The sequence below is a fragment of the Pseudorca crassidens genome, chromosome 9, assembly GCF_039906515.1.
Source record: "Pseudorca crassidens isolate mPseCra1 chromosome 9, mPseCra1.hap1, whole genome shotgun sequence".
Lineage (NCBI taxonomy): Eukaryota > Metazoa > Chordata > Mammalia > Artiodactyla > Delphinidae > Pseudorca > Pseudorca crassidens.
In genome coordinates this window covers 19,724,228-19,796,316 of record NC_090304.1, presented here as the reverse complement: position 1 = coordinate 19,796,316, position 72,089 = coordinate 19,724,228, and the positions used below count along the sequence as shown (strand labels likewise).

Below are 72,089 nucleotides of genomic sequence, written 5' to 3'. Positions count from 1 at the left end.
TGGAAAAACTCTTTAGTTGTTATATTTTTATATCTACATGTCCCTGCTTTATAAATAGATTAGAAAAATCATTTAATTTTATTTAAAATTAATTTCAATAGTCTTTATGAATATTTAGCTATTGTGGTATGATAGAGTTATGTGTAAAAACAGACATGACACAGAGGAGTAAAGAGCCTCATCAAAGCTTTTTCCATTGAAAAGATCATAGAAAACGTGTTGTTTTGCTTATTTGGTTAATTTGGGATGAATTTAATTGCTTAACTTCCATGGAATTCTGCAATTCAGTAAATAGAAGAACACATATATTTTTTGCTGGATTATGTTCACTCTTTTATTGACATAAGTGATAGATTATAAAGGAGAAATAATTCTCAATGTTTTGAGAATATATCTTGGACCAATATGTGGGAGATATATCAAAAGTCTTCTTTTGTTATTAAATATTCATGTATGTTTCATTTATCCATTTTGCACCTGTTTATTGGACAAATATGTACACGTGGGAGTGGGTTATAACTTTCTCTAAGACCCTTCTTAATATTTGTCTTAGAATCAAATGTCAGGTGTGATAGACATGAAAAATAATTATAAATATGAGAATTTTTACTTGATAATTTAAATTTATTGCATGTGTATCATATACAATTTAGAAAAGACAGGAATATATATTCTACATTTGTCTCTCTGCTATAGTTTCACACACATGAAATTCCTATTTTTATAACTTTGAAATCATAACTATTATTATATAAGATATATTCCAAATATTTGCCATGTAATTAAGCATTATCAAAGAATAGGTTTCATGAAGATGGAGTAAACTTTCATTCGTTGTATACAACTGACAAATATTGTCAGAAAGGCAGCATTCAGGGGAGACCTTCAAGACGGCAGAGGAGTAAGACATGGAGATCACTTTCCCCCCACAAATATATCAGAAATACATCTACATGTGGAAAAACTCCTACAGAACACCTACTGAACATTGACAGAAGACCTCAGACTTCCCAAAAAGGGAACAGACGCCCGAAGGCGACCTACATGCAGAGACAGGGCCAATCCAAAGCTGAACCCCAGGAGCTGTGTGAAGAAAGAAGAGAAAGGGAAATTTCTCTCAGCAGCCTCAGGAGCAGCAGATTAAATCTCCAAAATCAACTTGATGTACCCTGCATCTGTGGCAAGCCTGAAAAGATGACGAATCATCCCAAAATTGAGGCAGTGGACTTTGGGAGCAACTGTAGACTTAGGGTTTTCTGTATGCAACTGACTGGTTTTGGTTTTATTTTTATCTTAGTTTAATTTTTAGTATTATCATTGGTAGATTTGTTTATTGATTCGTTTGCTCTCTTCCTTTTTTTAAATATATAGATATATATACTTTATTCTTTTTCTCTTTTTGTGAGTATGTGTATGCTTCTTTGTGTGATTTTGTCAGTATAGCTTTGCTTTTACCATTTGTACTGGGGTTCTATCTGCCCTTTTTTTTTTTTTGTATAGTTTTTAGAGCTTGTTATCATTGGTGGGTTTGTTTTCTGGATTGGCTTCTCTCTTATATCTTTCTTTCTTTTTTTAAAATTAATTTGCAATTTTTTATTCTTAATAATATTTTTAATTTTAATAATATTATTTCTTTTTATTTTCTTTCTTTCTTTCTTTCTTTCTTTCTTTCTTTCTTTCTTTCTTTCTTTCTTTCTTTCTTCCTTTCTTTCTTTCTTTCTTTCTTTCTTTCTCCCTTTTCTTCTGAGCCATGTGACTCACAGGGTCATGGTGCTCCGGCCGGGTGTCAGACCTGTGCCTCTGAGGTGGGAGAGCCAAGTTCAGGACATTGGTCCACCAGAGACCTCCTAGCTCCACTCAACAACCAGCAAGATAGAGTGTTGGACACGCTATGCCAAAAAACTAGAAAAACAGGAACACAACCCCACCCATTAGCAGAGAGGCTGCTTAAAATCATAATAAGTTCACAGACACCCCAAAACACACCATCAGACACGGACCTGCCCACCAGAAAGACAAGATCCAGGCTCATTAACCAGGACACAGGCACTGTCCCCTCCACTAGGAAGCCTACAGAACCCACTGAACCAACCTTAGCCACTGGAGGCAGACACAAAAAACAATGGGAACTACAAACCTGCAGCCTGTGAAAAGGAGACCCCAAACAGAGTAAGTTAAGCAAAATGATAAGACACAGAAACACACAGTAGATGAAGGAGCAAGGTAAAAACGCACCACACCAAACAAATGAAGAGGAAATAGGGAGTCTACCCGAAAAAGAATTCAGAGTAAAGATACTAAAGTTGATCCAAAATATTGGAAATAGAATGGAGAACATACAATAAACCTTTAACAAGGACCTAGAAGAACTACAGAACAAACAAACAATGTTGAACAACACAATAAATGAAATTAAAAATTCTCTAGAAGTAATCAATAGCAGAATTAATGGAGGCAGAAAAATGGATAAGTGACCTGAAACATAAAATAGTGGAAATAACTACTTCAGAGCAGAATAAAGAGAAAAGAATGAAAAGAATTGAGGACCCTCTTACAGACCTCTGGGAAAACATTAAGGGCACCAACATTCAAATTATAGGGGTCCCAAAGAAGAAGAAAAAAAGAAAGTGACTGAGAAAATATATGAAGAGATTATAGTTGAAAACTTCCCTAATATGAGAAAGGAAATAGTCAATCAAGTCCAGGAAGCGCAGAGTCCCATACAGCATAAATCCAAGGAGAAACATGCAAAGAAACATATTAATCAAACCACCAAAATTGAATACAAAGAAAAAATATTAAACGCTGCAAGGGAAAATCAAAAACTAATATACAAGGGAATCCCCATAAGGTTAAGAGCTGATCTTTCAGCAGAAACTCTGCAAGCCAGAAGGGAGTGGCAGGACATATTTAAAGTGATGAAAGGGAAAAACCTACAACCAAGATTACTCTACCCAACAAGGATCTCATTCAGATTCGATGAAGAGATTGAAAACTTCAAAGACAAGCGAAAGCTAAGAGAATTCATCACCACCAAACCAGCTTTACAACAAATGCTATAGGAAATTCTCTAGGCAGGAAGCACCATAGAAGGAAAAGACCTACAATCACAAACCCAAAACAATGAAGAAAATGGTAATAGGAACATACATATAGATAACAACCTTAAATGTAAATGGATTAAATGCTCCAACCAAAAGATATAGACTGGCTGAATGCATACAAAAACAAGACCCATATTTATGCTGTCTACAAGAGGACCACTGCAGACCTAGGGACACATACAGACTGAAAGAGAGGGGATGGAAAAAGATATTCCATGCAAATGGAAATCAAAAGAAAGCTGGAGTAGCAATTCTCATATCAGACAAAATAGACTTTAAAATAATGACTATTACAAGCAACAAAGAAGAACACTACATAATGATCAAGGGATCAATCAAAGAAAAAGATACAACAATTGTAAGTATTTATGCACCCAACATAGGAGCACCTCAGTACATAAGGCAAATGCTAAGAGCCATAAAAGAGGAAATCAACAGTAACACAATCATAGTAGGGGACTTTAACACCCCACTTTCACCATCACCAATGGACAGATCATCAAAAGAGAAAAGAAATAAGGAAACACAAGCATTAAATGATACATTAAACAAGATGCCCTTAATTTATATTTATAGGACATTCCATCCAAAAACAACAGAATACACTTCCTTCTCAAGTGCTCATGGAACATTCTCCAGGATCATACCTTGGGTCACAAATCAAGCCTTGGTAAATTTAAGAAAATTGAAATTGTATCAAGTGTCTTTTCTGACCATAATACTATGAGACTAGATATCAATAACAGGAAAAAATCTCTAAAAATACAAACACATGAAGACTAAACAATACACTACTTAATAACCAAGAGATCACTGAAGAAATCAAAGAGGGAATCATAAAATACCTAGAAACAAATGACAATGAAAATACGACAACCCAAAACCTATGGGATGCGTCAAAAGAAGTTCTAAGATGGAAGGTTATAGCAATACAATCCTACCTCAAGAAACAAGAAACATCTCAAATAAACAACCTAACCTTATACCTAAAGCAATTAGAGAAAGAAGAACAAAAAAATCCCAAAGTTAGCAGAAGGAAAGAAATCATAAGGATCATATCAGAAATAAATGAAAAGAAAGGAAGGAAACAATAGTAAAGATCAATAGAACCTAAAGCTGGTTCTTTGAGAAGATAAACAAAATTGATAAATCATTAGCCAGACTCATCAAAAGAAAAAGAGAGAATATGCAAATCAATAGAATTAGAAATGAAAAAGGGGAAGGAACAACTGACACTGCAGAAATACAAAAGATCATGAGACATTACTACAAGCAACTATATACCAATAAAATGGACAACCTGGAAGAAATGGACAAATTCTTAGAAAAGCACAATGTTCCAAGACTGAACCAGGAAAAATACAAAATATAAACAGACAAACCACCAGTACTGAAATTGAGACTGCGATTAAAACTCTTCCAACAAACAACAGTCCAGGACCAGATGGCTTCACAGGTGAATTCTATCAAACACTTAGAGAAGAGCTAACACCTTTTCTTCTTAAACTCTTCCAAAATATAGCAGAGGGAGGAAAACTCCCAAACTCATTCTATGAGGTCACCATCACCCTGATTTTAAAACCAAACAAAGATGTCACAAAGAAAGAAAACTACAGGCCAATATCACTGATGAACATAGATGCAAAAATCCTCAACAAAATACTAGCAAACAGAATCCAACAGCACATTAAGAGTATCATACACATAATCAAGTGGGGCTTATCCCTAGGATGCAAGGAGTCTTCAATATACACAAATCAATCCATGTGATAAACCATATTAACAAATTTAAGGAGAAAAACCATATGACCATCTCAATAGATGCAGAAAAAGCTTTTGACAAAATTCAACACCCATTTATGATAAAAACCCTCCAGAAAGTAAGCAGAGAGGAAATTTACCTCAACATAATAAAGGCCATATATGACAAAACACTCAGCCAACTTTGCTCTCAATGTTGAAAGACTGAAACTATTTCCTCTAAGGTCAGGAACAAGACAAGGTTGCCCACCCTCACCAGTATTATTCAACATACTTTTGACAGTTTTAGCCATAGCAATCATAGAAGAAAAGGAAATGAAATGAATCCAAATCAGAAAAGAAGAAGTAAAGCTGTCGCTCTTTGCAGATGACATGATACTATACATACAGAATCCTAACGATACCACCAAAAAACTACTAGAGCTAATCAATGAATTTGGTCAAGTTGCAGATACAAAATTAATGCACAGAAATCTCTTGTATTCCTATACACTAATGATGAAAAATCTCAAACAGAAATTAAGGAAACAATCTCATTTACCATTGCAACTAAAAGAATAAAATACCTAGGAATAAACCTACCTAGGGAAGTAAAAGATTTGTATGCAGAAAACTGTAAGACACTGATGAAAGAAATTAAAAATGATACAAACAGATGGAGAAATAGACCATGTTCTTGGATTGGAAGAATCAACATTCTGAAAATGACTATTCTGCCCAAAGCAATCTACAGATTCAGTGCAATCCCTATCAAGCTTCCAATGGCGTTTTCTACAGAACTAGAACAAAAAATTTCACCATTTGTATGGAAACACAAAAGACCCTGAATAGCCAAAGCGACCTTGAGAAATAAAAATGGAGCTGGAAGAATTAGGCTCCCAGACTTCAAACTATACTACAAAGCTACAGTATTCATGAGAGTATGGTACTGGCACAAAAACAGAAATATAGATCGATGGAACAGGATAGAAAGACCAGAGATAAACCCATGCACATATGGTCACCTTATTTTTGATAAAGGAGGCAAGAATATACAATGGAGAAAAGATAGCCTCTTCAATTAGTGGTACTGGGAAAACTGGACAGCTGCATGTAAAAGAATGAAATGAGAACACTCCCTAACACCATACACAAAAATAAACTCAAAATGGATTAAAGACCTAAATGTAAGGCCAGGCACTATAAAACTCTTAGAGGAAAACAGAGGCAGAACACTCCATTACATAAATCACAGCAAGCTCCTATTTTACCCACCTCCTAGAGAAATGGAGATAAAAATAAAAATAAACAAATGGGACCTAATGAAATTTAAAAGCTTTTGCACAGCAAAGGAAACCATAAACAAGACAAAAAGATAACATTCAGAATGGGAGAAAATATTTTCAAATGAACCTACTGACAAAAGATTAATCTCAAAAATTTACAAGCAGCTTATGCAGCTCAATATCAAAAAAACAAACAACCCAGTCCAAAAATGGGCAGAAGACCTAAATAGACATTTCTCCAAAGAAGATATACAGATTACCAACAAACACATGAAAGAATGCTCTACATCACTAATCATTAGAGAAATGCAAATCAAAACTACAAGGAGGTATCACCTCACACCTATCAGAATGGCCATCTTTAAAAAAATCTATAAGCAAGAAATGCTGTAGAGGGTGTGGAGAAAAGGGAACCCTCTTGCAGTGTTGGTGGGAATGTAAATTGATACAGCCACTATGGAGAACTCTATGCAGGCTCCTTAAAAATCTAAAAATAGAACTACCATATGACTCAGCAATCCCACTACTGGGCATATACCCTGAGAAAACCATAATTCAAAAAGAGTCATGTACCACAATGTTCATTGCAGCTCTATTTACAATAGCCAAGACATGGAACCAACCTAAGTGTCCACTGACGGATGAATGGGGAAAGTAGACGTGTCAGATATATACAATGGAATATTACTCAGCCATAAAAGGAAACGAAACTGAGTTATTTGTAGTGAGGTGGATGGACCTAGAATCTGTCAAACAGTGAAGTAGGTCAGAAAGAGAAAAATTAATACTGTATGATAACACATATATATGGAATCTAAAAAAAAAAAATGGTTCTAAAGAACCTAGGTGTAGGACAGGAATAAAGATGCAGACTTAGTGAATGGACCTGAGGACACGGTGAGGGGGAAGGGTAAGCTGGGATGAAGTGAGAGAGTGGCATGTACTTACATATACTAGCCAATGTAAAATAGATAGCTAGTGGGAAGCAGCTGCATAGCACAGGGAGATCAGCTCAGTGCTCTGTGACCACCTAGAGGGGTGGGATAGGGAGGGTGGGAGGGAGACGCAAGAGGGAGGAGATATGGGGATATATGTATTTGTATAGCTGATTCACTTTGTTATACAGCGGAAACTAACACCCAATTGTAAAGCAATTATACTCCAATAAAGGTGTTTAAAAAAAAAAAAGAAAGGTAGAATTCAGATTCGTCTATTATATTTAAATGTCTTTATCTTAAGATTGATTCCTAGAAACACTGTCTAATCAGAGGCACCGGGAATTTAAAATTTTATAGATTTTGACAAATTGACCAATGAAATTTTGGTAAAGGCTCTAACTCAGATATCAGCAACATAACATACTGAGCATTTACTAAGCATATTCATCTCACAGTATTATTCTTCTATAGCAATATTTTTGAGTATAATACATGTATAATAGTATTGGAAAATAAAGACTCAGTATTAAAAATATAAAGATGATCAGATTCACAGTAAAACAAATATTGAATAAACATAGCCTAAATTATTTGCAGTAAATTGTGTCAAAGAGATGATGGCAAAACTCTCAATTCAGAGTTATTAATGGTATAATGAGTTGTAGGGGTCCCTGGAGTCAATGTTAGAATGATGACTTGGAAAATTGCACTGGAAATAAATGAAACTGTATCCTGCTTGACTTCAATACTAGATAAAAGAGATCTTTATCTCCTATAATAGAAAGAGAGACAGGGCAGTGGCCCCAGCATAACCCCATCGGATTGTTGTAATTCCATATCCAGAAGACAAATAATGGACACATCCTACCTGTCTTGACCCTCCATCTATATCAAAAAGCCATGTTCAAGTTATCAGTACCTATGACAAAAGACAGGTGTGCATGGATATTAAATTTCAGTGATTAGCAGACAACCAAGAATCATCAAAACTTTGAAGAAAGTCTAACAATTTTAAAGAGAAGCATCAAATTAACAAAAGAAATAACATAGGGAGGGGCAAGTTTAATAGAAAAAAAGTGCATAGAACTGAATTAATAATGTAAAAGTTCAAGGCCAGTGTTATGCTAGAATGCCAAATGCAGTTTACACTAGAATGTATGCACCTCACCAGAATGCAAGTTCTGTAAAAGCAATTAATTTTCCTGTTTTTCTCATTGATATATTCCCAGTTGACACTCAGTAAATTCTCAATAAATACTTATTGAAGTAGTACAAATCAAAGAGATGGAATGGAGAAAGATAAATTTTTTTTGAATTTTATTTAATTTATTTTTTTATACAGCAGGTTCTTATTAGTTATGAGAATGTTTCTTTTAAAGACAAAAATTTCCAACATCTTTCTCCATATATTACAGGAAGGAAAAATATCTTCATGAGTCACAGAAAGAGATTCTCAGGGCCAAAACATCAAATCTTCTGAGGAATATTAATAAATTTAATGAATACAAGACTTTTGAATATTCCAATGAACAAGGACTATTAGGTATATATTTGTACCCCCAAAATACATTTTTTCAACTACTCGTGGCTCATTCTCACTCTTTCACTGTTTAGTAAAACCAGCAAATGTCACAACATGAGTCACACATTACATATTTTTTGACTAAAATGCAGTTGATTTAGAAATTAACAATGAAAAGAGAGCTCAACAAATCCACCCACTTAGAAATTTAAATGTCAACAAACATTACTACCTTTATTAAAGGGGAAAGCAAAACAGTGACTGGCGACTACGTAAAATAAAGTAAAAACAGTGCGTATCAACACCTGTGTAATGTGTCTAAATCAGAACACCTAGAAAAATATGACTTCAATGTGTGTGTTAGAATATAGATTTAAAATAAATTATGTAAATAACCAAGAATCTAGAATAAGAGCTAGAAGATATGGAGGAGCTATGTTAAATGGGATATTCATTCATCCAGTCATTGACGTATAATATATGCCAGCCACTAAAAAATAGTGGCTAAAAAAATGCAATGGCTACCAAAAACAGATACTCTTTCTGACTTCATTCAGCTTAGATTCTATTAAAGAAGACAAACACCGAAGAAGCAGACAATAATTATATAAACAAAAGCGTAGATAGGTGTCACAAAGAAGAATATTTGATGGGAGAGTTTTACTTTGTTGAGGAATTCGGAGAACATTTTCCTTAGGAAGTTTGGACCAGTCTGAGATCTGAAGGATGAGTAGGTGTTAACTAGGCGAAGTTGATGGGGTAGGCGTGCTGAAAGACAGGAGCCAGTCCAAAGGCACTGCAGTCCAAAGGGACATGGCACAATGCAGGAACTAAAGGAAGACCTGTGTGTCTAGAAAACAGCATGACATAAGGAGAAGCTTTAAGAAAGTTAGTGACAAGTTCATATAAGGTCTTTAGTCCATGTTTGTGACATTGTTCTTCATGTTAAAAGCAATGTGAAACCGTAGAAATGGTTTAAGCTGAGGAAGAGATGTGCTGTGGTCAGACTGCATTTTGAAAAAAGCCTTCTTGCTACACGTGGTAAATTGATTGAAGGATGGTGTTAGTCAGAGTGAACACAGAGACACGAGTTAAGAAACTGCAGTAATCCATGTGAGAAAACATAGGCAATTTTCTAGAATGACAATGAGGGAGGTAAAGCAATGTAGCCAACACTGAGGAATATTTGAGTGTTAAGATCAATGAAAGCACAAAGCAATAAAATAAAAATCAATGCAACCAACAGATTTGATCAAACACTCAAAATAATTAGAAATCAGAGATATGCACATTGAAATAATGAGAAACCACTTTTCACATATAAGATTCGCAGAAATTAAATGTTTAATGATATCAACTATTGGCAAGTGTGTGACACTCTGAGAATACAAATCAATACAGCTACTCTTCAAGAGTGATTTGACAGAGTCAGTTAAAATTTAAAATCTTTATATTCTTATACTCAGCAATTCTACACCATAGTCTACCTGAGGTATATGATTGTGCATATGTCAGGGAGTCATGTATAGTATGTACATTGAAGTATTATTTGATGATAGCAAAAAATTGAAAATAGTTTAAAGATCCATTAAAAGGAGATTGGCTGAAAAAGAGATGATAGACACACATAAATGTGATTAAGATCGAGAAATATTTTTACCAGATAAAGACCAAGTTGGGAACTATAAAACGAGTCACAAGATACACTGGGTGTTGTAGAATAAGCATAGGACTGAGAGTAACCATGCTGGGTTCTAATCCATTCTCTCTCTCTCTCTCTCTTTCTCTCTCTCTCTCTTTTTAACTCAATATTCTTTACGTCTCCTTAGCTGTAATTTCTAATTAATTCTCAATATTTTTCTTATTAGATTTTAACCTCCAAATGCCAAAGAGTCTGTGTCTTTATCACAGCTGCATCTTCAACATCTACACCTGTACCAGGCATATTATATATGGTCAATACATGTTCATTATTAAATATATATGAATATTTACATAAATAAATGAACAAATCTATGAATGAATAATGTCACTTTTGCTGCTAACTCAGGCATACAAATACTCTCATTTCTCCTAAGATCCCATGTATAATATTAAATACTCTCATCTCTCCTAAGATCCCATGTATAATATTAAATACTAAGATTTCTTAGTGCTTTTTCTACTTTAAAATTTTATGATTCCAAGATGTTGCATAAGTTGTCTCAAAATCTTTCATCAGTTCTTTATATCATAACATGTTTTAATTCTTTTATATTTCTACACACCACAAACTCTTAATAGAGTTTGCTATATTTAAATTATGTGTACTAATCTCATATATGCTTAAACAATAAAAACTCAGATGTTTCTATATCACCTCCTTGGGATAATATTAGAACACTCTCTAACACCATATAAACTAAAAATAAACACCTAAATGTAAAACCAGATACTATAAAACTCCTAGAGGAAAACAAATATAGGTAGTACGCTATTTGACATAAATCACAGCAATATTTTTTGGATCCATCTCCTAAAGTAAAAGAAATAAAAGCAAAAATAAACAAATGGGACCTAATCAACTTAAAAGATTTTGCACAACAAAGGAAACCATCAGCAAAATGAAAAGACAACCTGCTGAATGGGACAATATATTTGCAAAAGATATGAGCAATAAGGCATTAATAACCAACATATAAAAACAGCTCATACAACTCAATGTCAAAAAAACAAACAACCTGATTTAAAAAAATAGGCAGAAGAACTGAATAGTAATTTTTCCAAAGAGGAAATAGAGGTGGCCAACAGGAACATGAAAAGATGCTCAACATCACTAATCATCAGGGAAATGCAAATCAAAACCAAAATGAGTTATAACCTCACACCTGTCAGAATGACCATCATCAAGAAGAACACAAATAACAAATGTTGTTGAGGGTGTGGAGAAAAGGGAACCTTGGGGCACTGTGGCGGGAATGTAAACTAGTGCAGCCACTGTGGAAAACAGTATGGTGGTTTCTCAAAAAACTAAAAATAAAACTACCATATGACCCAGCAATTCCACTCCTGGGTATATATTTGAAAGAAACAAAAACACTAATTTGAAAGTTACATGCAACTCAATGTTTAAAGCAGCACTGTTCACAATTGCCAAGGCATGAAAGCAACCTAAGTGTCCATCAACAGATGATTGGATAAAGAAGATGTGGTGTGTATTATGTATATATGTATATAAATACACACACTATATATAGTGGAATACTACTCAGCCATAAAAAAGAATGAAATTTTGCCATTTGCAACAACGTGGATGGACTTGGACAGTATTATGCTAAGTGAAATAAGTCAGACAGAGAAAGACAAATATTGTATGATATCACTTGTGTGTGGAATCTAAAAACAATCAAGAAATCAGTGAATATAACAAAAAAGAAGCAGACTCATAGATAGAACAAATGAGTGGTTACCAGTGGGGGGGGGAGGGGCAATATAGGGGTGGAGGAGTGGGAGATACAAACTATTGGGTATAAGATAGGCTCAAGGATGTATTGTACAACATGGGGAATATAGTCAATATTTTGTAATAACTGTAAATGGAAAGTAGCCTTTAAAAATTTTATGAAAAATTTTTAAGTGTTTTAAATAAAAATACATTGTCTCATACAGTCACAGGCAAAAAAAACTCATAAGATTTTTAATAAAAATGGGCAGTGGAACATATTGTAGTGCAACTCAGAAAGATCTGAGAGGATCTGAGTCAGGATACTTTATAAAATCGACAACTGTGGTAAATGTGAATTGAGTAGATGTTTAGGTACTTTAGTTTCTCTGTTCCTTTGGGCTAATAGTACCATAAAATAAAATTGGCGAGATTTTCCCCCAAATCTATTTTATATCATAGGAATGGCAAAACTCATGTTTTCTTGTCCTAGATTGCAGTCCTATAACCCTGTAACCCTATGACATCACCACAGCCCTTCATACATGATGTGGCTGAGTAGAAGCACAACAAACCAATTAGGTAGTATTTTTCAGCTACATGGCTTATTGGCACAGTCAATCTCATTTTGCACTTCATTACACAGAGACAGACTGGAGCCGGAGGGGAACACTAATTAATGTAAACTTGTTATCTGAGTCACAAACTCTGAAAACCTATTGGTTTATCCCTTTCTCTACATAATCAGCAAATAATCATTCTGAAAATATAGTTTTCCTATCACATTACACTATCATGACATTTCAAATCTCTCCAACCTTTTCTTTGAAATATTTAAATGTTTACTCCCTGATATACTTGCTCATGACACATACATATACACTCAAACAATTACGTGTAGCACGTAATAAAAGTGCACAATCACTGGAAATGGAAATTAAGTAAATGAAAATCTTTAACGTCTGACAAATGTTTGTGATAAGTTATAATATTTAAAATATATTCACTTTATCTCTTTATGATATCTCTCCACCCCCATATCAGAAGGATTTTTACATCCCTACCCCATTTTACTTCCAGATTGGTGATATGACTTACTTTGTTTAATGGAATGTGAATGGATGTGAAATATTCAATTTTCAAATAGAATACTTAATAGCTACTTAGTAGTGTACCTCCTTCCCTTTTCCCTCTATCGTTTCTCCATCTTCAAACCTAGAGAGGAAAAGAAGTAAAGCAGAGCCTGCAACCAAAATGTACAGTGGGCAAGAAACAAAATCAAAAAGTTGCAGTTATAAAATACTGAAATTTTGGTGGGTTTTGTTATACGGCTTTGCATCACAGCAGCTAACTAATACAGTGTTTAAATGTGACACACTATAATTCCCATTAGGAAATCAGTAAATATTTTAATGAAAATAAAGCATAATTAAAGAAAATTAAACATAATTTGTTTAAAATCTAAGCATGTATTAATTTCTAGTAGAACTAGGGAAAGAATCCTCTAACATTGATTTAATGGGGTTTTTTTTCTGTAATGTTGAGGAAGGCTAGTATTAGGTTTTCAATCAAAATATTAGTTATATTTGCCAAATAATTACTGATTATTTACCATTTTTTTCCATAAATGATCTCCTACATTGGAGATAATTTTTTTTCTATGGATAGGTTACAATTTGGTTATTTTTTTCTTTAAATGAGCAATTCCACCTCTGCAAGGGATTGGCCATGAGTTTTCTGAGATCTTAAAAATATATTTAGTTTAAGCCTAATTTAAGGAAAAAATATAAAGTTTGATTTTTGAACTGCAATATTTAGAAAGTTTGAAATTCAATTTAGAATGTAAAAATATGAATTTTTTTAAAACATCAATTAGTGTTAAAGTAAGAATAATGACATATATCATGATTTCACTAGAAGCAAGGCCCAACATTTAAAATATTCTTTTCCAAATTTCATCAGCTTCACATTATTTTTGCCAGTGTTTTGAGAATCTCATCAATTCTATGAGATCTTTAAGGTACATTTAAGAGTAAGATAAGAAATGTTATAGCTGTCAAATTAATCCCATGTCTTCCTGAAGAACCTATTCATATGTAAGTAAATTTCTCCTAAGCCTAATACCCTATCACTAATTCTAGGATATAAAAACATCTGATGTTTTACCTGTGAGCCAGTTTTCAAAACCACAAGGTTCTCTTTTCAACTTTCTTTTTCTCTTCATATTAGTGAATTTTTAGGTAAATCATTAAAGATCTATCCTTATTGTTAGATTAGATATGAATAGAATTAGAATAAATATATGGCTACTCAAAATTTCTACTCCTATGAATGAATAAGTACATAAATTCTATCTGACACTTACTGAACATCTACTAAATGTAAAGTGTTTTGCTCCAGATTGTATAAGTTTTTCTAGTTTTTAGTTTACCAAACATCCAACACAGAAGAAATTATTATCCCTTTCTTGAAGATGAAGAACCAGTTTTATAAATGTCATGGTATTTCCCAAGACTGAACACCTGGTAGAGAACAATAGCAACACAAGAAACTAGGTTTATGTGATTCTAAATGCTTTGATTTTTCCCTAATATTTTTTATTGTGAGGGTTGTAGATTATATTATTTGTTTATAATTATTTGTTCTCTCCATACCTTTGCCATTTTTACTTGCCCTATTAATTTTGAGCTTTATCATGTGACATTTTTGCTTCTAGGATCTGTCATATGTAAGTAAAAATATATGATTGGATGGTTTATCTGGAAACTCTTTTCCTCCAGACCTTTCTTATGAGAAGAGTAGCCTATAACAGAAGATATCCAATTAGCCTATGTTCCAGAATGAGAAGACCTGTGGAGTTATAAGAGCCCACATGAGCTCATCAGAGCCCTGCAGACCCCAGCTGAGCCAGGAGAACCATGGCTGACCCACAACTCTCATGTAACGCAAATTAGAAATAAATATGTTTTTGTAACCAGTTGAGATTTTAAGCTGGGTTATTATACAAATAACCTAGCAGAATTTAACTAATACATTAATTGGAATCTAAAAGTAGAGGCTAACATAAAATAAAAAGTATATAGTGTTGGCTTTAAGGCTGGGTGGCAGGTTACAAGTAAACCATTATAGGAGGATGAAAAATATTACCCCAAACTTGCAGTGATGAAATATTTGATACAGCTGTCATTATTGATAAACTGGTAGGAAGATAAAATGTATCTAAAGAAACTGTGGCTGTAGATCATGAATTGTGGGTCATTAGGTACGTTCGGTTACATGAAATGTTTAGAAAATAATTGGTCTTTTCGTAATTAGAGATGAAAGAGAAAAGAAAGGAACCAGAAATTCCATGGGTTTCAGTGTTGAAAGAGTCAATTTTTCTTATCCTCATTTTGTAAAAGATTCTCAGATTAAGACCCAGATGCTGGGCAAAGACCAGATTAAGGTCTGTTTGCGTGAAGTTGGCCCCCAATAAATCCTGTCAGACAAAATGACTTGGAAAAAGAGATCAAGTGTATGATTGTGTGGAAGTCTGGTAAGCTCAAAGTACCCTTTATTAATTCTAGCAAGAAAAGAATTGTTGATGTTGCTTTTGGTATGCAAAAATGACTGGAATAAAGTAGTTCTTTTTTTTTTTTTTTTTTTTTTTTGCGGTTCGCGGGCCTCTCACTGTTGTGGCTTCTCCCGTTGCGGAGCACAGGCTCCGGACGCGCAGGCTCAGCGGCCATGGCTCACGGGCCCAGCCGCTCCGCGGCACGTGGGATCCTCCCGGACCTGGACACGAATCCGCGTCCCCTCCATTGGCAGGCAGACTCTCAACCACTGCGCCACCAGGGAAGCCCCTAGTTCATTTTTTTTAAGGAAGCTCTATAATATTTGGGGGAAGGAAAGTCCCTTGTTACAGGAGTAAAGAGACATTACAACATTTGCCTGAATTGCTTCAAAAGTGATTAGAACCAGTGACTATTCCACCCTCCCCTTCCTTCCCTTTTCTGAATGGAGGGGTTCACAGGGAGTGTCACTCCTTTTTCACTCCATGTTTTGGTATATTCGGTATTTTTAGCTCATGTATCTCTGGATGACTTGTAGTTTTCGTATGGAGATTCCATGATCAAAAGGAACTCAAAACTCACTTTAGGTAGATCATGAGATCTTGTAATTTGAGTCAGATATGTCGCTGAACTTCCTGGGTGGCTTGGGGAAGATATTGAGTGTATTCCGCTCATAGGAGGGAAGCAAATATTTGTAATAAAAAAGAAGGCAGTAGTAGTAGATTATGTCATTTGTTAACAATGATCTATTTGTTCTTCCCCCTTCCCATGCTGTCTGGTAAGTGCAGTGTATTTCCCCACCATGAGAACAGAGTGGCTGGGGACCAAAATGGGAAGCCATGTAGAGCCAAGCTAACCCCAGACTGATTCCAGACGAGCCCATGAGAAGTGACAGGAACGCAGTAAGTTTACAGCAACCATGTAGCACTCATATTACACGGTAAGAAGTAAACAGATGTTCTTGTAAGAGATTGAAATTTGGACGTTGTTTTGGCCATAAGGTAAGTCTTATTCACAAATTCTCTCTCAAGCCCCTACCCATTTCACTAGACTCTGGCATTTTTTCTCTTTCTTTTTCAGACCCTGTAAATTTGTTTTTCCCCTTACTTGAATACACTGCCCATATCCTTTCCTCACAGGCACTTGTGTAAAGAGTCTTCACCTCCCAGTTTTCTTAGGAATGTTCTTCCCAATCTTTCAAATTAGACATCACCTGTTATATGCCATCATAGCACTTTACTTTTTCTTGAAACTAAAGACATTTTTATCTGTATATTTTTGGTTATATATCTATTTGAAAAATATTGATCTCTCCAACTAGACTGCAAGTTCCATGAGGGCAGGAACGGTGTCAATTTCTTTCTCTGCTACATAACCAGAATCTGAAACAGTGCTTGACACCTAGAACAAGTTCAACAAATATGTGTTGTCTAAATTAGCATACCAAATAGCGATACTAATGAATTTAAGCCAGAAAATCTGTATAACTACCTATGCCTGCATATTTTTCTTGAGGATTTTACTAATTTGTGCCCGTTCATTGTGTGAGCTTGAAATTAGAAAAGTGGTGTATTGATAATTTCCCTCAAATTCTTCTCCCACTCAGTGTTGTGTATCTCTTTGCTATGAAACATGATTTTGTCTTTATATACACACAATCTCTTGGTTCCTGATGCTTAAATTACTCTGCATAAAGCCTTTGGGACACTACAATGAGCAGTGAGATGTGATATAAATAAATCTTCTTGTGGAATTCTGTTCTGTGAGAAATATTATTAGGAGGTTTGCAGGAGAAGATTTAAATTAAATTTTACTCTCAAATGATTATTTCCTTTTTAAAATCAGACTTTTCTATTAAAAGCACACTTGAAATGTTCATTTTAGTTTATTTTGTGGTAAAGTAATGGCCCAGGGCATTTTCTAAATAAAAGTAAAATGTCTACCATGATTTTTATTCTGAAGAACATACTCCAGATATTCACAAAATGTTCTCTCCTCCTCTTTTACTGTGACACACCACAACTAAATTGTTTATCCATTATGAGCTTCAATTTTCTCCTTGGCAAAATGGTGTTGAGAGGTTTAAACACAAGCTTAGATATCAGACAGCCATAAGTTTATTTACTGATTTCATTGCAGGTCATCTTTCTTTAGTTATTTTATCTTAAGAAAATATAATAAAAAATTTCATGCATTGTTTTTAATATTAAAATTTTACCAATATACAGAGAATGCAATCTTTGCTAATACATGGTTTACTTTTTTTTTTTTTTTTTTTGCGGCACGCAGGCCTCTCACCACCGTGGCCCCTCCTGCTGCGGAGCACAGGCTCCGGACGAGCAGGCCCAGCGGCCATGGCCCATGGGCCCAGCCGCTCTGCGGCATGTGGGATCTTCCCGGACCGGGGCACGAACCCTTGTCCTCTGCATCGGCAGGCAGACCCTCAACCACTGCGCCACTAGGAAAGCCCCTATACATGGTTTACTTTAAGTCAGTAGTTTTCCTCTATCATTTTCTAGGATCATTAGAATAACTAGGTAAGACCATTTAAATTGTGTCTAGAATCAGTACTCAATACACATTTTTCCCTCTCTTTTTCTACCAATCCAGGGTTATTTTACATAAAGGAAATTTACCATAAATACGTTTTATCTTTCAATTCCTTTTTTTCTTTAATAGCTATTTCATTGCTTATTTTTGAAGGTCTTATAAAACATGATTTGGAACATTCTGTTTGTCACACAGGTTCAATTTAGGTACCTGATCTCTAGCTTCTCTGGAGCACTAAGATCAATCCCATACATCAATCCTCCCCTGCTTGCACACTGAAACATAAATTCCACAGAAGATCAAAGTATCACACATTTATCTTTGCAGACAATCAACATATCGATATGCCTAGAAGCAAAAGATAAATTTCCCCTGTGTTTGATCAATAGACTAATAACTACAAGAGCTAAGAATGAAGGTAAAGCTTTCTCTTCTACTTTCATATCCAGCCACATTATTTGACTTGATTTCACCTGAGTCAGAGAATTCTCTCGCCTGACTATACACAACGCAAAGAACGTATTTCCTTTCATTGATTCTCGATTTCCCCATCATTAATTTCACTGACTGGGTTGCAGGCTTTCAAATTAAAGAAAAGTAAAGCTCAAACAGTGAAGTTCTGTCTGTTTAGTATTACTGAATTTCTTTATTCCTTTTTTTGGGAGGGTCGGGAAAGTGGGCAGAGCTCTTACTGTTCAAGCATTTTTTCATGATACCCAAGAGAAGAGAAGGTAAAGGTAAAAACATGCATAATAGTGAAATCCTAGTGCCTAAAACAGTGCTTGAGGATTACAGAGTGAACAATAAATGTTGATGGATTACATAAACCATGATTCATGAACAAAATAATCAATACGCAAATGCTATGTATTCACCAGTCAGTAGAGAAACATTTACTGGTGGTCTACTTATATCAAGACTGTGAAATATGCTGCAGAGAACTGAATGAAAAGTCATGGTTCTGTCCTCAAAAACCTTATAACCAGCTGGAGACCTCATGTTAATTATTATAGTGTAGATACATTAGTGCAATAGAAAAAGAGAGAATAGAGCATCTTTTACCACCTGGAGCAGTTAGGGAGCTTCTCATTTATTTATTCTCATACCCTTCATTCTCTTTCATTCTTTTATCATCTTCCCATTCATTATCATATCATACACATGGATGATACTAAAGCTAATTATCTTATTGGAGAGAGGAATTAAAACTTTTTAACGACTCTCACCTTCGATACAGATTTATAGAACTTGAACACATTTCTTATATTTATTGTAACTTAGTCCAGTCCTGATATGACTAAATAATTAAATTCTACTTGATTTTTACAGCTTGTGTGTTTATTGAGACATGTTTTTGGCATTTTAATACTATGCTCCTCATGCTTAGAATAATGTTTAGGTTTAATAAAAATGTATAAAAACTCAGTGTCTGTATGTACCTTATATTCCAGCGGAAGGGTATTAAAAAAAACACATAAATTTCAAAATACAGTAATAAGTTTTATGAAAGGTATAAAACAAGGTGATGCCATACAGAGGACTAGGTGGCTAATTTAAGTAGAGTCGACAAGGAAGGTCCTCAGGAAGTGACAATTGATAAGAGATGTTTTTGTTTTTTGCGGCACGCGGGCCTCTCACTGTTGTGGCCTCTCCCATTGCGGAGCACAGGCTCCGGATGCGCAGGCTCAACGGCCATGGCTCACGGGTCCAGCCGCTCCGCGGCATGTGGGATCTTCCTGGACCTGGGCACGAACCCCTGTTCCCTGCATCGGCAGGCGGACTCTCAGCCACTGCGCCACCAGGGAAGCCCGATAAGAGATGTGAAAGAGCTACTTACTTGAAGATCTTGAGATCGAGTAGTCCAAATTGAGAGAACAATTTATTTAATGGCTTTTAAAAATTAATAGACAGAAAATTCAATTAAATAGTGTCAGGAGACTAGTATGGAGAGCTCTCATGACCTGTGACCATAGCAGAGCCCAACAGGAAGATGAAAGACTCCTCTTCTTTCTGTGCAAGCACTCAGCCAGTGAGAAGCCATGGACTCTTCCCTTATGATAGCCCTCCCAACTTCCTTTTCCCCTTTACAAAAGTGTTCTTCTTCTCCTGCCATTGGGGATGGGGCCTTGCATGTGGCCTGTGCAAATATGAGCAGATCAGTTTGGGATTTTGTAGGCTAGGATAATGAGTGTGAAATTTATTTTGAATTGTGTACAGTCTTTGGCACAATGATTCTCAACAAGGTGACAGTTTTGCTCCTTAGGGGACACTTGGCAATGTGAACACATTTTTGGTTGTCACAGATGGGGGGGGGTGCGTGGAGATGTTACTGGCATTTAGTGAGTTGAAGGATGATGCTAAACATTGTACAATACACAGGACAGTTTCTCACTGCAAAGAACTACCCTGCCTAAAATGTTATAGTGTCCAGGTTAAAAAAAACTGTTTTAGGAGATTGGAAATAGTTAAGTATAAAGCAATATAATCTAACTTACATTTTAATTACTCTGGATGCTTTTTGGAAATTAAGTTATAGAGCAGAGAGTGTGGATCCCAAAAGACAACAGTAGACCTTTGTTGTAGTCATAAGACACAATACACATTTGTATTGATCATATATCTTCTCTATGTAGTTTTATTTCCAAAAACATGATTTCCTTGGTGTCATACATAAACTCATATAGCAAGTCATACTTCTAACTATGTTCTGGTGCGTTTGTAGTCTCTTCATCTCTTGCCTCAAAGCCTTTCAGCTTTAACAACTTTGACAATAGAGAAGACAAGGGGTGAATCTATCATAAACAGAATATTTAACATTTCAGTGAAATCTCATATCAATCTTACCCCCAGCCCCACATCCTATTTTTTATTTATTTTGATCTCTTCAGGGTCCTAACAAATAAAACATGGCATTTCTTCCTGTGATGATTTTTATCACTAGAAGGAAGGTGAAATGTGAAAGCTGAACAATCTCTGTTAACTATTATTTATATATTATTCCTACTTAAATATTATTCACAGAAGATCAATATATAATAGTGAGATTTTTTTCTTCTTCAGTTCTAGACAATTTGATTAAGTTGCTACACATTCATACATCTTTCAGGGAAAAACAATATTTGAATTACAGCAAAAAAGAAGGGAAATAATTTTGATACTTCAGAAAACAATTCAGGCATCTAGGAATTGGGAATTTTGAACAATTTTCAAATCTGTCATGTGCTTTGGATCTAAAGCTAATGAAAACAATAGGGATCATTCCATTAGACGACCTGTGGTCACCGTTGACCACTCATATTTTAAATATAGACTTTGTAGACAGCTGTTTATTCAAATTTTACCTCTGCCACTTATAATATTTGGGCAAAATACAGTCAAAACTCTCTGAGCCAGATATATTTTTATATCAATTGGGGACGATATCAGATCTTAAAAAACAAAACAATACATAAGACATATGGTTTATGCTGTTAATATAAAACCAATGAATTAGAAGGAATTCTGTTGTTCAGATTTCCATCTAAATTTTGTGGTCATTGTTGGATTTTCATATTTTAGTGAGGCAGGCCCATTCTATTTGGCTAACTCTTCATCGATACTAGAGACAAGAATTAATTTGAATGCTGCCTGTCTCCTTCTCCTTTTTTTTTTTTTTTTTTTTTTTTTGCGGTACATGGGCCTCTCACTGTTGTGGCCTCTCCCGTTGCGGAGCACAGGCTTCGGACGCACAGGCTCAGCGGCCATGGCTCACAGGCCCAGCCGCTCCGCAGCATGTGGGATCCTCCCGGACCAGGGCACAAACCCGCGTCCCCTGCATTGGCAGGCGGACTGTCAACCACTGTGCCACCAGGGAAGCCCTAGTACTTTAATTATAAAAGCCAGTCTGAGCTTCTTACAGTAACACAGTATTGATTCAGAGTTTGGAGGGTAGGCAACAGTCATTCCTAAGCAAAGTTTGCAATTAAGGAAACAGAAAAGAAGAAACAGAGTGATGAGTGACAAACTGTGACCCCAATACATGAATCTAACTGCAGCTAGGGTTACATATACCAACTTAGGAGATCCATAGGTCTATACCACCATTCCTCTCTAGCCAAAAAACAGCCATCTAAATACTTCTCATTTTTGGTTCCACAAGTAAGGAATCTTGAAGTCACCACACTGTCCTAACAACAAGTAAAATGGTGAACAGAGTTAAAAATCAGTAAAGAGTTCACTTCCAAGAGCATAACCAGTTTATCAAGGTGAATAATGAAGAATAATCCTCTCATGCTTCTAGCAGGGGGAGAGAAAAAGAAACCATTTTAAATACACCAGAGCATTCTATTCTTTTTTTTAAAAAAAAAATTATTTATTTATTTATTTGGCTGCGTTGGGTCTTCGTTTCTGTGCGAGGGCTTTCTCTGGTTGCGGCGAGCAGGGGCCACTCCTCATCGCGGTGCACGGGCCTCTCACTGTCGCGGCCTCTCCTGTTGCGGAGCACAGGCTCCAGATGCGCAGGCTCAGTAGTTGTGGCTCATGGGCCCAGTTGCTCCACGGCATGTGGGATCTTCCCAGACCAGGGCTCGAACCCGTGTCCCCTGCATTGGCAGGCAGATTCTCAGCCACTGCGCCACCCGGGAAGCCTGAGCATTCTATTCTTAATGAGGCCTGCTTTTAGAGGAAACTAATTAAATAGAGCCTAACCTGCTGTGGTATTATCAGAGCCTATCTGACCTGGGAGAAGAGAAATACCCCACTCTAGCCCACTCCAGCCATCCTGTCCCACCAAATGGGGAGAAAAAGACTGAGAAGCTCTTATGAAATTTATAATCCAGACAAATAAGTTCACTAAAAGACTGAGACCTACTGATATGACTATAGAATGCTACCTGTTTCCCCATATCTCACTGAAGGCCTAGTTAGAGCAGTTCCTTTTACTCTGTACACTTTGTCCACTTATCAAGGAAAAATTATAAGGCCAACTAAAAGGCAAAATACACAATTTAACAAGAGAGAGCATGCATCAGATCAGACAAAGCAGGGATGTTGGAATTATCAAACCAGGAGTTTAAAACAACCATGATTTTTAGGCTAAGTGCTCTACGGGATAAACTAGACAACATGCAAAGCCTGATGAACAATGTAAGCAGAGTGGTGGAAATCCTAAGAACCCAAAAAAAGAAATGTTAGAGATAAAAAACAATGTAACAATGTAACAAAAATGAAGAATGCTTTTGATACTTTGTAGCCCGGACACAGCTGAGGAAAGAATGTCTGAGCTAGAGAATCCTTGGACACCAAAAGGCAAGGAGCACAAAAGCCTGAAAAAACAGAACAGAATATCCAAGCACTGTAGGACAACTACAAAAGATAGCTGTAGTCACATAATTGGGAATAACAGAAGGAGAAAAGAGACAGAGAAGAGAAGAAATATTTGAAAAAATAATGACTAAGAATTTCCTCCAAATTAATGGCAGATATTAAAGCACAGATCCTGGAAACTCAGAGAACAAGCAGGATAAATGCCAACAGAACAAAAACAGCAAAAACAAAAAGACTACTCTTGGGTATATAATTTTCAAACTATAGAAGGTGAAATATAATGAAAAAAAATCAGAAAGAAACCAGAGGAGGAAAACAACTTTCACATAGAGGAACAAAGATAGGAATTATATCTGACTTTTTTCTCAGTAGCCATGCAAGGAAGGAAAATGTCAGTTAAACACGTAAAGTGTTAAAAGAAAAAAAAAAACACTACCAAGAATTCTGTACTTTATGAAATTATCCTTCAGAAGTAAAGAAGAAATAAAGACTTTCTCAGACAAACAGATGGAGAGAGGGGAGGAAATGAATGCGAAAAGCAAAAGGTATAAAGGTATAAAAGCAGGGAACATGAAAGAACATACATAGTAAGGGGATTCATTCAGAATGAAGTGGTGGGTTGCAAGTAAAATGAGAAGATGAGGACTAACCCTTGCAAACTCTGGATTTCTTTATGTACAATAAGTAATTGTTTCATATGAAATGTAAAGTGAATGCTAACAACGCACTAACATTATTTTTAAAATCTTAATATTGCAGACATCTCAAAGCAACTAAAATGCAAGAGAGGTTGTTTCAAGACATTCATTTTTTTATCAAACACATCTTTCATACTTGGATTGCAAATTTCCCAGAGTCTAAATCAGAATAAATATAAAACATTGAACACTAGAAAATTTTAACTATCTCATTTAACAATGTAAACACAATACTTACAGAGCTTTGTGAAAGAAGGCAGTGTTCTCTTTTTAAATCTGCAACCAGATGTTAGATTACTGGTCTTTGTTTCAACCACAATGACACTGGAGAGGAAGAAATTAATTGCAATTTTGATGAATGGAAAGCCTGACAAAATAATAGTTTTTAGCAGATCATTGTTTTCACTCTTTAATTTCTATCCAGCAAAGTTTTATTTCAATGGTACATCATCATAATTGCCATTTTTATAAACATCAAACTGTGCAGGTGCATTTGCAAACTCGCCCTCTGTGGCAAATAAAATGTACTCAGAAAATGTAGAATAGATTATGAAATTGCAGAATTTCTTTGAGCATATGGTGATGTGCAGAATGTCTGTATTAAAGAAAACAGAAAAATAACTGGCCCTTCCAACTGGGTAGCTAGCCATAAGCAAAGAAACTCCTAGGGTTCAATATTTGAGTTAATAATTCACTTCCACTGCATTTCACAGATTTTGGCTCTTTCTGCCATATGTGCTATGCTTTAACATTAGGTTTAGTGTGTTTATATCCTTCGAATCAACACGCAATTAGATATCAGCACTGAATTTGTCATTAGTGAACAAATAAAATATGGGTTAAAGACATGTTGGTTCACAAATGAAACATTTTGAGGGTACCTTGGGATGCCATGGCAACACTGGTATAATTAGTGGGACATGTTATTTCCCAAAACCCATTACTTAAAATTTGAGATTAAACATAAAATTAAGTTTCTTATTCTTCAAGCATATGCATTAGTTTATTTACTTCAGGTACTACTCAAGTACCTGTAGAAATGTATATTTCTATCATTAAGACTCAGTTTTTAGCTCTTTTTCATTAATTCATATATAAATTCCAAACCCCCATCTAAAGTCTAACATGCTTATAGTTGGTGTGATTTTCTATCTAGGAAAAAAAAAACTAACAATAGATGCAAATAGCTTCAATTTTTAATAGATGTATCAGATTAGTGCATGATTCACACAAATTGGTATCATCTAGAACAATAGCTGAGAAAAAACTACAAATATAGTATTATTTTCTGGTGATCAGAAATATTTACTACCCAAAATACATCCTCATTTAGCTGTTTAATTGCTAAAATGTTACCATTATGAATTCATTCATCAATTAGTTCTTTCTTCAGAAAAGAACAGCTATGTCAACATTTACCCTTAAAGTTCTTTTTCATGGCTTTATACAATCTTAACTTTGGAAATATACTTACTAGAATTTATTTAGTCAAACCAATTTTATTCATGAACCTCCTCTCCAACCTGTTCATCAGACTGAGATTCATTTTCTCTTTAAAAATACTCTATGGCTAAGAAGACACTTCCATTGTCAGACAGCTTTTTTTATTCTTCTAGCTAAAAAAGAAAAGATTAGAAAAACAGTTTCTAATTTTGGAAAAAAATTAGCTGAATTTTGCTGTCCTGATTGGCCTCCAGAGTTACATAACATAAATCTAATTTTTTACATGGTTACTTCTGAAATATTTGAAGACATATATCATATTTCTATATAACCTTCCCTGTTCCAAACTAAATATTCTTACTTCTTCAATGATTCTTTGTATGACATAGCTTCTTGATGATCTAGTTAATGAACTCAATAGATAATGGTAACAAGTAAAACGTGAATATGTGGCATGTACTCTTACAGGAGCTGGCTGTATGGTGATGACTAAACATAGATCCTGCATTCATGGCTTTTATAACTGAGTGAGGAGAGAGAAAAAAACAAGCAGTAACCAGATGAAGAAGTTTGACTGTTGATAAAATGCAATGAGGGAAACTCTGAGAGTGCTGTGAACAGAGAATTACAAGAACTTAACTAGCTTAAAATTAGCCAGGCATATGGAAATGGAGTGTAGTGAATGACAGATGCATGTTCCAGTGAGAGGGAACACAGACAAATGACAAATTGGAAGGATATATTGGTAACTTATATCACAGAAAAAGAAGCCAATCTCCTTAAGATATAAATACTTTTCAAACTCAAAGAGGTCTATATAGGATCCTAGCACAGAAGAAAGACATTAGTGGAAAAACTGATAGAATTTGAATATGGTGTGTAGTTGAGTAAAGTGTTAATTTGCTAGTTTCATTAGGTGTACTATGGTTATGTGTGAAATTCACATTCGGGGAAATAGAGTGAAGACCACATTGGGATATTACTCTGCATTTTTTTTGCAACTTTCCTGTGATACCAAATTGGTTCAAAATAAAAAGGTAAAAATTTTTAAAGGAAACAATTACCAAAATATTTCTCAAGGAAAGTACTTTGCAAATAAATGTAAACCAAAGGCCCTTCAACATGTGAAAAGATAATCCAAATTACTCGTAGTAGAAGAAATAGAAAATAAAACTTCAGTAAGATATTTTTCACCATGACAACAGCTTGACAAAAATTTTTAAATTATAACAGCAAATTCTTAGGTCAATCTCTGAAAAAGCAGTCACTATCTGACTTTGCTTGTTAAAGAGCAAAGTGGAATAGCTTCAATATGGCAGGAGGAGTGAGACGCAGAGATCACCTTCCTCCCCACAAATACATCAGAAATACATCTACATGTGGAACAGCTCCTACAGAACATCTACTGAACGCTGGCAGAAGACCTCAGACCTCCCAAAAAGCAAGAAAGTCCCCACGTACCTGGGTAGGGCAAAAGAAAAAAGAATAAACAGAGACAAAAGGATAAGGACGGGACTTGCACCAGTGGGAGGGAGCCGTGAAGGAGGAAAGGTTTCCACACACTAGAAGCCCCTTCACGGGCGAACACTGAGGGTGGCAGAGGGGGGAAGCTTCAGAGCCACAGAGGAGAGTGCAGCAACAGGGGTGTGCAGGGCAAAGCGGAGAGATTCCCACACAGAGGATCAGGGCCGACCGGCACTCACCAGCTCGAGAGGCTTGTCGGCTCACCCGCCGGGGTGCGCGGGGGCTGGGAGCTGAGGCTCGGGGTTCAGAGCTTAGATCCCAGGAAGAGGACTGCGGTTGGCTGCGTGAGCACAGCCTGAAGGAGTTATTGCGCCACGACTAGCCGGAAGGGAGTCCGTGAAAGTCTGGAGCTGCCGAAGAGACAAGAGATGTTTTCACTATCCACACCTCCCCTGCTGGGAGCCTGTGCAGCCCGCCACTGCCAGGTTCCCGGGATCCGGGGACAACTTCCCCAGGAGAACGCACGGCGCGCCTCAGGCTGGTTGCAACGTCACGCCGGGCTCTGCCGCCGCAGGCTCGCCCCACATCCGTACCCCTCCCTCCCCTAGGCCTGAGTGAGCCAGAGCCCCCGAATCGGCTGCTCCTTTAACCCCCTCCTGTCTAAGCAAAGAACAGATGCCCTCAGGCGAGGGCATCTACACGCAAAGGCGGGGCAAAATCCAAAGCTGAAGCCCAGGAGCTGTGAGAATAGAGAAGAGAAAGGGAAATCTCTCCCAGCAGCCTCAGGAGCAGCGGATTAAATCTCCATAATCAACTTGATGTACCTGCATCTGTAGAACACCTGAATAGACAACGAACCATCCCAAATTGAGGAGATGGACTTTGGAAGCAATGATATATATATATATTTTTTTCCCCTTTTCTCTTTTTGTGAGTGTGTATGTGTATGCTTCTGGGTGAGATTTTGTCTGTATAGCTTTGCTTTTGCCATTTCTCCTAGGGTTCTGTTTGTCGTTTTTTTCTTTTTTTCTTAATATAATTATTTTTTATTTTAATAACTTTATTTTATTTCTTCTTATTTCTTTCTCTCTTTCATTCTTTGTCTTTCTTTCTTTCTTTCTTTCTTTCTTTCTTTCTTTCTTTCTTTCTTCTTTCTTTCTTTCTTTCTTTCTTTCTTTCTTTCTTTCTTTCTTTTTCTCCCTTTTATTCTGAGCCATGTAGATGACAGGCTCTTGGTGCTCCAGCCAGGTGTCAGGGCTGTGCCTCTGAGGTGGGAGAGCCAAGTTCAGGACACTGGTCCACAAGAGACCTCCCAGTGCCAAATAATATCAAACAGCGAAAATCTCCCAGAGATCTCCATCTCAACAGCAAGACCCAGCTCCACTCAACAACCAGCAAGCTCCAGTGCTGGACACCCTATGCCAAACAACTAACAAGAAGGAACACAACCTAATCCATTAGCAGAGAGGCTGCCTAAAATCATAATAAGGCCACAGACACCCCCAAAGCACACCACCAGACACGGCCCTGTCCTCTAGACAGCCAAAATCCAGCCTCATCCACCAGAACACAGGCACTAGTCCCCTCCACCAGGAAACCTACACAACCCACTGAACAAACCTTAGCCACTAGGGACAGACACCAACAACAACGGGAACTACAAACCTGCAGCCTGCGAAAAGGAGACCCCAAACACAGTAAGTTAGGCAACATGAGAAGACAGAGAAACACACAGAACATGAAGGAGCAAGGCAAAAACTCATCAGGGATAACAAATGAAGAGGAAATAGGCAGTCTCCCTGAAAAAGAATTCAGGATAATGATAGTAAAGATGATCCAAAATCTTGGAAATAGATTGGAGAAAATACAAGAAATGTTTAACAAGGACCTAGAAGAACTAAAGAGCAAACAAACAGTGATGAAGAGCACAGTAAATGGAATTAAATATTCCTTAGAAGGGATCAATAGCAGAATAACTGAGGCAGAAGAATGGATAAGTGACCTGGAAGATAAAATAGTGGAAATAACTACTGCAGAGCAGAATAAAGAAAAAGAAGGAAAAAAATTGAGGACAGTCTCAGAGACCTCTGGGACAACATTAAACGCACCAATATTCGAATTATAGGGGTCCTAGAAGAAGAAGAGACAAAGAAAGGGACTGAGAAAATATTTGAAGAGATTAGAGTTGAAAACTTCCCTAATATGGGAAAGGAAATAGATAATCAAGTCCAGGAAGAACAGAGAGTCCCATACAGGATAAATCCAAGGAGAAACATGCCAAGACACATATTAATCAAACTATCAAAAATTAAATACAAAGAAAAAATAGTAAAAGCAGCAAGGGAAAAACAACAAATAACACACAAGGGAATCCTCATAAGGTTAACAGCTGATCTTTCAGCAGACACTCTGCAAGCCAGAAGGGAGTGGCAGGACATATTTAAAGTGATGAAGGAGAAAAACCTACAACCAAGATTACACAGCAAGGATCCCATTCAGATTTGACATAGAAATTAAAACCTTTAAAGACAGGCAAAAGCTAAGAGAATTCAGCAACACGGAACCAGCTTTACAACAAATGCTAAAGGAACTTCTCTAGGTAGGAAACACAAGAGAAGGAAAAGACCTATATTAACAAACCCAAAACAAATAAGAAAATGGTAATAGGAACATACATATCGATAATTACCTTAAATGTAAATGAATTAAATGCTCCAACCAAAACACATAGATTGGCTGTATGGATACTAAAACAAGACCCATATATATGCTTTCTAAAAGAGACCCACTTCAGACCTAGGGATACATACAGACTGAGAGTGAGGGGATAGTAAAAGATACTCCATGCAAATGGAAATTAAAAAAAAGCTGGAGTAGCAATTCTCATATCAGACAAAATAGACTTTAAAATAAAGACTATTACAAGAGGCAAAGAAGGACACTACATAATGATCAAGGGATCAATCCAAGAAGAAGATAAACAATTGTAAATATTTATGCACCCAACATAGGAGCACCTCAATATATAAGGCAAATACTAACAGACATAAAACGGGAAATCGACAGTAACACAATCATAGTAAGGGACTTTAACACTCCACTTTCACCAATGGACAGACAATCCAAAGTGAAAATAAATAAGGAAACACAAGTTTTAAATGATACGTTAAAGAAGATGGATTTAATTTATATTTATAGGACATTCCATCCGAAAACAACAGAATACACATTCTTCTCAAATGCTCATGGAACATTCTCCAGGATACATCATATCTTGGGTCACAAATCAAGCTTTGGTAAATTTAAGAAAATTGAAATCATATCAAGTATCTTTTCTGACCACAATACTATGAGACTAGATATTAATTACAGGAAAAAAATCTGTAAAAAATACAAACACATGGAGGCTAAACAATACACTACTTAATAACCAAGAGATCACTGAAGAAATCAAAGAGGAATCAAAAAATACCTAGAAACAAATGACAGTGAAAATACGACGACCCAAATCCTATGGGATGCGGCAAAAGCACTTGTAAGAGAGAAGTTTATAGCAATACAATCCTACCTCAGGAATCAAGAAATATCTCAAATCATCAACCTAACCTTACACCTAAAGCAATTAGAGAAAGAAGGACAAAAAAGCCCCCAAAGTTAGCAGAAGGGAAGAAATCATAAAGATCAGATCAGAAATAAATGAAAAAGAAATGAAGCAAATGATATCAAAGATCAATAAAACTAAAGCTGGTTCTTTGAGAAGATAAACAAAATTGATAAACCTTTTGCCAGATTGATCAAGAAAAAAAGGGAGAAGACTCAAATCAATAGAATTATAAATGAAAAAGGAGAAGTAACAACTGACACTGCAGAAATACAAAGGATCGTAAGAGATTACTACAAGCAACTCTTTGCCAATAAAATGGACAACCTGGAAGAAATGGACAAATTCTTAGAAATGCACAACCTTCTGAGACTAAACCAGGAAGAAATAGAAAATATGAACAGACCAATCACAAGCACAGCAATTGAAACTGTGATTAAAACTCTTCCAACAAAAAAAAGCCCAGGACCAGATGGCTTCACAAGCGAATTCTATCAAACATTTAGAGAAGAGTTAACACCTATCCTTCTCAAACTCTTACAAAACATAGCAGAGGGAGGAACACTCCCAAACTCATTTTACAAGGCCACAATCACCCTGACACCAAAACCAGACAAAGATGTCACAAAGAAAGAAAACTACAGGCCAATATCGCTGATGAACATAGATTCAAAACTCCTTAACAAAACACTAGCAAACAGAATCCAGCAGCACATTAAAAGGATCATACACCATGATCAAGTGTGGTTTATCCCAGGAATGCAAGGATTCTTCAATATACGCAAATCAACGTGGCACACCATATTAACCAATTGAAGGAGAAAAACCATAAGATCATCTCAATCGAGGCAGAGAAAGCTTTCAACAAATTTCAACACCCATTTATGATAAAAACCCTCCAGAAAGTAGGCATAGAGGGAACTTTCCTCAACATAATAAAGGCCATATATGACAAACCCACAGCCAACACTGTCCTCAATGGTGAAAAACTGAAACCATTTCCACAAATATCAGGAAGAAGACAAGGTTACTCAGTCTCACCACTATTATTCAACACAATTTTCGAAGTTTTAGCCACAGCAATCAGAGAAGAAAAAGAAATAAAATGAATCCAAATCGGAAAAGAAGAAGTAAAGCTGTCACTGTTTGCAGATGACATGATACTATACATAGAGAACCCTAAAGATGCTACCAGAAAACTACTAGAGCCAATGAATTAATTTGGTAAAGTAGCAGCATACAAAATTTATGCACACAAGTCTCTTGCATTCGTATACAATAATGATGAAAAATCTGAAATTGAAATTAAGAAAACACGCCCATTTACCATTGTAACAAAAAGAATAAAATATCTAGGAATAAACCTAAGGAGAAAAAAGACCTGTATGCAGAAAATTATAAGACACTGATGAAAGAAATTAAAGATGATACAAATAGATGGAGAGATATACCATGTTCTTGGATTGGTAGGATCAACATTGTGAAAATGACTCAACTACCCAAAGCAATCTACAGATTCAGTGCAATCCCTATCAAACTACCACTGGCATTTTCCACAGAACTAGAACAAAAAATTTCACAATTTGTATGGAAACACAAAAGACCCCTAATAGCTAAAGCAATCTTGAGAAAGAAAAATGGAGCTGGAGGAATCAGGCTCCGTGACTTCAGACTATACTACAAAGCTACAGTAATCAAGAGAGCATGGTACTGGCACAAAAAGAGAACTATAGATCAATGGAACAGGATAGAAAGCCCAGAGATAAACCCACACACATATGGTCACCTTATCTTTGATAAAGGAGGCAAGAATATACAGTGGAAAAAACACAACCTGTTCAATAAGTGGTGCTAGGAAAACAGGACAGCTACATGTAAAAGAATGAAATTAGAACACTCCCTAGCACCATACACAAAAATAAGCTCAAAATGGGTCAAAGACCTAAATGTAAGGCCAGACACTGTAAAACTCTTAAAGGAAAACATAGGCAGAACACTCTATGACATAAATCACAGCAAGATCCTTTTTGACCCACCTCCTAGAGAAATGGAAATAAAAACAAAAATAAACAAATGGACCTAATGAAACTTAAAACCTTTTGCACATAAAAGGAAAGCATAAACAAGACCAAAAGACAGCCCTCAGAATGGGAGAAAATATTTGCAAACGAAGCAACTGACAAAGGATTAATCTCTGAAGTTTACAAGCAGCTCATGCAGCTCAGTATCAAAAAAACAAAAACCCCAATCCAAAAAGGGCAGAAGACCTAAATAGACATTTCTCCAAAGAAGATATGCAGATTGCCAACAAACACATGAAAGAATGATCAACATCACTAATCATTAGAGAAATGCAAATCATAACTACAAGGAGGTATCAACTCACACCAGTCAGAATGGCCATCATCAAAAACTCTACACACAATAAATGCTGGAGAGGGTGTGGAGAAAAGGGAACCCTCTTGCACTGTTGGTGGAATGTAAACTGATAGAGCCACTTTGTAAAACAATATGGAGTTTCCTTAAAAAACTGAAAATAGAACTACCGTACAACCCAGCAATCCCAGTACTGGGCATATACACTGAGAAAACCACAATTCAAAAGGAGTCATGTACCAAAGTGTTCATTGCAGCTCTATTTACAATAGCCAGAACATGGAAGCAATCTAAGTGTCCATCAGCAGATGAATGGATAAAGAAGATATGGCACATATATACAATTGAATATTACTTAGCCATAAAAAGAAATGAAATTGAGTTGTTTGTAGTGAGGTGGATGGACCTAGAGTCTGTCATACAGAGAGAAGTAAGTCAGAAGGAGAAAAACAAATACCTTATGCTAACTCATATATATGGAATCTAAAAAAAAAAAAAAAAAAAAAAAATTGTCCTGAAGAACATAAGGGCAAGATGGGAATAAAGACGCAGACCTACTAGAGAATGGACTTGTGGATACAGGGAGGGGGAAGGGTAAGCTGGGACAATGTGAGAGAGTGGCATGGACATATTTACACTACCAAACGTAAAATAGATTGCTAGTGGAAGCAGCCGCATAGCACAGGGAGATCAGCTCGGTGCTTTGTGACCACCTAGAGGGGTGGGATAGGGAGGGTGGGAGGGAGGGAGATGCAAGAGGGAAGAGATATGGGGACATATGTATAACTGATTCACTTTGTTAGAAAGCAGAAACCAACACACCATTGTAAGGCAATTATACTCCAATAAAGATGTTAAAAAATTTTTTAAATAATAAATTAATTAAAAAAAAAGACCAAAGTAATGCAACCACTATGGAGAGGAATTAAATAAATTTGCGTCAAAACCACATACACGTTTACCTTATGAAAATTTATTAGAATAATGCACTGCACTTATGAGAAATGATCGTGAAGCTATATGTCCACTGGTATGAGAAAATACATGCACAAATGTGTTCACATTGGGGTCAGTTGGAAAAGGAAAATATCCGAAATTACATGCATGTCACTCATAAGAGACTGGACTGAATAAACTATGGTACATTCACATAGTGCTGTACAGTGAAGCTTAATCGAAATGAGGAAGAACCTTTACAAACTGACATTAGTATTTTTTGGCATGAATTGTTAAATGAAAAATGGAAGGAATGAAAGAATGTCTATAGGCTACTTTTTGCCTGAGATAGAAAGGGAAATAAGTGTGTGTGTGTGTGTGTGTGTGTGTGGTGATGTTTGTTTATGTTTGCAAAAATAAATTATAGAAAGATAAACTAGAAAGTAAGGAAAAATGTGGTTTCTGGAGGGTAGATGACATATGATAAGGACGAGGGATGAGAGTGTGACATTTCTTGATTTAATTTTTAAAATGGTTTCAATTTTAAACCATGTCAATATTTTGCATATTCAAAATATAAAATATATAAACAAAATAGAAAGAAAAACCAAATCTTAAAATTGACTGCAAATAGAAATTACAACATTTAACTTCATATCAAGTTGAAATCGTGAGAACACATGATTTCACATAACTTTTGAACACTACTCTCCTCAAGGAATGTATTCTACGGGCAAAAAAAATCTTAAAAACAAAAAAACAGAAAAACAAAACTCAAGACTGAGTTATCGGTTTGTTCTTGATAAAAGCGTTGGAGGAATGATTCAAAATTGTTTTTAGTATATTGTAAATTATAGCATATGAGTATATATACTAATATTTTTGGAAACCAGCTTTCATTGCTTAAGAAGGTAAAAGTAATGTGAACTAGAGAAGGTGAGAAAGAATGCGGTGGAGTGTGATGATAATGGAAAATATTAATACAGGTTCATATTTTGTAAAAATATTTTTCTACAACTGTTCACTAAAAAGACTTAGAAATAATGACACTTCAGTATCATAAGCACGTTTAGGTCTTAAATATTGCTTCTGAAACACCATTCCCTAATGAAAGAAACCAGGCTGCTTGTAGAAATGAATGATTCCAGGTTTAGGCAGATAAAGTATAAAGTGAACTTAGAACACTTAATGCCTGAAAACAAGGACACAGGAGCTAGTGTGATGGTACTTCCACAAACTAAATGTGGGACAATTTGAGCAGTAAAATGAATAGTGAATAATAACAGAAACAGATCATAACACATGGAATTGAAAAATTCATAGACCTACAGTGACACTAGAAAAAATGATGATGATGATAACCATATTAGAAAACAAGAGAGAGGAAAAGAAGGAAAACTTTCCTTTATAGAAAAATTCTGACTAATAATTGTAGAAGACATGATAGAATGGGAAAACGACCATTTTATTTATATAAGCCCCAAAGTAATGATTAATTCAGGTAAAGGTCATCAAAGGATGCTAAAACATTTTGATGAACCATTTTTGAGGAACTGAATATTTACATACCCTCTTGCAAAAAGGAAAAAAAGACTATCTTTTACAATTTCTATTGACCCTCTCCCCAACCAAGTATCAAATTAAGCATTACCAATTTTGTGAAACTGAATTTACATGCCTCCCGAATTGATGCAATAAAATATTCAAACAACAGCTTTGTAATATTCTTTCCAAAAGCGTTTAATCTAAATCTGATAATGACAAAACAAATGGATAAATATAGAATGCAAGATATTCTGCAAGATAAGTGGCATAAACTCCATAAAAAATTATATACCTTGAAATTAAAAAAAAAGAAAAGGTAGAGGGGCTGTCTTAGATTTAAAACAACTAAGAAAGCATACAAATCAAATGCATCAACTTTTACTGGATCTTCGATTTTAAAAGCCCCACTATATCACTCCTTTACCTTTTCTATGGGTTTAAAATTTTCAGGAGAGGGCTTCCCTGGTGGCGCAGTGGTTGAGAGTCCGCCTGCCGATGCAGGGGATGCGGGTTCGTGCCCCGGTCCGGGAGGATCCCACATGCTGCGGAGCGGCTGGGCCCGTGAGCCATGGCCACTGAGCCTGCGTGTCCGGAGCCTGTGCTCCGCAGTGGGAGAAGCCACAACGGTGAGAGGCTCGCGTACCGCAAAAAAAAAAAAAAAAAAAAAATTCAGGAGAAAAAAATAAAAATGAAAAATAAATAAACTGAACTGAGATTAGGATGACCCTTAAGCACATGGCAGAGGGAAATAAACATGTGTCTGAGTGAATGAAGGGATAAACATATGAAGTGCAAAATCACCTCATCTGTATTTTAGTTGCCACCATAACAATAGTGTTTGAGTGTATTCACATTGACAGCACTTTGACACTTCTGGTTCACTGTAATTTTAAAGATGAATTAATGTTTCCAAATTTGTGATGATATTCACTCATCTGACTAGCTGTCTTTAGAGGATGTGTTGTATTTGTGTACATAGAGTCCTTTTCACCTACCAATTCCTCTTTGGGATGCTTGCTCAATCTTGCACCTAAGAAGTTCGAGTTCATTGGAAATCATAGTTTTCAAACTCTGTGACTTAAGAGTGGACACTTTATTGAGGGTAGTAAAATTATTGTATTCACTCTCCCTGGAGTCCATAGTGGCCAGCCAAGAGACAGGCATACAAACTAAACAGATCAGAGTGCTTCTCTAGGAGTTTACGTGCAATCTCAGATCAAGGGAATCTTTTTTTTTCCTTCAAACATTGCTAAATTGGAAGGATGCATGCTTCAACTTTCTGGGCTGATGATACCCACCACAAATCCAAGATCTCCAAGGCATAAAAAATAAGCAGTGAGAAAGAAACAAAGAGGGGAAGGGAGGTCCAGCAACACAGGTAGACAGAGAGAGAGAGAGAGAGAGAGATAACATGGTTCTAATGACATTTTTTACTTTTCAGATGTCTTTAAGGCGAGTTCCACTCCTTGATGGTGCAGTTTTTGGAAAATCCCCTTCTTGGTTAAAGCTAGCTGAGTTAGCTTTTAGTTATAAACAACTGGAAAAAATCCTGATGCACAGTTGAAGACAGTGAATATTGTTCATGTAGTTTCAATATATCACCCCACATGCTAAACATTTATCCAGTAAACTAACATACTCTATTAAAATAAGAAAGTAATAATACTAACTCATTAATTTAGATGTCCTTAAGATTTTTTCTTAATTTTCACTGAAGTTAAGCAACACTATCAATTAATGAAAGTTCCAAATGTAGACGATATGAATCCACATATGGATACATTATTTATAATCTTATGTACTGTATGGTGCATATTTAATTTAGAGGCCAACGGAGTTATATGGATTTATTTGTAGCTGGTCTATTTTTGCCTTTGTTCTTTTGTGCTCTCTTGTGTACCAGAAAAACGAACAATTTGGTCTAAGTGGCTAGATGGTGGTTTAACTGCTATCATATTTACCTTTGCATTTCTTAAGAGGAACAGAGGTGGAGGAATGCCAAGTAAATTAAAAGCTGTATATTGAGTTTATAACAGAGTAATACTGTTTCAAACCCCCTGTACTGATGTACAGTACCATCTACAACTACAATAAGAAAATAGAATATAAACAGAGATTGTCAGAGTTTAAACTCTGTTTCTTTTCTGTATTGATGACTAATCTCTTTTGATCTGTCATTACCAATACATCCTCTGAGGTTGTGGTACATTAGGTACCCTCAAGTGAGTGAATTTAAAGCACTTGAAAACCCCACATTATTAAGTCAGTCAACACTTCTTTAGTGCCTATTGTGAGTCATGTGCTATGTTGGCAACTGGAAAATCAGAATAAAAAAAAGCCTCATACTATACTAGTGGTATAAACTGGTAAGCATAAGTAAATATGGACTGGAGAAGTATAAACAAGCAATATTTCAGATGGAAAATAAGGTCAAAACCAAAACCATTTAAATTCCTCATGGTTCTGCTCTTCTGTGACATTGAATCTTTTTTTTTCTCCTTTTGTTTGAAGAGAGAGAGAAAGTGGTATGAGCACCTGGAAGCAATTTGCAGATAAATTCAATCATTTGGGGATGTATTCTTGCATCGTTTGCCCTTTTATAAAGGACAAAGAAAGACAAAAAAGAAAAAGAAAACATGCAGGGAAGGATCTTTTGAAATACCTAGATGTCAAAATCATTATATGTTTTGGAAATATTAAACCATACAGAAATATCCCCATCTATAATTTGCTCTAACAGTTGCAATTTAGGAAATTGGAAGGAAATATGATCTAAAATTGAATACTAAAGGTAAAATTAAGACTTACTCTTAAGGAACTATTATGGGGTGAAATGTTCTCTCAAAAGTTCTCTAGAAGTCTTAATCCTCAGTACTTCAGAAGGACACGTGGTTACAAGAGGGTTTCCTAGACAGACCTATTTTCCCAAAACAATAGGTGAAACTGCCTTTTAATTGTGGCTTGTCAATATGCTTCAAACAGTCCTTGGAGAGAACAAAAATCCCATAAAGAATTTCTTCTCCAGATGAAAGTTAGGAATACTACTAAAACTAAATAATCAAAACAGTGAACATTTATTGAGCCTTTATTATTTGCTGGGCACCATATTGAGTGCTTAACCTTATTTATGATTTCACTAATTCCCAGAACTATTTTATGAAGTTGGTGCAATGGTTCTTGTTATACATAAAACAAACATAGATATAACACAGATAAAAACAAAGTTAGCAAGGTTAAGCAATTTGCTCCAAGGCACAGAGCTAAATTTGCTACAGCAGGTGTCTTTACCCATGTTCTTCTAACATCTATGAACTCTAGCTTCAGGGATGGGGTTTTGGCAAGAACTGATTAATTCCCCTGCCCTAAAATAGGTATCAGGTATTTTACTAGAGATGAGGAGTAATCCTTTAATTAAGACAAGTACAATAAGATTAAAAGGGAAGATGGTGGTTCACATACTTGGCAAATTTTACCACGCAAGCAGAGCTTTACAGGATTTTGTTTTAAAGTTAAGAATTCTGTGCAATAAAAATCTGTTTTTTCTTTTTTGTTTTGTTTTGTTTTTTGTTTTCTGTCATAGTCCACAGGGCTTATTGTGGGTTTTGGTTCCATTCTCTCTATTTAGGTTGCTGTCACTCATGCTATTGAGACTGTTTCCCAAAAAAGTAATTTAGGACACTGTCTATTTCATAATAAAAGTAGAACTTCAGCTGTTTGTATATAGTCCATACTTTCATTTGTAAGCAGAGGAAAAACAAAAAAGTGTAAGTGGGGGAGCAAAAACAGCCAAGAGTTTTAATGTGGTAAATATAAAATAATATGTAAGAACTATCATATTACTTACATGCCACAGTATTGAATATTGATTGTTAATAGGAAGGAAGTGGGATTAACTGAATGTCAAAAGTTTCAAATTAGTCTTTTAAGAGAACTTCCTCATGCAAGGGTGTAAGCAATTGGAATGGTTTGCCAAAGGAGTTCACAGAATTTCACACTTTCAGTATGGTAAAACAAACAAACAAAACACCAGCAAACACAAATCTTCAACATGTCCTTATTTTGAATTATTTTCTATTTTATTATAGCTTGCTAGAGAAATTCCATTGAAAAACTCCCAACTAGGATAACTGAAGAAATGGAGAAAATTGAAGTGACCAGACATTCGCCAGGATAGCTGGGGAGCTTATAGTGCAAACATAGGTCAGATGGGAAAAGAGAGCAACCAACAGTCACTCATACTCATGGAGATAAAAGAGAAGGCTGTGAAAGCAGGACTAACTCTCCTTAATTAGAAAAGAAACTTAAGTAAGCACAGGCTTTTATTTTTTTCTAAATGGGAAAGGGGATGCCAAAGATAATTGTTTTGTCATCAAGACAAGATCAAATTGTTGACCCTCTAATTATATTGGGAAAAATAACAACGGATCTTACTGATGGCCTTCCTAATTCTGGAGCTCAGAAATCAAATTACAATGGGAGATATTATGCTTACAGTCTAATTTGCCCAGAGTTCATTATATTGGAGGCTTACGGAGAGCTTTGTGACTAATTACTTTGCATTGTCTACTTCCTCAACATTACAGCTGATATCATCTAAGTATAATCAAATCAGATCAATGTCAAATCAATGATCTGATAGAACCAAGAGTGAATTTAAAGCATAGCTGAGCCTGAACAAGTTTAAACATGCATACACTTACTTGTGATCTGTAACTTTAAATAAGATTTTGAGTTTTTCTGGAATTACCGCGTTGTGCATAGTATACTCAAGTTTGCAGAAAAATATAGTTCCTTATTCTCTGAAAATGACATATTATCTTCATGCGTACCTCTAGCCACTGTTGGGTAAGAAGAGTAAAAAGGAATCAAAGTTAATTTTTTTGAGAGGGGAGGGTCAAGTCTGGTTTAATTTTATAATTTGAGATATACTTTGAGGAGGTTAGTTTCTTGGAGTGTTTAGGCGATGAGTTTCCCTAGGATAAGAACCCAGTGCTTTAGATTATCTTTGCTCCTGCTACAGTTCCCTTTAGTGTCTGCTGGTATGAAGGGGTTGAATACACACATGCCGTCAAATGAAGAGAGTCTCAAAACTGACTGAAGTGTGTTCTGCTGTTCCCTGGACCAGACTCCTAAAGTGTGACTGGCCCATCCTGGGGCCTCTGCTGGTGTCAGTTTTTCATATTTATCTGCTTGGTCAGGGTGGGTCTTTGGCTGTTTGGCCTCCATCTCAACTCTTACTGCTGCTGTCCCTTGGCTCCAGGTCTGGCAGTGAGGTCCATAGACCCCATCCACGTGGTCTACTCTTCAGCCCTTACCTATAAGATCCCCATTACCCCTCTGGAGAGCCCCCTCTTCTGCCAACCTCCTAAGCCAGATGTTGAACTAACTCCCATGCCACTATCCCTCCTAAAAGAAAATGGACACATTCACACTATATAGGAATAAAGGAAGCTACACTCAGGCTCTTTTCCATGTAACAATGTCATGTCATGCCACTGAGTTTACACTAATGGAAAACCCATATCACTAACCCCTTTGGTACATCAATATTGTCTCCCAGGGTTTCATATTGGTTAAAGGGAAAAGCTCCCTGCTTTCAGTGGTCCCTCCATTTAACAGATACATGTCACCCTCTCTGGGATGGCATTCTTATCCCTTGCTCTTTCACTCTATTCTAGGGTGTTAACCTCATGAGCTAGTTGTAAGCATAGGTTTCTTATCTATACAATATGACATTATGATCTGGTTCCAGAATTGGTTCATGATATGCTGAGAGAATTTAGAAAATCTTCCATCTCTTTTTCAGTCCTGGATTACAAGCTTTTCTGTTTGTTGCAAGATGATTTGGGGGAATTCTAGTAGCTGAATAGCAATTCTTTATTACTCTTTACATGTCACCCATAACAATTCTGTACATGTCTCACCCAGTCCCTAATGGGGTTATCCGTGGTAGTAGGAGAGTGTCTCAAGATTACTAGGGAGAAGGTCTGTAGACAAAATGAAAAATAGAAAGACATATTAATAATTTCAAAAATATTAATTCTTTGTGTTGTCTAATTTCCATTTTCCCCCTTCCCCTCTCCAAGCAGATCTATTTTCTTCACTTTGCTGCCCTGATTGGGCCCATCAGGAGGCTAACTACATGCTACATCATTTATACTCTCTTGCTCTCCAATGTCCAATTCCTTTAGGCCAATGGATGGTACCAAAGGGAGATTAGAGAGGAAAGGGAGAGAGATGTCTATTTGTTCTCCCTTCACCTGCCTTGTTTCACTATGGCTGCCAAGGTCTCCAATCCCTATGATCAGGGATCCATTAGGTTAACTCTCTTCCTTGACTCCAGTTACAGCTGTCCTTCCCTCTTTGATATTTCCAGTCTAGAAGGGAAATGTTTTCCCCCTGTGGCTAGGTCCTTGGTGTCTCACCATCATCTGTTGGCTCCTTTAACTCTGCCTACCCCGTTCTAAATAGTCCCCCCACTAATCACAGTTCAGTTAAACCTTTCTGAATATTCCCATCTTACTGAAAGCCTTACTGGTACCTTTAAATCTTTAAATTATCAATTGAAATAGTTCATTTATTTTTTTGACAACTATGTATGCTGAGCATCAATCCCTGTGCTGAGAATAAAACCACCAGGTGGGAACAAAAGGAAAAGTCCTTGATCTCATGGAGCTTATCACCTAATGAAGGACACAGACAATCAACAGTAAGTTTATTATGATGAAGTGGTAATAATTGCTATAAAGAAGAATAAAGAAGGAATGGGGTGGGTAAGAAGGTGATGGTGAGGGGAGTGAAATTTTTGAAGAGTAGTCAGAGAAACCTTCACTGCTCACTGATAGAGTGATGAATGAAGAGAATAAGGGAATAATATGGGCTGAATTTTGTCCTCCCAACATTCATGGGACCCTAACCTTAATGTGACTGTATTTGGAGATAGGTCCCTTAAGGAAGTAATTAAGGTTAAATGAGACCATAAATGTGGGGTCCTAATACAATAGGAGTGACATCCTTATAAGAAGAGACATCAGGAGTGCACTGAGAAAGGCCATGTGAAGACATAAAGAGAATGTAGCAGTCTACAAGCCAAGGAGAGAATCTTCAAGAGAAGCCAACTGTGTCAATATCTTGATCTTGGACTTCCAGCTGCCAGAATCATAAGAAAATAAATTTCTTTATTGTTGTTTAAACCACCCCATCTATGGCATTTTGTTATGACAGCTCTAGAACACGAATACAAGGAACAAACCACAGGATATATAAAATAAGACCATATCAGGCAAAAGGAATGGCAAGGGTAACAGCCTGGAGGCAGGAAGATCCTTGGCAGATTCAAAGGAAGAGTAAAGGGGTAATGTTCCTATAGCAGAGTAGATAAGGGAGAGGTTATCAGGAGATAAGGTAAGAGAAGTAATGGAGGTCCAGATCTTTAATAGCCAGATTCCGTACACAAGGAAGCTCTGATAGCCGAGATGGGAATAGAGGAGGAAGAATAGGAGGAACGTGATCAATGGGAGAGCAACTGCAATAGCTCAGTGAGACACATGTGGCTTGGATAAGGAGGTTAAGGGTGGAGATGGTAAGAAGTGGTTAAATTTTAGATTATCTTGAAAGTAAAGCTAATAGAGATTTTTGTTTGTTCGTTTATGTTTGTTTATTTGATTAGATGTGTATTGTGATGGGAAGAAAGTTGTCAGGGATGAATGCCCAAGTCTTTGTCCTGAGCAACCAACACACAACATGTACACTTACTAAGATGACAAGACAACGGGAAGAATCTAGTGTTTGGATGTGGGCATGGTTAGCTTGAATTGTGTATCGGTATCCAAGTGCAGATGCAAAGTAGACAGTTAGTTGGAAATATGAAGCTGAAATTCAGGGTAGTGCGTGGGGGGAGGTGAAGTAGAAAGTATTTATGTGAAGCACTACCCTGATATACAGTGAATGCAGCAAAGATAAATCAGACCTTGCACCTGTCTTCAAAAAAACATATGATTTTAGTAGAGAATACACATTTAGTAAAGTATTGACGATTCTATGAAAAAGTTGCCACGAGGGGGAAGAGTGTATTATGACCACAGAAATTTTCTTGGAATTGTTTGCATGTCTCATATATTCAGTTCCTGAATTGTTTTAACAAAATACAGTTGATAAAAATGTGCAATATTTGTACTTTTAATACCTATTCATTTGTTTTTCCATTATATACCTTGTCTGCTCATCCATTATTGGTTAAAAAAGAACATTTAAAATATAACATCAACTAAACTGTTCCATGCTGAAATTTTATATCACTTTTTTAAGACCTTTATAATGTCTATATATAGTAATTACACCTACTGCATGACAATAGCCAATTAAACTAAGCTAAGATGATATAATATTCTATACAGAAAATTGTCTACAAAGTATGGGAGGGAGTCATAAAGCGGGAAGATTGGTGGTAAGAATGTGATGAACAGAATGTAAGAAATACTTTCAAACTCCTAAATGCTGGCTAAACTAAAACTGTATTTACCTTTGAGTTACATGAAGAACTCTAACTAGGTTTTCAATTAATTACATTTAAGGAGATTCAGATATCTGAGATCTAATTTTACTTCCAGCAGTGATCGTTACCTAAACTTTAGTTTTTTTGCCCTGGTTTTTATCCTACCCATGCCCATCCTCCTTCACCGGACAGGTGTGAAATTTGCAGACCTTAACAACAGTTAATCTACAACTGGTCAGTTTAACCAAGCAAAGTAAAAACTTTTCTAGTTTGAATATTTCTTATCATTTTGAAAATTATATAACTTAAATTTCTAAAATTATGATGCTGCATGTATTTGACAGTAGGTATATTAGTTGCAGCCTACCTAAGAGCAAAGCCTGATACAAGGACAGAGGTACAGGTAAATTATTTGGAAAGCTCTCTGCAAAATCAGGAGAGAAGGGTCAGAAAAACGAAGCCAGGGAAGGAGGATTTAGGATGTGTTTAGGGAACTGGTATGGGCACCAGGGTCTTGATTCTCCCAGTATCTCAGAGAATTTAGGATTGTTCTAAAATTGTCTTCAAGACAGCAAAGGGCTGAGACATCGTTCCAAGGGAATGTGACATGTGTCATCAAAAGCCTACACTAGCTGTCAAAATTCAACCCTTTGTTTCATGATTCTGCTGCAAAAATAAAACTATCCTCTAGAATCACAGGAATACAAAGGATTCACAGTGAACTAGAAAAAAATAAAATCCTCTCTAACATGGGTCTTCCAGCCTCTGGTCTTGCCCAACTAAAATTGAGTTTGAACAATTCCAAAGTTAACTCAGAAGATCATCAACATTCCTAGAGCTTTGCATATTTCACTGTGCCACCCTAAACATGTCACTGATGACTGTCCTCCTGATCTAACTTCAGCATCTCAGGAATTGCAAGCAGATATTTCAAGACAGGGTTATTGGAGAAGTATGATAGCTAGCTCTCAGATAGGCAGTTGACATTGTCTGCCACGAAATAGGTCTCACCGTATTTGTCTGTTTAATATTTAAGTATACAAATTTAGCAAGGTAGAATTAGTAACAAAAAATATACTTGCATTTACAACAGATAAAATTTGATGCCAACACAAGAAGTATTTACTTCTTGACTTGAAGAGTCTACTCATATTTTAAGCCACTATCTTTTCCCTGTGTCATTTTCATGGATATTTTGATAGCTCTAAATCTAAATACAGATAATCCTATATGACAGATCCCAAATAAACTTAAAAGCCTCAATAGTTAAAGTTTCTCTTACCATTATAAATAGATGCATTCTCTGTTCATTATCCCTTCCAAGTCCCATATTAGCTTCCACCAGACATGTATATTTCAAATAAAGCTAAAGTAAAATTCTAAACAGTTATCTGCAGAAAGGATGAGCAAGCTTATTTATGATTCATTTGCCTTTTTAATCTAGGCTCTTCATTGGAAGCCTCTGATACTGACAGTTTGAAGAGATAAATAGGCCAACTATGGTCATTACACAGAGATCTACTCAAGCGCATCAGAATATTCTCGTCTCCTCTTTTAATTTACATAATTTCTAAATGTGCTAAGAATGGAAAGCATTGTTCATCGATGGCAGTTTTTACTACAGAAAAATCAGCAACATAAAACACATTGTGGCTTAACCAACGTTGAGAAAGTGATTGCTATAAGTGTTTTTTCATATCTCCCTTGTCAGAAACTTTTAGTTTGAATGCAGCTGTTTTCATCAAATGTTCTATCACAGGAACATTTACAAGTGGTCCTAGCAGGCCACTTTCTGAGGATCAGATTTTATATCAAAGTTTCAGGGGATGCATGTATCTTTTCAAATTAATGTTTTTGGGGTTTTTTTGGATATATACCCAGGAGTGGAATTGCTGGGTCACATGGTAGTTTTATTTTTAGTTTTTTGAGGAACCTCCATACTGTTTTCCATAGTGGCTGCATCAATTTACATTCCCACCAACAATGTACAAGTGTTCCCTTTTCTCTATATCCTTGCCAATGTTTGTTACTTGTGTTCTTTTTGATGATAACCGTTCTGACAGGTATGAAATGATATCTCATTATTATTTTGATTTGCATTTCCCTGATGGTTAGTGTTGTCGAGCATCTTTTCATGTGACTGTTGACCATCGGCATGTCTTCTTTGGAAAACTGTCTATTCAGTTCCTCTGCCCATTTTTTAATTGGGTTGTTTGGTTTTTTGATGGTGAGTTGTATGAGCTATTTACATATGTTGGCTATCAATCCCTTATCAGTCATATCATTTGCAAATATTTTCTCCCATTCACTAGGTTGTTTTTTCTTTTGTTCCATGGTTTCCTTTGTTGTGCAAAAGATTTACATTTGATTAGATCCCATTTATTTACTTTTGTTTTTATTTCCTTGGATTTAGGAGACAGATTCACAAAAATAGATTCATGCACCCTAATGTTCATAGCAGCATTATTTACAGTTTCCAAGATATGAAACAACTTAAATGTCCATCAATATATGAATGGATAAAGAAGATGTGGTAATATATACACACAATGGAATACTACTCAGCCATAAAGAGAATGAAATTCTACCATTTTGCAGTAACATAAATGGACTTGGAGGGCATTATGCTAAGTGAAAAAAGTCAGACAGAGAAAGACAAATACTGTATGATATGACTTATATGTGGAATCTGAAAAATACAACAAACTAGTGAATATAACAAAAAAGAAGTAAACTCACTGATATAGAGAACAAACTAGTGGTGACCAGTGGGGAGAAGGAGTAGATGGGAAACAGAGGGGTGGGGGAGTGGAAAGTACAAACTATTGGCTGCAAGATAGGCTCAAGGATATATTGTACTACATGGGGAATGTAACCAATATTGAGTAATAACTGTAAATGGAATGTAACACTTAAAATTGAATAAAATTTTTAAAAATAAATAACAATTAATAAAAAAGATTGGAATGGTAGTTCCTAGGGAAGAGGAAATATTTTGGGCTGGTGCAACAACCAGTGGGTGAGTGTTCATTATAGAGATAAAAACCTAACTTGATTATTTCCCAGATAAAAAGTGATCCAAATGACAAATAGGAATAGCAGAGGAAAAACAGCTTGGGAAAGACAATGTTTTTTACTGTGCAGAATCAGGAAACAAGATGCTTTCACCTAAAAGGGATATAAGGTGAGGAGAAAGAAAGAGAGAAAAGAAAGGAGAGAGAGAGAATGGAGAAAAGGAGAGAGAAGGAGAGAGGATGAGATGGAAGTTATAAGGGAATGAAAGAATAAGAGAAAAATGAGGGAGTGAAAAAAAGAGTTAAAAAGGAAGGGAGAAAATGAAGAGATGGGTACAGGCAGGAAGGAGGGGAGGATGCCAGACCTGTGCCTACATTCAGACCCTTAGGGTGCCCCGTGATGCAGGAGATAGGCAACAGCAGCCAAGTTTCCTCCCTTTAATAATATTAATGCATAATAGCTGTATGTTATCAGATGCTACTTAAATATGTCATCAAGAGAAAATGCTAGCCTAACTCAGGTTACATCTAATCTCTTTGGAAAATGTTTTCTCCAAAGTGGCTTAGAAAAAAGGATTGGTCTCAAATAGGGAAAGCTCTCTAGGTTTTATATCTCCTCTTTTAACTATTTAAAAACCAGAGAGGTAATCTTAAATTCTCTCTCCTTAAGGGGTCCCTATTAAGGGCTATGAGGATAGGCTTTAAAGAGACATTAAGTATGGGTATTATCAGAGCTTCTAAAAAACAAGGAAATGACTCCTATACATTTAAATAAGAATGTTTGGTAACAACATTGAATGGTTCAGTGGAATGTGCATAAATGTTCAAGTCTAAATTATCTGGGTTCTTTGTGATATACAGTAGGTCCTTATTAGTTATCTATTTTATATATAGTAGTATGTATATGTCAATCCCAGTCTTCAAAGAACACTACTCAATACTCTGTAACGGCCTATATGGGAAAATAATCTAAAAAATAGTGGATATATGTATACGTATAACTGATTCACTTTGCTGTACACCTGAAACTAACACAACATTGTAAATCAACTGTACTCCAATAAAAATTTAAGAAAAAAAAAAGAAAGACTAAAGATATCTTGAAAACAAATTGTCTGGGTTCTTTTTTTGGCTTGCTGTCTGGGGGAACTTGAAGAAACAAGGCTTTTTCACCTCTAATTTCTGCATCAATGAAATAGAGTTAATACCACTAATTTCAGAGATGCTGTGGGGACTTATGATGTAAGCCTACCACATGGCCCAGCCTCCAAGCTTCAGCCTCCAGGAGTGGTTTAGCTCCATCAATGTGCAAGTTGAATATTGCTCTATATTTATCTATTTGAGTTACAAGATATTTATCAAAAACTATCTAAGTTCAAATCACCATGCTAGGTGCTAGAAAGTGGTTTTGCAGACTTCACCTGGATAAATATAAAATCTTTTATGTTATTTTATGCTTTGGAGTGAGAGGTAGGACTTAATAAATGATGCTTTATACCTTAGAAATTTCTCTGCTCGTAGATTTTATTATCTCTTCTGTTCACTAGCCAAATTGTCATGACCTGAATTGTGAGAGAGCTGTAGTTTAATTCACACTGCTCTGTATATATTTAAACACCTGTCTTTTCCCATAAAGTATAAACTATTTTAGGGCTGGGCCTCTGTGTTACAGTTCTTTAAATTTCCTGCAATACCAAGAATATTATGCTACATGTAGAGAAATTTTTGATAAAGTACTAGGGAGTTCTTACTAATTCCATCTGGAATTAGAAAACCAGAGAATTTATTATTACGCACTCTCTTGGACAGTTATATCTGAATTTGGGAACAATCATTAACTAACTCAAAAAAGTCTTATTTATGGCTTTAGTTCCAATTTATTACTCAAGTGCATTTCACTCTGCCTCCTTGTAATATACCAAATCACAAAGAAAGCATGTATTCCAACTTCTTCAAGTCCAATTGCAATTGACAAATGTTTCTTCAGATCATGAAAGAGCTATACACAGAAAAATGAAAATTTCTGGAAATACTGGAAGGCAGATAGTTTCTAGAGGACGTTGTCCTGTCTTACAGAGGAACAAATATTGGAAATGTTAGAAAGTTCAAATATATGCTAGTCGAAACAAAGCTACAGACAATCTATTACATTTATGAATTATAAATATATATTATAGGCTTCAATTTGTTCATGAAAGTTTTATAATGTATATTTAAATTGCACTTAATAAACAAAATTGCAAATTAAAATTCTTTTCTTTTTTATTAAGATATATAAAATTACATTGGATATTTTGTTCACTTTTTTGCTATTTGCAAAAAAAAGAAAAATCTTTTTAATTAAAAATATTAAAGTAAGTTTGTGGTGTTTAAGCTAGTATTGTTTTTTACTGATACATAATTTAATAATTACCTTCATGTAAGAAATTAAAAAACAGAAAATCTTAATTTAATATATTTTAATACTTATTTATATTTTAATCTCTTGTTTCTTAATTTGCATTATAGACACTTTATGTTTCCTCTGATAATTTGCCTGTCATTGTTTTTTAAGTTCAGTGGTGGCATAAGCAAAAATGTATTAAAAACACTGGAAATGGAGTTCAGGAATCTTTGCTTTGAAATCAACTCTGTTGGTGATAAGACCAAATCATGTGACCTTGGGGAATTTCTGTCTACACTGAGCAGTTTCCTCATCTGTTAACATATCAGAAAGAGTGAGAGAGCTCTGTGGGGTCACTTTTACAAAGGCATTATTATTGTTTTTATTATTATTTATTATTATTGACTCTTGTTTCTTGCATTACCAAATGTGTGACTGAGCCTCAGATATAATTTATGATCATTAGTCAATTTAAAACGATTGACAGAATATAACAGTTCAGTAAGATTAATGATTGTAATAGTGTAACTCTAGATATGGGCAGAAGCAACAAGAGGGAAAAATTTCCAAGACCATAGTAGACTAGTAAGACAGGTGGTCCAGAGGTTTCTGGCTACTGTTAACAGGGATTAGTCTGGTGATAGTACACTGAGAGTCTATCAATGAAATCATGCCTAACCTGGGAATGAGCATTTATAGCACCATGGGGCAAACTGGTCACAAAATGCCTCCCAAATCTTGGTCGAAATTAAGACCGGAAAGGAAGGGATTGTAAAATAAACAATGTTACCCACCATCCAGTTCTACAAGAATCAAGTCATTAGCCACTGCAGTTGCTGACCTACAATACACCCTGAAAGGAATTCAGGGTGAAGATCAGGAAGAAATACTGTGTTCTCTGGGGAAACTGGCAGAACCCTTCCTAACTAAGAGGCATAGTTAGATTTTTTCTGAAGAAATTTTTTATGAACCTGGATTCTTGCATTTCCCGTACTTAGAAAAGCACTAAATTCATTAATTAAAACGTCTGTTCCTTGTGGGTAGCAGCAACCTTCTACTGAGATGTGTGTTTGATTGCAGGTACCCTTTTCTCCAAAATCATATTGATACTGACATTCCTCTCTTACCCTTTGGCAACTGTTCTCAGAGCTCTCTGAGAGACTGTCTCCTGGGTTATAATCCTCAGTTTGGCTCAAATAAAATTTTCTATTTCTTTCTTAGATTAATTAATTAGATTAATTAATTTTTTCTGTTGACAAAAATCTACCAGAAATTGAAGGGATAGAGAAACAGTTCAAAAATGCAATAAAGAAACAATCAGATAAACACACAATATGTGAGAATCTATAAAACAAATTTAATTCTCCAACAAATAAAAATTTAAGTTGAGGGGAGGAGTAATATTATAGAGAGAATAAAGGGAACTTAAACAGCTTTAATAACCAAACGTAGTGTTTGGACTTTGTTTGGAAATTGATTTGAACCAAGCAAGTGTAAAATAAATTCTATGAGTCAGTTGGGACAATTGAAATATGGGCTTGATGTTACACGGTAGTAAGTAATATTAATTTTTTTAAAGATTGATATTGTCATGTTGGTTAACAAATAAAAGAAAAGTCTACACCAGTATAAAGCCTTTATGAAAAAGTGGAAATATATGAAAATATGAGACAGTATACTGTCTGGGATTGATTGAAAATACTCTAGCATTTAAAAAAAAAGTTGGGAGGGAGGGATACAGGATACAGACTGGCAAAAAGTTTATACTTGTTGTAGCATAATGAAGTATACAATATTTCATGATAGTATTATTTCTGTTTTTATATTTTGATAATTTCATTTACAAAAGGTTATGTTTGCTAAATGGCCCTAGGGAAATCTCACACACGATTTGCTAATAGTATAAATTTAAGATAACCTATGGTGAAAATTGTCATTCTACTAATACTCTACACAAGCTGGATGTCTCAAGCTAATATTAAGCTAAATTATATAATTTACATATCAGCAACCCTTTGGAATAAGCCATATTATTTATAGAAACTGTCAAAATAAATAAATATACAATCATATTCATAATTTCATTCTTAAAAGTCACGTATATTTAACCTTGGCTTGCCTTGTAATGTGTACCCCAATTATAAATAATCCTTAATTTTATAGATGAAAAATTATAGATATTGATAAAAATATGGATATGACTAATTGATAGAACTTCTCATTGATAATGTATATGCAAATCTATCTAAAAGCTCCTTTTTAGAGAGCCATGGTATGTACTAATTACTGTGATAAAATCTTTAACAAAGATAATGATTTAACACTGTGCATCCTCCCAAATTTTAAAATTTATTTGACAATGGAATTCATTTTTCTCATGGCATGTGCAACACATATGTGCAAATATGTGCATGTAGTTGATGTGTACTCTTCAGAATTTTTACTCAACCAATAAATATGATTTAAACTAATATATTAGTATTAAGAAATCTTTATTGTGTCACTTAAGTCTCATCAGGTAGACTAGCTTGAATGGCTTTACTTAAAAATCAACTAAAATAGAAGTCACTGTCTTTTCAAGATTTAATATTCAGTCATATCAAATAATTGTTACATTACTAATATATAAATTAAAATAAGAAAACTAGGGACATAAAAATAGAAAAACAAAATATATACTGTCTCATTTTAGATTCATGTTTTATATTTTTATTCACATGATATGAACTGTTTGGTAATTACATTCTGTTCCATTTGATGGGTGAAGAATTTAAAGAAATCTGCTGAGATGTCAGCATATTACATAAGAAAATGAGGAATCATAAAGATGCATAGGCAGAATGGCAATATAGGTAAAGTAGTGAATGAAAATATTTTTAATCATTAAAGGGGTAGGAGTCAAGCAAGCAACAATTGAATAGTTAAAAGAAAAGAGAGATAATTGGAAAGCCTACATAAAGGTATATAATAGTAATCTCATGGGCCCTAGTAATAGGATTAACACAGGGAATAATAATAAAAATTAAAAATAAAATAAAATAAAATAATGAAATTTAATTAGTGACATTAATTAGTGATATCACATAAATAGATCCACAGATCCCAATGATACTTCAATCATAATGGAGTTCAGTAGAAGAATCCTATGGAGATTAGATCAATATCCAGACATTCACCAAATTTATCAAGTATCTGGGCTCTGAAATATGCTCACTTTCTTACCTTGGGTAAGACATTTACCCTCTGAAATATGTAATATCTAGGTTTAAAACTAGTATCTATTACAGAGTTGTAGTCAAGATTAAAGGGAATAAAGTATGTTTTATGTATACCCAAAACATATTAACAATGAAAAATGTCATTGGTTATTATGATCATAAATATTATTGTTTATCATCCATGCTTTATATTGAAGACACAGGATTATTGAAGCAGTTCTTTAACACCTAGTAGATACCCAGTGGAGCAAGGGCTATATAAAAGTGAATTATTTTTAGATTAGATTACTGAAAACTTTCAAGCTTGCTTGCACATTCACACATTCTTTAACAAAATTGAGAAATAGCCTATTTTCTCTTCTCTTGTCCCAAAGCAGAATCCTCATGGAAAGTGGGCAGAGTAAATGAATACTTTTTTGAGTTGGGTGTGTTTATGAATAGGAGAGTAATTGATGCTCCTGAGTCATAACTGGAATAGGCTGGGCCTCTGTTTTCAATTATTTGAATCACCCTCCCCAGGGAAGTCACTAGGCTACACTGGGTGTAAAAGTTTATGGAGCAAAAAAGATGAAGAAGGGATTCATTGTTAATGCATGCCTACTAGAGATAAAGTGGTGTCATTAAAATTGAAGCTTTTTACAGTCATAATTTATCAAGGCTTATCCATGATAAAAACCAACATTTTCACTTGAGTTTATTTCCTACTCATCTAGTTGGAGAGCCCTTGTAAGTGTCCATTTCTGGAGCATCTCTGATGCAGGAAAATGATGTTGAGGACATTGGGCTGTATTAGCATCCATATGAAACTCATTTTAATTTTATTAAAGTAAGCCACTCAGGCAATCTTTCTTTCTTCTTACATTAACATTACACTAAGAATATATCAAAAAGATTAAACAGCATATACATATTTGTAAAAAGAATAGTTAGCTTAAAATATTTCAATTTGCTTCTGTGTGTGTGTGTGTGTCTGTGTGTGTGTGTGCTTGGATCTATGTTACATCAACGAGATTTGGACCAAAAACATGCAATTTTTAAAATCAGATATTCGATGTGTTTTGTCCCCAAATTGGATCACTGCCCAGTTTTTTTCTTTGCATGACAATATTTCTTATTACTCAGTCTTTCCTAATGCACAGTGCTCACTTTCAAAGGGAAATATTTCTTACAGTTTTATCAGTCATGTCTATGTTTTGTCAATGGATATTAAAACCAAGAGTTGCAAAGTGTAATTCTTGGTCCCCACTTCACAATTCTAACTACATTCAATAGAAATGTCACACTATTCAACTGAGATTTGTTATCATTTAGATGTTGGAAACAGAATTTCAGATTGGTATCGATACTGAGGACCATTCAAAGCATAAAAAAAATAAAACTTTATTTTGCCATCTTTATTGTATAGAACTGAAAGTCTCTTGAGAACCCATCTTATTGCTGGTTCCAGAGAGAAAGTTTTACAGTTGTCTCATCTGATTATCAGATACAAGAAAATGAGGGTGCTGCATATTGACTATTCTCTTACTGTGTTAGTTTCCTATACTGTCTACAAATTATAACAGACTTTGCAGCTTAGAACAACATCCATTTATTATCACATAGTTTCTCTAGGTCAGAAATCCAGGCAGGCTCAACAGGGTCCTCTGCTCAGAGTCTCCCCAGGCCAAATGCAAAGGGTTGGATGGGCTAGTCCTTTCCACATTATCTGGAGAAGAATCGTCTTCCACACTCATTTTTGTTGTTGGCAGAATGCAGTTCCCTGCATCAGTTGGACTAAGGTCCCATTTCCTTACCTGCTGTCAGTTGGGGGCAGTGAGGTGGATGTGGGGCTCTCCCCTGCTCCTGAAGGCCAAATACATTTCTTTTAACATTGCTCTTTTTATCTTCAAAGCCAGCAATGGTACATCAATTTCTTTTTGCACTTCAATTCTCCCTGACTTCCTCTTCTATCTCTGAGTTTAAGAACTTGTGTGATTAAATTAGACCTAGTTGAATAATCTCCTTTCTGTCATATAAGTAAAGGGTATTCAACGGATGAGAGATTTTTTAAAACATCATTCAGGTAACCAGAGTCTCTATACACCTACCCTAGACTTGCGAGAATATACATTTTATCAGAATATACAATGGTTAAAATGTGTATGCTCTGCACATAAATGTACATATAAAATGTAGGCTTTGGAATCAACTAAGCCCAGGTTCAAGTTTAAGCTTAATTATTCAATAATTAGGTGATTTTTTGAGTCTCAGTTTTTTTAACCTCTAAAACTCAATTATTACCAATTTTATAGGGCTGTTGAATTGATTACATGAGATAAAGCATGGCAGTTAATACAGTAATTAATATAGAGGGAGCCCTAAAAGAATGATTCCCACATTATGTAGAAATTTTATCATTATAAAGAGTATTTATTCAGCAACTCTCCCTAGCAGAGTCCATCCCATCCTTTGGTTCACTTATTTCTCTCCTAAAATGCCTTCTGTCCTCAAGCATGCACAAAAAGATGCCTAAAATATCTCTTTGCCACGTACTCCTCCAAATTTTTCAAGAATTCCAGTGCAACCCTACACATCTATAAACAGCGTGTATCATTTGTAATAAGCAGTATGCATGTCTTGCCATCTAATTTTAAAATTCACATCCCACATTTTCCTGAATCGAAATTAGGGTGTCTTGATTACACTAAATCTTTAGTGTCAGGTATGTGATATTGAAACTGAGCAGGACCCTGCAGGGCCTTCCCAGGGACAGATCCCTGGTGTCCCCTGTCTGCCTCTTGTTTGTAAAGCTTTTCAGCTTTAGCCTCCTGGGGCTTCCCTGAGTTCCAAAGAGCACATTTAATCAGAGAAGTAAGAAAATGCAGAAACAAAGGAAAACATTCATGCAAGACAAAATGATAATAGTTTAGCCATAACATAAAAAGTCAAGGACTTTTAGTTCCTCCTCAGAGGCTACAGATAATATCCCTAGCCATATCCTTGAGTTGTTTTGCAGATAATAAAATCCCCACCAGGTGGAAAAAGTTAACTGCATGCTGACCACCAGCATGTAGACCCGAGACCTGTTGGAACCAGGAGGTTGATGATGTTGACTCCCAAAATACCACCCAGTTACCTAACCACCAACCAATCAGAAGAATGTCCACAAGTTGATCAGGCACCCTGTGGCCCTCTTCCTCACCTTGCCTTTAAAAAACTTTCCCTGAAAGCCATCAGTGGGTTCAGGTCTTTTGAGCATGAGCTGCTCATTCTCCTTGCTTGGCCCCAGGTTGGATGTCTTGCAATAAATGCTGTACTCTCCTTCACCATGACTTGGTGTCAGTAGACTGGCTTTACTGCAAGCAGGCAAGTGGACCCAAGTTTGGTTTGGTAACAATATCTCACCTATCATTAGGACAGTTGTCTATAAACTCCCATTCATTAGCAATTAAAATCTTGTCCAATAAGGAGTTGAATTGGGGAAATTTTATTTACAAAATGGTTTTTCCTTCCCAAAGGAATGGAAGGAAAACCATCAGCACCTTTCACTCATCCCCTATTCAATTCATTTCTGCATCTGGAACAAAGTAATAGAAGAAAGTGCCATTAATACAAATGCACTGTAAATCTTGATTTTCAAATACTAACTCCTGACCTCACAGGGATCATTTATTCAGCACCAGGGATCTCTCTCCTTCTCCATAGATATTCTCTATTCTTCCTGATAACTATTCACTTCATTCCTGAGAACCACAATTACATTTCCTATTGCAGTCGTGATTATACAGAGTATTTTAAGCTGCCAATTTAATCCAAATGTTTATTAAACTCTTTCTGGGGAAAGAAAATTAAATTATTTTAGTAAAACTAGACCTTTATTAGTACACCAGTAAGCATGCAATGTTTATTACAGCTCAGAGATTTCAGCAAATGCCTTTTAACTGAACTTGTTTTGTAGCTGTCCCCTAACAATTTTGTTAAATTCAGTGGTAATTAGCAATTAGGCACCTACATGAACTGGGATGAACATTACTGAATGATAGGTGCGTGAGCTGTGTGGAAATACTGACAATGAGGTAAGGAAATGTGAATAGACTGATGAAAATGATGTTTACTTCCTGTGATCTCATCCATACCCATAGGTTTTAATACTATCCATAAGCCAATAACTCTTAAGTTCTTATTCTTGGCAAGCTTTCTATGAGTTTCAAGCTACTTGCAATCTCCTCTTTAATGTCTAATAAGCATCTCAAGTTTTATGTACAAGTAGTAACACAAATACTTTCTTCACTACATACTCACCTCTAGTCTTCCTCATCTCAAAAACATAACAAATAACACATCAACATAATTGTCTGATTGAAAACCTGTGAAAACTGGTAGATTTTTAAAGAACCACAAAACAGCAAGTTATTTTCTTGAAATTATTCTGGCTTTATGGTACATAAATGGATACTACCTAAGTCAGATATCCTGTATAGTATATTACTGTTAATTTTTCTTGCATATCACCCTATTTAAGAAATAATCCTAGAATTTGATTGTTTTGTGCTAATGAACTTGCAATGATTTCAAAATTAATTAGCAAAATTATTTTCTTAATATCTAAAGTACAATTCTCTCTAGGAAAATATTCTATATATTTTTGTTTGATGATAATATGAAACAAATTTCTAAATAAACACAATTTCACTCTGTGTATTAACAACAAATATAGGACAAAATGTAAAAAAACATATACCATTTATAATAGTACAAAAATATTATAAACCTAGGAATAAATTTAACAAATGATGTAAAAGATTTCTACACAGAAACCCATAAAAGTTGTGTTTCATAAAATGCAAGATTTATCAGATTTATTAGGCAGAAGATAATATTTTGAATTTGACACTCTCTCCCATAGATTTAGTTCAATTTCAATCAAAATCCAATAAGAATTTGGGGAAATTTGACGAGGTAAAACTAAAGTTTATTTGGGAATATAAGTGGTCAATAAGAACCAAATATTTATTTTGAAAGGATAAGATGAGAAGACTTCCTTTACTGAATGCCAAGACTAATTATAAAGCTATAATAAATATGGCAATACACATTGGCATAAGAATAAAGAGATAAACACTCAGATACAAACTCACATATAAGTGGACCCTTGAATGTATTACTGCAGAGTGATAGACAAATAATAAAAGTTCTCAATAAAAGTTGCTGGAAAATTACCTACATGGGAAAAAAAGTGGAACGTAATCCTACTTCAGATTTTTTGAGAAAAAATTGTGATTCGCTTTCAAGAGATGTGTAAAATAATGTTAATGTGAAAAATATGTATTTTAGGAGATTATTTAGTAAAACATGCTTTTGACTACAGGATAGGCAAAACCTTTTTTAAAAATAAGCACAAAGAATATTTTTAAACTTAATGAGAAAAGATAATAAGCTGGGCTACATTAAAATTAAAAACTTGAATTCATCAAGAGACTCCTGCCAAGAGAATGAAAATGCAAGCCACAGAGTGGGAGAAATTATTTGCAACAAATATAGCTCACAAGCTACACATACACACACACACACAATGTATATATATAAAACATACATATATATGTATATATTCCACATATCTATAATATGTAAGTATAAATATCCCACAAATGAATTTAAAATAAAGAAAACCAGTAGGAAAATGAATAAGATTTAAACTAGTATTTTAAAAAATGTGCATTGGTATTTATAGCTCTACAATATGTTTGTAACAACATAAACTGGAAGCAACACAAAAGTTCATTAGTAAGGGAATGAATAAATAGAATATTCACATATAGATATAATACATCAGGGTAAAGGAGTGAACTACCACTAGATGCAACAATACAGATAACTCTAAGAAACATATTTAGTGAAAAAAGAAAGTACAAGACCATTTTAAAATTCAAACATAAGCAAAATTAAGCAATTTTTTTAACATGCATAAAGTGGTGTGATGGTAAATTGGCTCTTCAGAAAACAAAAAGTCATGATTTTTAGTTTATACTGATTTTTGTGGTGTAAATACTGCCATCATGGCTGATTTTCTAACTAGCAACATTGCAGATCTGAAAGTGAAATTGGGAAAACGTGCAAATAATAGGCTCTTTGGCACCAATACTCAGTGGTCCCCGCATATCACTGCATTCACAGGTGATATAGCAATTAAATATTTCTACAAAGCAAAATGCAAACCTTTAAAAAGTGTTCATTTTTTCAAAAAGTTAAAAAAATGATTTTCAGACACATATACAATGAAAACATGAGAAAGATTTTATTCAGTTCATTAATGAAGGAGGGAACTGATCAGATGGTAAACTTGGTTCAAACAAGAATTAGAAGAAAAATGATTATAAGTCCACTGTAAAAGGCATTCTAAAATAGTCTACTTAGTTAGCAACAAAAATGATTAATGACCTACAGGACAGTACATAACTTTTGGAGTTATTTTTCTACTAGACAGAAATTATTTGCAATTCTATTGGATAAGATCTACAAGCTTAACAGGTAATTTATGAGTGTGTGATCATTTATTTAATAGCAACATCAACCACAGTTACATTTTTCTAGAGCGTTAAGTCATTTGTTGCAGAAGTTTCAATATAAATTTGAAAGAATATACTGTCCACATTTCTGCTTTATTTCCAAGTTGTAAATAATTGTTCTTAATGACCCTGCCAATTTGATAATATATAGTCTCCAAAGGTTATTCTTGATCACAAAAATGATAGTCCCTCCTAGAGAAAGGGAAATAAAAACAAAAATAAACAAATGGGACCTAATGAAACTTAAAAACTTTTGCACAGCAAAGGAAACCATAAACAAGACAAAAAGACAACCCTCAGAATGGGAGAAAATATTTGCAAATGAAGCAACTGACAAAGGATTAATCTCCAAAATTTACAAGCAGCTCCTGCAGCTCAATATCAAAAAAACAAACAACCTAATCCAAAATCGGGCAGAAGACCTAAATAGACATTTCTCCAAAGAAGATATACCGATTGCCAACAAACACATGAAAGGATGCTCGACATCAGTAATCATTAGAGAAATGCAAATCAAAACTACAAGGAGGTATAACCTCACACCAGTCAGAATGGCCATCAACAAAAACTCTAGAAGCAATAAGTGCTGGAGAGGGTGTGGAGACTCTTGCACTCTTGCACTATTGGTGGGAATGTAAATTGATACAGCCACTATGGAGAATAGTATAGAAGTTCCTTAAAAAACTAAAAATAGAACTACAATACGACTCAGCAATCCCACTACTGGGCATATACGTTGAGAAAACCATAATTCAAAAAGTGTCATGTACCAAAATGTTCATTGCAGCTCTATTTACAATAGCCAGGACATGGAAGCAACCTAAGTGTCCATCAACAGATGAATGGATAAAGAAGATGTGGCACATATATACAATTGAATATTACTCAGTCATAAAAAGAAACAAAATTGAGTTATTTGTAGTGAGGTGGATGGGCCTAGAGTCTGTCATACAGAGTGAAGTAAGTCAGAAAGAGAAAAACAAATATGCTAACACATATACATGGAATCTAAGGGGAAAAAAAGGTCATGAAGAACCTAGGGGAAAGACGGGAATAAAGACACAGACCTACTAGAGAATGGACTTGAGGATATGGGGAGGGGGAAGGGTAAGCTGTGACAAAGTGAGAGAGTGTCATGGACATATACACACTACCAAACGTAAAACAGATAGCTAGTGGGAAGCAGCCGCATAGCACAGGGAGATCAGCTGGGTGCTTTGTGACCACCTAGAGAGGTGGGATAGGGAGGGTGGGAGGGAGGGAGATGCAAGAGGGAAGAAATATGGGAACATATATATATGTATAACAGATTCACTTTGTTATAAAGCAGAAACTAACACACCATTGTAAAGCAATTATACTCCAATAAAGATGTTAAAAAAAAAAAAAGATAGTCCCAATAGGCTTTGGCTTAATTATTTACATAGGGCTACAAGAAGTGTTAATTAACCATATAAACCTCTTTGAGTATACAGTATTGAGCACATTCTGAAGCAAGAGAATTAACTTCTGTCTCAAAATTTCGTCAAGGAATCTCAAATTGTATAATGTGAAAGCCTTTATTATTATCTCTTTCATCTTGAGGCTAACCAAGAAGAAAAATTCTCTCCACTATATTTCTCCTATAGTGCTTTTTTTTTTTTTTTTTTTTTTTGCGGTACGCGGGCCTCTCACTGTTGTGGCCTCTGCCGTTGCAGAGCACAGGCTCCGGACGCGCAGGCTCAGCGGCCATGGCTCACGGGCCTAGCCTCTCCGAGGCATGTGGGATCTTCCCGGACTGGGGCACGAACCCGCGTCCCCTGCATCGGCAGGCAGACTCCCAACCACTGCGCCACCAGGGAAGCGCTCCTACAGTGCTTTTTGACTTCAGTGATTTTCTCTCTCCTCTTTTCAACTGAAAGTATCAAACTAGTCTGATTCAACCAAGGGTTCTTCTTACTACTACGAACTTTCAATCTTATATAAGAAGGTTTCTGAGCTAGCAGTTTCTGACTCTCTTTCTTTCTCGAAAGACTAATATCATCAGTGCTCAAACTCTGGACTCAAGAACTCTCTACAACTCCTAAAAATATCTGAAAAACTTAAAGTGTTTCTGGTGGGTTTATCTCTAAACGTTTACTGTATTAGCCATTTTAAATATTTTTTACTAATTTATTTAAAAATAACAATAATAAATCCATAACATATTAATGTCTAAACACGATTTATTTATTAAACTGTATTTTCCAAAATAAAATTGTGAGAAGAATGGGATTATTTTATACTTTAATATCTCCTTAATAAAATAGATCTCCTTAATAAAATATATATCAGCATTCAACCTGTCAAGTTTATGTAGAACATCTATCCTCACTAGATATGTAGTTAGAAAAACAAAGAGTATTTTGAATAGCTTTTTTAGATCATTGTAGATATTTTCCTTTGATACTACTTCAAAAACATGATATGTTATTTCTAAAGGTTATTTGCAATGTGGAATTTGATCTCATATCAGTAAATTTTTCATACTGTTTCTTTAAAATCCATTGATGTATTCTGTCTTTTGAATGGATCTTTTCTCTGTCCTTCCTTTTATAAGATCTTCCATTGGTCATTTGGAAAATATTAGTTCACTGGATTATACAGATCTTCCAAATGTAAACACAACTGATCATATGATATCAGAAATTGTATTAGTTAATATCACCAGTGATCTCATCAGAAAAATCTCTTACTACTAGCAAGTTCTTAAGATCATGGTGACAGATACAAGTTTTCCAAAATTATAAGTTTTGTTTGAAAGCTCAAAAATTTTTAATAACAAGTGCTGTCAGTTTTTCCTTGACTTAATAGATGTACGTATTCACTTTTAAGAAAATATGTGCTAAATATCCAAATCTGAATAAATATGTCTATCATTCTGTCAAGTAAAAATGGACAATGATGGGATTACGGAGACAGCAGTAGGTACAGCTAGTAAGAGGATAGTAATATTACTGAGAATATACTGAGTCAATGTCTGAATATGCATGTATTTACATACAAAAGCTACTACCTTAAAAATTCTAGCAATCATAACAACATTTTCCATTAGCTGTCTGAAAAATATTCTCATCAAATATCATGCAACATCTAGACAGATCCACTATATTCCCATAAAAAGTGAGAATAAAAAAGCCTATAATGTCTTAATATTATTATGAAAATAGTTTTGACCTCATAGACAGCACACTTTTGAGAAATACTGAGCATGATTAAAGTATTAGAAATTTAGTTTATCTCCTGGAAATGTTGGAATATTTAATTTATATACATTTATTTATGAACTAATTAAAATATTCTTATTTTAAGAGGTATTTTAATCTAATTTATTAATACTTTTAAACATAGAAAAAATGTTTCACATTCATACAAGGAGCTATAAAGACCCTTTCTATTTACAGATGACAGACCTACAGAAAGCTTAGAGATTACCCTAGTCAAAGTAAACACAGAAGCATAAAAAAATCACAGTTTCATATCTCAAAGAGCCATTCTCCTTTCCAGTGGGCAGTAAATCTCACAAATAGACTAAAATGAAATAGTCTAAAAAAACTTGATCCTTTGTCATCTCTTATCCAACAAAGAATAGATCCCATCATCCACCTGACTGATATCATCAAGTGGTCACATAAACCAGGATACAATCTTTGCTGCTTTCATAATGGAATAAATTATCAACTGTGTACAAATCAGCTTGACACATACCTGTAGTGCTCTCTTTGTTATACAGGTGAGACAACGTAGTATATCCCAGGATGAGATACAGATTAATAAGTCCCTGGGTCTTTTTATGGAAAAGGCATGGACATGACCATGAGTTAGGCAAGATACAAACAAAATAACACACTCAATAAGAAAAAAAAGAAACCAAAAAAATCAAGATTACAAGAAAGAACACAAACTTAGAGAAATAGAGTCAGTGAAAGTAAGGTCCTAGTGTTACCTGAGAATCATTTCAGGGGCTATGAAACGATTTGCCTGAGTCCATGAAGTGTGCTTTTCAGACAAGACGATTTAATTGTCTCTGGCAGGTGAGTCCTTTGAACTTTTGGTGCGTTCTCCAAAACTGTCAAAATACAATTTATAAACACTTTAAAATGTGATTATATGTCAGACTTAGGCAGCTTACTAATTAATAAGCATGTTCAAATGATATTTTTAGGAACAGAGTATTTATAATCCACTTGGGAAGATAGTACAAAATATGTGTACTAAATCAAACTGGTTAATAGCTTAGGGCAATAAAATTGTCATCTTTAGAGTTCTATTTTCTACCAGAAAGTTATTATTTTGACTAGACAGGTATACGTTAACATGTTACTTCTGTAGTCTAAGCCCTTAACAGCAAATAGTCAAATCAAATAAAGTAAACTCTCCTAAAAAATTAAGTGATTATTGGGTGCTTTAAACAATTAGTAAGGTATTTAAAGGTCATGCTCTTCACATTGTCCTTACTCCCAAAATTTAAATAATTTATCATGCTTTATAATTTGCATATATTTGCAATAAATAGTATATTATACATTTTTTGTCTCTAAAATATTATTTACATACCCATTTAAACTGGAATATGGAAAATACCTTTCTAACCTTTTGGGTCCAGGCTAGTGAAAGTTTAAATGACAATGTATCCAGTCTTTGTTTCCTTCACATTTCACAGAACCAATTCAAGTATAGTTCTCAGCGTGGAGCCAGTTGAAATACTAAGTTCAGACCAACTAACCCTGGGATTCAATAACAAAAGAAAAGATACAACTTAAAAGTCTTTGGCAAAAAACAGAAGAACAATTATCTTTTAACTATTGGGTATCAAATGAGAGAACTTAAAAACAAGAATGATAAAAATGTGCTTATAGCTTTCTATCGTCTTTTTGAAGTCACTTATGGAAGTTCAGAAATCATCAGCCCCATAGTTTTAAGCCCTCATAACCCAAGATGCAATTGTATTAATAATTAAAGCTTCTGACAGCTATAGAAAGTAATATACAACCCTACTTGCTTGACTGAGTGGTAAATGATTTATTATAAATGATGAGTATTCTATTTTTCTTTCCTGATTGGCTTAAGTCCAGGAAATGAAAATGTTAGTTATTGACATGTGAAGAAATGAAATCAGTATGCTGAAGTGATTCCATTCCAGTACTATAAATATAACTAGTGTTGCTTTAATGTGTTTTAAAGCTAAGACAAAAGCCACCTCTGACAGTTCCATTTATTATCTTAACATGGAATATTCTGCAATCGAATTTATAGTGCCCTGCCACTAATAATAACCAATGAGACATTTGACTAGTAGTTCCTCAAATAAAATCTTGAGTATAATCTTCAAACTTAAAGTCTGCAGATTCCTCAAATTCTGCCCTTTCCTCAAGTTCTGTATTTCATCTTATGCTAAGATCGAAGGCAGAAAATTGTCTCTAAATTTCTTTGCAGCTGTGAAATTTTATTCTAGAGACAGAACACCAGGGGAAAACCACCCTTCCTTTCACAGTGTTATCCCTAAATTGGCTTCAATTCAACTTAAATAAAAACATTGTGTATATGAAACATTATAGATTACTTGGGGGAAAACTAAAGGAAAATATGTCTGAATACTAAGGAAAAAAAATCTTTCAAAAAAACTCAAAACTTTTAGAAGAGACTACTCACATACTCAGCTCACATACAAACTAGCATGCCTGACCTGAAGTAAGTCCTCTTCTATGTTTGAGAAAGAGGACTTGATTGAAATTAAAAAACAAACAAACAAAGAAAAAAAACACCTTTCTTTTCTCAGGGTATGGCTTGGCTCTATAACTTCTATCAACCTCTCTGCATCCTTCATTCCATCACCCACATCAGCAGGGTAAACTAGGACACAATTACATTTTCATGGCCAAGAATAGCCAAGGTACTTTTCAAGAAGAACAAAGTGAGCCAGTACAAGATATTGATTTCTATTATAGAATTATAATTTTCAAAAGAGTGTGGTAATTTAACAAGAATACACAAATTGACCAATGGAACACAATAAAGATGCATACATACATGGTAAACTGATTCATGAAACAGGTGACACCACAGTACAATGGAGAAAGGGTAGAATTTTAAATAAAGGGTGCTACTATTTACAATAGCCAGGTCATGGAAGCAACCTAAATGCCCATCGACAGACAAATGGATAAAGAAGATGTGGTACATATATACAATGGACTATTACTCAGCCATAAAAAGGAACAAAATTGGGTCATTTGTAGAGACATGGATGGATCTAGAGACTGTCATACAGAGTGAAGTAAGTCAGAAAGAGAAAAACAAATATCATATATTAACACATACATGTGGCACCTAGAAAAATGGTACAGATGAACCAGTTTGCAGGGCAGAAATAGAGACACAGATGTAGAGAATAAACGTATGGACACCAAGGGGGGAAAGTGGCGTGGGGGAGGTGTGTGTGATGAATTGGGAGATTGGGATTGACATATATACACTAATATGTATAAAATAGATAACAAATAAGAACTGCTGTATAAATAAATAAATAAATAAAATAAAATTCAAAAAAATAAAATGAAAGGTGCTAGGTAAGTTGATTCCATACAGGAAAGAAAGGAACTTTGTTCTTCTTATGACAACAAAAATTCAATGCCAGATATGCTGCTGACATTGTTATGGAAGGTAAATTAATACAGACTTTTGAAGAAAACATAGAGAATGTCTCCTGAACTTGGATTAGGCGTAGCCATCTCATGCTCAATTTTTAAAAATACTTTTAAAAAAGGAAATAAAAAATAAATAGCAATGTATGAAGAAGATTAAGAACATTTTTCCATCAATAGATGGGTCATAAGAATGAAGAGGCAATACATAGAACGGAATAAGATATTTGAAGCACATATATTTGATAAATATCTAGTTCTCAAAAAATAGCAAAAGAAAATTTTACAAGTTGATTAAAATCAGTAGAAAAAAGCAAACTTGAAGAGTTACTTTATAAAAAAGGATGTGCATAAATGGCCAAAAAGTAAATGAAAAGTGTCCCACTTCATTTGTTATCAGGGAAATGTAAATTTAAACTACAATAAAATTTCACTGAATACCCAAGGGACATTCTAAAACGTAAAAGGGATCATAGCAACAGGTATCAAGGAATTGGAGTAATAGGGAATCTCATTATACACTGCTGGTGGGTATATAAGTTGTTAGCAAACTCTTTAGAAAATTACTTGGTAGTACAAAACTACACTGAACATAATCTATTACCCACCGACTCCATTTCTGGGTGTGTAACTACCAGAAATGTGCACACCAAAAGACATATATTAGTGTGTTTATAGCAGCACTATTCATAAGTTACCCTAAAATTGAAACAACGCAAATCCCAATCAAGAGTTGAATGAATAAAATACGATATGGTCAAACAATGGAATGCTCTACAGAAATGAGAATGAATGATTTACACCTACTTGCAACAACATGGATGAATCTCAGATATATTATTTTGAGCCAAAGAAGCCAGATACCAAAAGTATATGATTCTATTGATGTACAGTTTAAAACAGGCAAAATGAATCTATAATATTAAAAATCAGAATAGTGATTACCCTGGGGGAGAAATGAATAGATGATTACATGTTAGATTTTTCTAGGATGCTGCTAGGATGTTCTGTTCCTACAAGCCAGTGCTGGTTACAGGTGTAGTTAAATTTATAAATTAATCCCCCCATTTCTGATTTGTGTATTTTTCTGCATATATATTATACTTCCACAAAAATGTCAAAAAAGGAGAAAAAATATCTTTAACGTTTTTTCAAAATCTTTCACCAATGCATTTCCCCAAATTGCAACACTCAATCTAGGAATAATATCATTTAAAAAAATTTTATTAATTTTATTTTTTGCTGTGTTGGGTCTTTGTTGCTGTGTGCGGGCTTTCTCTAGTTGCGGCGAGCAGGGGCTACTCTTTGTTGCGGTGCGTAGGCTTCTCATTGCGGTGGCTTCTCTTGTTGCAGACCACAGGCTCTAGGCGCTCAGGCTTCAGTAGTTGTGGCTCGCGGGCTCTAGAATGCAAGCTCAGTAGTTGTGGTGCACGGGATTAGTTGCTCTGCAGCATGTGGTATCTTCCGGACCAGGGCTAGAACCTGTGTCCCCTGCATTGGTAGGCAGATTCTTAACCACTGTGCCACCAGGGAAGCCCTATCATTTTTAATATGGTGTGTTAAAGGGGCAAAGTAATTTCAGCAAAAGAGTTGATTCAGACTAGGCTATGCCACACACACACACACACACACACACACACCAGAGACGCACACTCACATATATCTTCTAAGGAAATAAAATTATTCTCAGATTCAATAAGGTCTAAATCCATATTAATAAAGAATGGTTGTTTTCCTAAAGCAATAATTGGTAGAAATATGACATGCCAGAAATGAAAAAAACTCCTTTATATTATTATGAGAAGCAATTTCAACCTTATTTATAGCTATATCTGGTTTTTCCAAACTCTATCCGGAGACATAATTGTTCATTAAAAATTGTCCTGTTATTGTGATTTCTCCCCCAAAACACCATTTATTTATCTTCATTCAGACTATACAAGAAACCTGCTAAAGAAGCTAAAGAGTTTTCAGTGTTTTACTAACTCAAGATGGAAATGATTGGGCAGTGTGACACACACTGCTCCCAAGTAAGTGCTGGCATTTATGACTAACTTCCCCGTAGCACCTCTCATCCGATTTAAGAGGAGTTAAATCTCCTATGTTCTCCGAGCCAGGAGAAACCTACAAATGTTGTTGAATATTTTTGGCATGTAAGAATTAAATGTTACCTTAAAGAGAGCATTACAAACTAATGGAAAAATATTTTTTTTTAAATACAGTTTTTAGAAAAGTGGTTGGAAAAAATTAAGTTTGGATCTTTACATCATAGAACAACTAAACTATATGCCGCCCAATAAATTTAGAAGTTATGTGTAAAAATGAACAGTCTTAAAACACCAAAAACAGTACAAACAAAATGTAAAATGATGATGTTCTAAGGGAAAATAATCAGAGGTGAATAAGGTGACATATTAAGTACACATTTTATAGATATTTTAAACCCTGAATAGTCACAGATAACATTAAAAGATTAAAAAATAAACTTGTAAATTTTGTAATAAGTATGATCGAAGTTAATTTTTAATATGTAAAAATGTCATAAATCTAAATTTATTAACATATACAGCAATAAAAATAGAAATAGATGTGAAAGAATGGGTACAATTTTTTAAAGAAGTGTTTTACTTTAATATTTATATAATTACTTAATTTAAAATAACTAAATTCTATTTGCTGCCAAAATTTTTTTTAGGACTAGTACTTTGTGAGAGAGGGTATGGTGTGACCAGAAATTATTACTGCTGATGAAAGATAAAATTGTGGTGCAGGTCTGGAAATGATTTTGGAAGTCTATATAGAGAGGACAAAAGTATTTTTCTATCCTTTGGGCCAGAATTAAATTCCTCAAAACTTCATTCATAGGTGTGGCAATTTAGGTGAGAATATGTATTATAGAATTGCTTACAGGGGAAAAAAAGAACTAACCTACAAATTAATAGATGAGATTGTTCAGTAATTTATGTTACTCATATGTTATAGAATGTTATTCATCAAATATTTTATACTTTTGAAGAATATTTAATATAGCCTAATGCTATGCTAAAAGCAAGTATTGAGTTAAAAAATACAATAATGTATTTGCAGGATAGTAGTTTAATGCCAATTTTATAAATATATATCTATTTCTACCTTCATTATTTTTTATCCATCTATTTATTAATCATCTGAGTAGTGAAAAACTTTTCAGCATAACAAAATATTAAACTTTGGATATTGGAATTATCAATAATTTAATCTCCTTTTTATATTCTTATATTGTCCAACATTTCTCAGGGAACACTTTTAAAATCACAATAAACTGTTGAAAATAAATGGCCTCATTCCTCTTAAGTTTTTTCACCTTTGCTTTGCTTTTCTTATCTTACTGTAGTTGTACAATGTACATGTACAATGTATATTTGTACAATGTAGCCAGTTGTACAATGTACATGTACAATGCATATTTGTACAATGTAGCCAGCACAGAATAGCACATCATGTATAAAAGGAAATTATTTTGTTATTCATTAATTCACCCACTAGATCATATTGGACTACTCCTCCTTATATTCCACAAATAATCATGTATTTAAACTACTAAAATTTCATCAAAAGTCTTTACTATTTCCAACCTCTCTGCAACTGATAAATCAGTTTCTCAAAGAATATAGTTTTTCTGCTGATTTCTGTTTCCAAGATCTTAAAACTTAACAATTAGAGCTAAATTACATATAACCACACAAATCTGCATCTTCTCAAAAGTAGTTGAGGTAAACAAATTAAATAGTTCTTAGTAATTGAATATAACCTATCAAAATTATGGCAGACAATGAAACTTTTTTACATATTTCCAATCTAGAAATTTATTTTAAGTGGCATCTGATTTCCTTTCCTTTCCTTTCCTTTCTCCAAGTCAAAAATGAAGTCTACTTTACTGTAATATAACCGGTAATCTGAAATAAATGCCATACTTTTTGCATAAGTCAAAACCTGTGTACATTACCTTCATGAACTTCAGACTCATCAACATCAGCATCAGAAAGGAATACAGGATTCCAAATTAGTATTTCAATATCTCTTTGTTAATGTGAAAATCATTTACTGAAGCCTAGCCAATCAAAACAAAAAGAAATTGGATGTACACCAAGATTGAGGATTTCTGCCAATGTTTCCTTTATGTAAATAGCACCAGAAAAAGAAACAGACAAAAATATCTCCAGAATCTGCTTAGACTTTCAAATCAAGGGTCACCTGGAAATGTTTTCTCACATAGATGATTGCCAAAATTTGTATACTTATTAGAGAACTTTTCAAACAACTAGATTTCTTATTGCATATGAACTCAGAGGGCCTCTGTGGGTTTTGCAGTGGTACTGAGCTGGACTCACATCTCTGAGTTGCCATATTCCACCTATATGACCCTAAGCCTACAATGTCCTCTCTGTCAAGAATGACCTTCCTCTTCCTTTCTGCTTAGAGAATCATCTCATTTTTCAAAACTCGGAAAAAAAGAAAAGATAGCATACTTCCAGGAACTTTTGGTGTCATTGAAGGCAGAATCTCTCTACATTGAAAATTAGAAATAACTATGAACAAGCAAATGGTAAACTGATCCATACGGGATGAAACTACATAAAGTTGAGTTTGGAGATATTAAGAAAGTTACTATACAAATGAAAAATGAATTTTAATATTTAGTTTTGGCATAAGATAAAATAGCTAGCATTTTATTTTTATATACAAAAATAAAAATAAAGTTATGGCAAAATTAAAATTCCAAAGTAATCAAATACTGCCTTTTACATATGTCTTTTGCAAATGGTAGGCACACAGCAGGAAAAAACAGCACTGAGTGAATGGAAACATGTAATATGATAAAGGAAAAAATGAGAGGATATGAGAAATGATGTAAGAAGTTACAATTAATCATGGTTTCACCAGCCTCAGAGAGACGATTCTGAAATGCAGGCTTTCACTTGACCGTAGCCCTTTTCCTCTCTGAGGGGGGGCCTACAGAAACCCACTGAAGTTTAAGACATCATCTGAGGGTGAGAAGGACCTTTTATTCCTTATTATTATTTTACCTTCACTTCTCACCACCCTCACATATGTACCAGCAGGAGGAGGAGGATACTCTGCGAGGTTTCCAGCAGCCATGTGTACTTTGTGGCAGATACAGAGGGATTATCAAAGGACACTTGCTAAATTCACATAGTATTATGTATTACGAAAACCACAATAGAATAATGATAATTATAATTGATTTAATTTTTGATTTAATTTTGCTAAGATTCCTTTTTGTGGCCACATTTAAAACAAAGATGTGTTCATAGGTGACACATGATAGAAAATGTGCTTTATTTAAAACTGAGCCGGATAAGCACACTGGGTTTGTATTTATCACCTAAAATGGCACCCCAACGTGGTAAGATGTAAACACAGATTTCAATTCACTGGGCTCCTTAAATATGCATAAAATGTGAACTGCTCTGTATAGGTGCACTTCCTTACTGAAAAGAATCACATTTGGTGGTAAACTAGGAAGTCAAAATGCAATGATTAAAAGTTTATATAATTAAGACAGAAAAAAGATGAAGACGATGGGGACAAGGGATATTTCTTATTTATCTCATTCGAAGCAGCAAGCAAAGAATCAGGAAAAATGTGGCACTAAATAAATCCGTCATGGCTTTAATCATTTAACAAATATTACATTTCTACTATGGCAGTCTTCTAAATGTGGGGGAGGGAGGGAATGGGATATAAAGGTAAGGGAATCATATTCTAGTGATAAGGATAGTGTTTGTTGAGTGAATGACTATACCTACCTGGGTAAATTCAACTAAAGAAGGGGAGAAAGTTCAGATAGGCATAAAGATTTGGAAAGAATCTTTTTATTGTATGCATATTATCTATACTTTAGATTTATAGAACATTTATTTTATCAAAACTTTATATTTACAGATTATTATTTTACCTCACAACAACACTCCAAGAAGGTGTTAACCATTTCATTGATGAGTAAGGCTCAAAGTAGTGAATTGTATTGCTTAAATTCCCATAACTATTAGGGGTCAAGTAGAATCTTGAACCCAGGTTCTGGTGGTTTCTTTTGTTTTACTTTATGGAAGAGAGTGCATCTTCTCTACTACAGGCACACCTGAGAGATATTGTGAGTTCAATTCCAGATCACATCAATAAATTAAATCACAATAAAGTGAGTCACACAAATTTTTTTTGGCTTCGCAGTACATAAAAAGTTTGTTTACACTATACTCTAGCCTATTAAGTGTGCAATAGCATTATGTCTAA

At 35.0% G+C, this 72,089-nt stretch overlaps 1 long non-coding RNA gene and 1 pseudogene across 2 annotated transcripts; one reads left to right on the top strand and one right to left on the bottom strand.

Annotated features, from left to right (window-relative positions):
* Positions 1–21,753: 21,753 nt before the first annotated feature.
* LOC137231247 (uncharacterized) lies at positions 21,754–40,449 on the bottom strand. Of its 2 annotated transcripts, XR_010946419.1 has the most exons (6): positions 40,180–40,449; positions 36,914–37,028; positions 27,261–27,431; positions 25,589–25,730; positions 24,353–24,438; positions 21,754–22,692 (listed from the first exon to the last, which is right to left on the bottom strand). It is a non-coding gene; the product is annotated as an uncharacterized lncRNA (long non-coding RNA). The 2 variants fall into 2 exon arrangements; XR_010946418.1 differs by lacking the exon at positions 25,589–25,730.
* A 27,337-nt stretch (positions 40,450–67,786) lies between these two features.
* LOC137231110 (AP-5 complex subunit mu-1 pseudogene) overlaps positions 67,787–72,089 on the top strand; it is a 12,531-nt pseudogene continuing 8,228 nt past the window's right edge.